Source organism: Bubalus kerabau, chromosome 1 (genome assembly GCF_029407905.1).
Source record: "Bubalus kerabau isolate K-KA32 ecotype Philippines breed swamp buffalo chromosome 1, PCC_UOA_SB_1v2, whole genome shotgun sequence".
NCBI classification, from domain to species: domain Eukaryota; kingdom Metazoa; phylum Chordata; class Mammalia; order Artiodactyla; family Bovidae; genus Bubalus; species Bubalus kerabau.
The window spans coordinates 66,973,095-67,045,183 of NC_073624.1; the positions used below are offsets into that span (position 1 = coordinate 66,973,095).

The 72,089-nt window shown below is 40.7% G+C and overlaps 1 protein-coding gene and 2 long non-coding RNA genes across 10 annotated transcripts in view; 2 read left to right on the top strand and 1 right to left on the bottom strand.

Moving 5' to 3' along the window:
* Positions 1-17,355: 17,355 nt before the first annotated feature.
* Positions 17,356-28,425, bottom strand: LOC129650463 (uncharacterized). 3 transcript variants are annotated; one of them, XR_008713783.1, is made up of 7 exons: positions 28,170-28,425; positions 27,737-27,792; positions 27,081-27,159; positions 22,904-22,928; positions 21,720-21,882; positions 19,526-19,795; positions 17,356-18,316 (listed from the first exon to the last, which is right to left on the bottom strand). It is a non-coding gene; the product is annotated as an uncharacterized LOC129650463 (long non-coding RNA). The 3 variants fall into 3 exon arrangements; XR_008713777.1 differs by having other exon boundaries at positions 17,360-18,316; positions 21,714-21,882; positions 28,170-28,419; XR_008713781.1 differs by lacking the exon at positions 22,904-22,928 and having other exon boundaries at positions 17,445-18,316; positions 21,714-21,882; positions 28,170-28,415.
* A 1-nt stretch (position 28,426) lies between these two features.
* ATP23 (ATP23 metallopeptidase and ATP synthase assembly factor homolog) lies at positions 28,427-55,641 on the top strand. Of its 5 annotated transcripts, none has more exons than XM_055578950.1 (6): positions 28,427-28,548; positions 38,493-38,538; positions 39,259-39,340; positions 45,588-45,725; positions 53,308-53,391; positions 55,183-55,641. In XM_055578950.1, the coding sequence occupies exons 2-6, from the start codon at positions 38,522-38,524 to the stop codon at positions 55,384-55,386; spliced, it is 525 nt and encodes a 174-aa protein (XP_055434925.1). In that variant the 5' UTR covers positions 28,427-28,548; positions 38,493-38,521; the 3' UTR covers positions 55,387-55,641. The 5 variants fall into 5 exon arrangements, with proteins under 5 accessions (XP_055434925.1, XP_055434945.1, XP_055434906.1 ...); XM_055578970.1 differs by lacking the exon at positions 28,427-28,548 and adding an exon at positions 32,589-32,672; XM_055578931.1 differs by lacking the exon at positions 28,427-28,548 and adding an exon at positions 32,679-32,966.
* Positions 55,642-65,525: 9,884 nt separating this feature from the next.
* LOC129650473 (uncharacterized) overlaps positions 65,526-72,089 on the top strand; it is a 12,888-nt gene continuing 6,324 nt past the window's right edge. The window contains exons 1-3 of one of the 2 annotated variants that reach the window (XR_008713786.1): positions 65,526-67,563; positions 68,354-68,509; positions 69,594-69,655. This is a non-coding gene — a long non-coding RNA (uncharacterized LOC129650473). Of the gene's footprint in view, positions 67,564-67,673; positions 67,998-68,353; positions 68,510-69,593; positions 69,656-72,089 lie in introns of those variants that run through there. The other variant, XR_008713788.1, reaches the window with a different exon arrangement.

The window sequence follows — 72,089 nt, forward strand, 5'->3', positions numbered from 1 at the left end:
ACACAAACCTGGACTCCCTGTTGCCCCCTCGTGGCAAGAGGCAACAGCGCGACACCCTAGGAACCTTTCCTAGGATTACAGAAATAAAGATAACAGATCAGGAAGGGAGTTAACAGTTGACCTTTACTTAACACTCATAAAGCAGAGATGAGCCAGGAGAGTGCCAGCATTGGAAAGGCATTTGCAATTGCTGCTTGCTTCCCGAAGGATATTGAAGAAACCCTCAAATATGAAAATCCAAATTTATAATTTTGTGTGGCTATGACATAAATATATGACATATTCTCAACTATTATTTTTTGATCTTTATGCTGTGCCTGAATCACAGAAATTTTAGACCTGGAAACGACCTTAGAATTTAGACAACAAAATTGTATTGAATTTAAAAAATTATTTATTTATTAATTTTTTTTTGATGTGGACCATTTTTAAAGTCTTTATTGAATTTGTTACAATATTGTCTTATGTTTTGTTTTTTTCAGCTGTGAGGCATGTGGATATTAGTTCCCCAACCAGGGATGGAACCACTTGCACCCTCTGTACTGGAAGGTGAAATCTCAACCACTAGATCACCAGGGAGGTCCCTAGATTTTTATTACTAGTCTCTGTACTGAGTGCTGTTAAGGACCTAAGGTGAATTAGATACAGTATACACACCCTGTCCTTAGGAGTTAAAGTGTAAAGACAGATAAATGAACGGGTAAATGCCATGTAGTATGCAGTGATAGTGGAAGGGCTTGCTGTAGGACAGAGGGGCCACCTCTACCTGGAGGCTGGGAAAGGCTTGAAGGAGAGGAGGCGGCACCTGATTTGTGTCTTGCAGAATAGGGAGTTTTCTAGGTGGGCTGGGTGGGGCTGGAGATAGAAGACGGAGGCCCTGGGCAGCGGGAAAGCACATGCCGGGAGGCGGGACGTTCCTTTAGGTGTTCAGGTAGTGCAAATAGAGCTGTAGCATGGGGTGGGAAGTACACTGTGGGTGCTTCATAAAGCCTCGGTGGACGGATGAATGAGAGAATGAATGATGATGAGAGGAGTGTGAGAGAGGAGGGGGAAGGGGTTATGTGGGGGACAGATGACAACACTAAGGAAAATGAACATGACGCTGGAAGAGGTGAGAGAGGGAGGGGTGGAGGACCAGTGAAGGGTTTGAACAGCGGACTTGAACGGAGCAGGACCGTATGGTCCTTGCCCTTCCAGCATGTTCTCTGCCTGACTTTTGCCCGTGGAAAACTTTAGTCAAAGAATAAGTCTGAATCAGAGAAGTGAGAAATATAGGAACAAAGGAAAACAGTCTAAGGAGACTAAATAATAATAATGTAGTCATTAAGCATAGCCAAGGACCTTTACTTCTTTCTCAAGGGCTATAGATAATATTCTGAGCCATATCTTGTGAGGTGTCTTATAGATACCAAGACAGCAGGTGGAGAAGTTAACTACATGATGACCAGACTGTACCTGGACTTAAGCTGCCACAATTCTAAGAACTGACTGCCAAGAAATGGGACCAAGTGTACCCCCGAACTGAAGATTAACTGTACCTAAAACAACCCAGATGATGCTAGTTAGACTACTGATGACCAATTTGAAGATGACTGTTAGAGATGGCTGTACTATTTCTGCATGTAGCCCCCCCAATGCCACTCTGTCTATAAAAGCTCTCACCCACTGCTTGTCAGGGCGGGGGAGTTGGCCTTTGGACAGATGTCTGCTCCCCTTCCCCCCAGTTGCTGGCATCTGAAGTAAAGCAAACTTTCCTTTCCACCAACCTGGCCTGTTTATTGGCTTTTAAGCAGTGAGCAGCTGGACCCTTCCCCCCTGCCCCACCGGCCGACGCATACCTTTGGGTAACAGAGTGACAGTATCAGACTTATGTTTTAAAAATAATTTGATTAGGGAATTCCCTGGTGGTCCAGTGGTTAAGGCTCTGTGGGTCCCCTGCAGGTGGCAGGGATTTGATCTCTGGTTGGAGACTTCCCTGCAGCTCAAACGGTAAAGAATCTGCTTGTGAGGCAGAAGACCAGGGTTCAATCTCTGGGTTGGGAAGTTCCTCTGGAGAAGGGAATAGCAATCCACTCCAATATTCTTGCCTGGAGAATTCCATGGACAGAGAAGCCTGGCGGGCTACAGCCTGTGGAGTTACAAAGAGTTGGACACGACTGAGCAGCTAACACACACACACACACACACACACACACGCACACACATACACACAAGGAACTAAGATCCTGCATTCTATACCAAAAAAAAAAAAAAATATATATATATATATATATATATATATAGCTAATATATATTAGCAGTGAGAAGGAAGCAGAGAACAAATTAGCAGGCTATTTTAATAATTCAGTGAATGATAAGGACCTGAGATGGTGTAAATGGCATTTTGAGGAAGGAATGGATTTAAGTACTATTTATTATTTTACATTTTTTCCAATTTTATTGAAATAAAATTGACATGTAACTTTGTATTAGTTTAAAGCATACAACATAATGATTTGCTAATATGTGTGTATTCGGAATGGTTACCACAGTAAATTTAGTTAGCATTCTCCACCACCCATAGATACAAATTTTTTTCCTTGTGATGAGAACTTTTGATTTACTCTCTTAACAACTTTAAAATACATAATAAAGTGTTAGCTACTACAGTCACCATGCTGTACACCCCCCAGAACTTATTTAGTGTATAGATGGAGGTTTGTACATTTTGATCACCTTCACCTAATTCCCTCTCCTCTGCTGACTACCAATCTGCCATGTTTCTATGAATTGGTTTTTTCAGATTCCACAGATAAGTGAGGTCGCACAGTATTTGTCTTTCTCTGTCTGACTTACTTCACTTAGAATAATGCCTCAAGGTCCATCCATGTTGTCACAAATAAAAGGATTTCCTTCTTTGTTATGGTTGCATAACAGTCTATTGTATTTGTATACTTTATCCATTCATCCATGAACACGTAGGTTGTTGTCTCCACATCCTCACCAACACTTATCCTTTGTCTTTTTGATAATAGACGTTTTAACAGTTGTGAGATGATACCTTGTTGTGGATTTGATTTGCATTTCCCTGATTAGTGATGTTGTGCACCTTTTCATGTACGTGTACATTTATTTTGGAAAATGTCTAGTATACAGTTCCTCAGTCCATTTTAAATCAAATTAGTTTTGTTATCAAATTATATAAGGTCTTTATATATTTTGAGTATTAACCCCTTATCAGATTTATGGTTTGCAAGTATTTTCTCCCATTCCATAGGTATCCTTTTGATTTTTCTGATGGTTTCCTTTGCAGAAGCTTTTTAGTTTGATGTAGTCCCACTTGTTTATTTTTGCTGTTGTTGTCTTTGCTTTGGTGTCAAATCCAAAAACATCATTGCCAAGGCTGATGTCAAAGAATTTACCAACTATGTTTTCTTTTAGGAGTTTTATGACTTCAGGCCTTATGTTCAGGCCTTTAATCTATTTTGAATGACTTTTATATATGGGGTAAGATGGGGGTCCAGTTTCATCCCTTTATGTTAGCTGTTTTGTTTTCTCTTCATTTACTGAACAGACCAGCATTTTTCTGGGCTTCCCAGGTGGGTGGTGGTAAAGAATCTGCCTCCCAATGCAGGAAATGCAAGAGACACAGGTTTGATCCCTGGGTCAGGAAGATCCCCTGGAGTAGGAAATGGCAAGCTGTTCCAGTATTCTTGCCTGGAAAATTCCATTGACAAGAGGAACCTGGCGGTTCCTGGCAGTTCCATGGGATCAAAAAGAGTCCAGCATGACTGAGCACACACACACATATACACACATCATTTCTCTGTTGGATATTCTTGGCTCCTTTGTTGCAATTAGTTAGCCGTATGTGCATGGGTTTATTTCTGGGCTCTTTATTCTGTTCCATTGATCAAGTGTCTGTTTTTATGCCATTACCACACTGTTCTAATCATTATAGCTTTGTAATGTAGTTTGAAATCAGAAAGTGTGATGCCTCTAGCTTTGTTGTTCTTTCTCAATTTCTTTGGTTATTCAGGGTCTTCTGTGGTTGCCTACACATTTTAGAATTGTTTTTTCTGTTTCTGTGAAAAATGACATTGGAATTTTTATAGGGATTTCATCAAACCTGTAGATTGCTATGAGTAATGTGGACTTTTAAACAATATTAATTCTTCTAATCTATGATCCACTTACTCCTTGGAGGGAAAGTTATGACCAACCTAGATAGCATATTGAAAAGCAGAGACATTACTTTGTCAACAAAGGTCTGTCTAGTCAAGGCTATGGTTTTTCCAGTGGTCATGTATGGATGTGAAAGTTGGACTGTGAAGAAAGCTGAGCACTGAAGAATTGATGCTTTTGAACTGTGGTGTTGGAGAAGACTCTTGAGAGTCATTTGGACTGCAAGGAGATCCAACCAGTCCATCCTAAAGGATTGGAAGGACTGATGCTAAAGCTGAAACTCCAATACTTTGGCCACCTCATGCGAAGAGTTGACTCATTGGAAAAAACCCTGATGCTGGGAGGGACTGGGGGCAGGAGGAGAAGGGGACGATAGAGGATGAGATGGCTGGATGGCATCACCGACTCGATGGACATGAGCTTGGGTGAACTCTGGGAGTTGGTGATGGACACGGAGGCCTGGTGTGCTGCCGTTCATGGGGTCACAAAGAGTCGGACACGACTGAGCGAGTGAACTGACTGACTGACTGAATCTATGATCACAGAATATCTTTCCATTTATTTGAGTCTTATATGTCTTATAGTTTTCAGCGTTATCTCTCAGAACTCCTCTGCTTGCTTCCTCCAAGTCAGACCCCTAGACACATTGGTACACATTTCTCCTTCCTCTATATTGCCACCAAAATTCTTTCCATCCTTTAAGGTCAGGATTACACAGTCCTTCTTTCAACACTTTAACACTTCTTAATTTTTCCAACCCAAACGTCTTTTTGTTTTTTCAACTTTTCTGAACTTCCATAGCACATTTACACATAGTATGTGTAAACACATACTCTATTCTTTGTAGTAATTTTGAATCCATTTTATTCCCTCTAAGCCTGTTTAGGTAGAAAGGTCTTGTCTTATTTCCTTTGTTTTCTTCTAAAAGCATAGCAAAATGTCCTGCGCTTATGCTCAGTGAATATTAGAGGAATAATTGACTATACAGAAATCCTTAAGAAGTAGCTTAAGGGAGTGCTATGCTCTGAATGTACCCTTGAAATTCAATTGTCAAAACCCTAATGACTGATGTAATGGTATTAGTATAGTGCATATGTGCTCAGTTGCTTCAGTCATGTCTGACTCTTTGGGACCCTGTGGACTAGCCCTCCAGGGTCTTCTGTCCATGGGGTTCTCCAGGCAAGAATACTGGAGTGGGTTGCCATGCCCTCCTCCAGGGGTTCTTCCCAACCCGGGGAATGAACCCGCATCTTTGGTGTCTCCAGCATTGCAGGAGGATTCTTTACCCACTAAGCCACCTGGGAAGCCCATTAGTTTAGTAGGTAGAGCTTTTGGGAGGTGCTTAAGTCATGAAGGTGAAGCCCTCTTACATGGGATTGATGCCTTATGAAAGTGGCTCCAGGACTGCCCTGGTGGCTCAGTGGTAAAGAATCTGTTTGCCAATTTGGGAGAGACGGGTTCAGTCTCTGGCCCGACAGGATCCCACATGCTGAGGAGCAACTAAGCCCATGTGCCACAACTACTGAGCTGTGCTCTAGAGCCTGTGCTCTGCAACGAGAGAAGCCACTGCAATGAGAAGTCCGAGCACCTCAACTAGGGAGTATCCCCAGTGCACTGCAACTAGAGAAAGCCTGTACAACAACAAAGACCCAGTGCAGGCAAAAATAAATAAAATTATATATATAAAAAAGAGTGACTCCACAAAGATTCCTAGCCCCTTCCACCATGTGAAGACAGAGTGAACCAGGAAAAGGGCCCTCACTCACCCATGCTTGTGCCTTAATTTTGGATTTTCCAGCTTCCAGAACTGTGAGCAATAAGTTTCTGTTGTTAATAAACTACTCAGTCTGTGATATTTTGTTATAATAGTCCTAACAAGTGAAGACATGGTGGAACAGCAAAAGTAGTATTTTTTCCCAAGCTATAAAAATACAGGTTTGGGGCAGAAGCACTCTATAAAGAGGCCCTGGGAGGGGCAGTCCTTTGAGGAAGAGTTTGGGTACCTGCAGAAAGGGCAAAGAAATTGATCTAGGGATTACTAAAGGGTGAGACTCTCAGAACTGGGCCCAGAGATGGTTACCATGGGCTTCCCGGGTGGCTCAGACAGTAAAGAATCTGCCTGAAATGCAGGAGACTCGAGTTCAATCCCTGGGTGGGGAAGATCTCCTGGAGAATGAAGTGGCACCCCATTCCAGTATTCTTTCCTGGAGAATTCCATGGACAGGAGAGCCTGGTGGGCTACAGTCAGTGGGGTTGCAAAGGGTTGGACATGACTGGGTGACTAACAGATTTAAGATGGTTAACATGAGGGTCCAACCTGAAGCAATATTCTGCTAAGAGCTTGATGATGTATAAGTCGTGACAGGTAAGTGTAATGACTAGAGCTATTTGTGGAACTTACTTGGCTTGAGTGCAGTCTGTATTCCTTGCCTCCATTCACCACACAGTTGAAAGTCTTAGGTGATGTAAATTCAGTGCCCACTGCCCAGCAACTCGGTGGGCTTTTTTCACCCATTATTTCTGATCCTCAAAAATTTCTGATCCTCAAAAACAGGTGAAAGATATGAAGTCCAATTAATTTAAACATCTCACTCAGAGCCACATAGCTAATAAATGCTAGAAATAGTATTTAAATTGATTTATCACCCTTGCAGTTCCCACAGCTGAAGGAGGGCTGGGGAGAGGGTGAGGAATGAAGTAAGGCTGGTGGATGCAGTGAGGGCCTGTGATAAGGTGAGCAGAGGCAGAACCAAGTTCTGTGGGGCTGAAGTTTCTACGATTTGGAAAGTGAAGTCAAAGTTTCTCGGTCGTGTCTGACTCTTTGCCACTCCATGGAATACAGTCCATGGACTTCCCCAGCCAAGAATACTGGAGTGGGTAGCTGTTCCCTTCTCCAGGGGATCTTCCAAACCTAGGAAATGAACCAGGGTTTCCTGCATTGCAGGCAAATTACAATTTGGGGGGCTCCTTAAAAAAAAGGATGCAGGTGGTCCAGTGGCTAAGACTCTGTGCTGGCAATGCAGTGGGCCTGGGTTCAATCCCTGGATGGGGAGCTAGATCCTATGTGCTACAATTAAGACTTGGTGCAGCAAAATAAATATATATATTTTTAAAAAGCAGGCAGACGTATGTAGAAAATCGCCTATTTAGATACTTATTTAGGATAAAGAAATAAATCACAATAAATGATTGATGCCTTGGGGACTCAGAATACTTTCTTATGGTTCTTTTTAGGCAGTTTAGTAGAATTGCTCACATAGAAATTCCTCCTGGGACTTAACTGGTGGTCCAGTGGTTAAGAGTACACCTGCCAGTGCAGGGGACACAGGTTCAAGCCCCGAGTCAGGAGGATTCCCCGTGCTGTGGAGCAACTAAGTCCGTGCGCCACAACTCTGGAGCCCAAGTTCTAGAGCCTGTGCTCCACTACGAGAGAAGCCAGCACAGTATGAAGCCCATGCATGGCAACTAGAGAGCAGCCCCTGCTCTCCACAACTAGAGAAAGCCCGAGTGCAGCGATGAACACCCAGTGCAACCCAAAATACATAAATGAACAAAGAAAGAAAATTAAATGAAAAAATAAAGAAGTGAAGCTATCTCCCTTCAAAGACAGCATGATGTTACATATGGAAACCTGAAGGAATCCCCCCTGACACAAAAAGTTAAAAAAAAAAAAAAAAGAAGGAAAGAAGTACCTTCTGATTCCTTGGCCTCTCCATCTGGACCCTGCACACCCAGAGGCCTCACAGGTTGAGGCCCTGAGGCTGAAGCTCCCTTAGCTTTGCTGTGAATCACCTTTGGAGGTGACTAGGGTGTGGGGTGAGGGATGAGGGAGGGATCAGAGCTGGGAGATGAGGACCAGGAGAAGGATGTGGATGCTGCACAGGACCTGAGGATACAAAGTGAAGGGGCTGGGGAGAGAGGATGAGGAGAAATGACGTTGTCTTTCAGATTTAAAAGAGAAAACAACTCCACATCAAAATAGCCCTGATGAAATATGATGTCCCTTTCCACCACAGCGAGTTTTCGTATAGGACCTGGGGTTGTGTCTTGTCCATTGTGTCAGGAGATGGTTTAATGAAAGAAACACCTGGAAACATTTGAGTTTTGAAACAGTCTATCAGCAACAAAACATTTTTAATATTTAAGGGATGTGTGTGCGTGCACACACTTGTGAGCGAGGGAGAGGACAGAGTTTTTGAGCAAGTCAGTCTTCAATATCGGAATGATTTTATTTCTTCATAAATTTTTAGATGGGCTGCTAAATCTTGTTTTAAATAAAGAGAAAACACATCTTCACATCTATTCTGTGCAGATGATTATTCCCAATACCTTTTAAAAATTGAGTATTTCTAAAAACCAAGGATGCTGGGAGACAGTACCTGGGCCAGATATAAAGGAGATAGTTGAAAGTGGTCTAGGCCACCGGTATCTCTCTGTAATGCAAACTCCTTCCGTGGAGGTCTATAAGCTTAACAGTAGGCATACACATGGTGATCTCTTGGAGACAGTGAGCTGAGCTGGGGCTGATGGTCTGGATCAAAAGGTGAGACCCCCTAGAAGGGAGAGGGCATTAATGATAGTCCCCAAGGTACAACCAAGTGATTGGGGTTGATTGCTGACGATAAGAACAAAATGAGGAGGACGAGGTTGAGCAGAAGCATTTAATGGGCCTCTGGCACAGCTTAAATGCAATCCACATTTAGTAATAAATTCTATGTGATTTGAATAATTCTGCAATTCTATTTTTTTTTGCTCTATGTTATTAGAGAAGAGTGACTGCTTATTTTGAACAATTTAGAGGGACTTTTTTGAGGGGTTCTGCAGTTGGATGTTTGTTGTGGCACGTGGGTTCTTTGTTAAAGCATGTAGGCTTCTCTTGTTGCGGAGCGTGGTCTTTAGAGCTCTGGGGCTTCAATAGTCCCATGCACAGGATTAGTTGCCCCAGGGCACGTGGGACATTCCTTCCCTAACCAGGGATGGAAACCATGTCCCCTGTATTAGAAGGTGGATTCTTTTTTTCCCCTGGCAATAGCTTTAAAAAAAAAATTAATTAATTTATTTTAATTGGAGGCTAATTACTTTAAATATTGTGGTGGTTTTTGCCATACATTGACATAAATCAGCCACGGGTGTACATGTGTTCCCCCCCATCCTGAACCACTCCCTCTCCTCCCTCCCCATCCAATCTCTCTGGGTTGTCCCAGAGCACCGGCTTTGAGTGCCCTGCTTCAAGCATTGAACTTGGACTGGTCATCTATTTCACATATGGTAATATACATGTTTCAATGCTATTCTCTCAAATCATCCCATCCTTGTAGAAGGCAGATTTTTAACTGCTGGACCGTAAAAGGAATTTATGTTATTAGATATTTTTTCTGGACAGTATAGTGAAACTTTATTTTTTTAAGAGGAGAAAAGGTAGAGATTTGGATGTCTTAACCTGGCATTCGGAGAAAGAGGAGTGGGGTGCTGCTGGGGCCTAAGTCCACTGAATCTTTCGGCAGGGGGGCTTAGGTGGTACTTCATCAACTAGTAACTAAAAGAAGACTGTGGATGCTGTTGAGGAGAGCATCACACACTTTTTGCTGAAGGACACCTTGCACAGGGGCCGGTCACCAGTCCTTCTTTCTCTGTGACTGGAATGGGGCAAGAAGCACAAATGTGTGCCTGAGGCTGATTCATGTTGATGTATGGCAAAAACCACTACAGTATTGTAAAGTAATTAGCCTCCAATTAAAATAAATAATTAAAAAAAAAAAAGAAGCACAAATGTTGGGTGGAAAGGTGTCATGGGCTGAATAATGACCCCCTAATCCCTGGTGTCTGTGAATATGTTAAATTATGTGGTGAAAGAGACTTTGCAGAGGGAATTAAGGTTATGAACCTTAAAATAGGAAGATTATCCTGTATTATCCAGATGGACCTAATGTAATCACATTGTAATCACATGAGCCTTTAAAAGGAGAAGAGAAAGGCAGGAAAATGAGTCAGAGAGATGCGACTGAAGAAGAGGCAGGAGCGACTTGAAGCTTGAGAAGGACTCAGACCCTGGCTTTGAATATGGAGGAAGGGGGCCACGTCCAAGAGGCAGCCTCTGGAGGCTGGGAACAGCACCCAGATGACAGCCAACAAGGAAGTGGGGGCCTCAGTTCTACAACCACGAGGAAGTGGGTCCTGCCAACTGAAATGATCAAGCAAATAAATTCTCCCCTAGGGCTTCCAGAAAAGATTGCAGCCTTGCCAACGCCTTCATTTAACCTGGAGAGACCATGTCAGATGGAACTGGAGGATAATTAGCTTTAAGTTTCTAAATTTTTGGTGATTTGTTACTGAAGCAATAGAAAAACACAGAGTTGGACATGACTAAACTCAACACAGCACAATAGAAAACTAATACAGCAGGTTGCTGCTGCTGCTAAGTCGCTTTAGTCGTATCCGACTCTGTGCGACCCCATAGATGGCAGCCCACCAGGCTCCCCGTCCCTGGGATTCTCCAGGCAAGAACACTGGAATGGGTTGCTATTTCCTTCTCCAATGCATGAAAGTGAAAAGTGAAAGTGAAGTCGCTCAGTCGTATCCGACTCCTAGCGACCCCATGGACTGCAGCCTACCAGGCCCCTCCATCCATGGGATTTTCCAGGCAAGAGTACTGGAGTGGGGTGCCATTGCTTGGGCACTACTTAATTCCCACTGTTTAATTTCATATTTTGTTGTTCTCGTTTAGTCACTAAGTTATGTCGTACTCTTTGCAGCCCCGTGGACTGTAGCCTGCCAGGCTCCTCTGTTTATGGGATTCTTCAGTCAGGAATGCTGGAGGGGGTTGCCATTTCCTTCTCCAGGGGATCTTCCCAGACCAGGCAGTAAACCTTCATCTCCTGCATTGGCAGGCGATTCTTTAGCACTCAGCCACCTGCGAAGTCCAGCGAAATTCACCCAATTTCATATATTTTTTTGGCCACACTGCATGGGATGCGGGACACTAATTCTCTGACCAAGAATTGAACCCACGCCTCCAGCGGTGCAAGTTCAGAGTCTAAACCATGGAACCATCAGGGAATTCCCAGTACTTAATTTTTTATATCAGTGGTTTCACTTTCTGAGGGTCTTTTTGAGAATGTGATGAAAACCACAGGTCTTCTCTCTAGAAGAATTCATATACACACAGAACTGAACACAATTTCAAGAGGTTCATGAGCACATCTCATGGTCCAGGTTAAAAACCTTTGCAGATGGTAATGTTCAGTGGAGACAAGCAGAGTAGAAGTGACAGCCTTGTTATCTCTCACAAAAAGCTATTGCAGTACTCAGGAGAGCACTTAGCTGGGTTACATTGAACTCAGTCCATTTCAGTTAAATGAATTTCCTAGATACTAAAGCTAGAAGGCAACCATCTCAGCCTGCTCTTTTACTGATGAGCTCCTTGGAATGAGGGTGCACTGTTGAAAGTGACAGTCTTAATCAGATAGCTACTGAAACCTAGTGATTTGAGGAACGGCCAAAGGTTTAGAGAATAATGAAGCATTGAAATAAAAATTTTGAGGCATCAACATTATTTAATGTCCATATGTGAAAAGAGCCTCAATGGACCAAATACTTATTACATAGATGCATGGTTGTTACTTGCTCCTCCTTTGGATCATATGCATAGTGATGCCACTGGCAAGAAAGTATGAAGGAAGGAAAAAAATGAAAATCTAAAGATTATTTTTTTCCAGCAGATTTTAATTTAATCTGGTTCACCTAGAGAAATTTTAAGTGACCGTCTCTGCACATAAAAGGCCTTTAGTAGACATATGTTTAATTTTTGCCATTAAAACTACAATTTTAATATTGGAAAAGACCTTTAAGATAATTTCCTTTTTAAATCGAGAAAGCACAGATTAGAAGATAAAACAATAGAAAGTATAAAGATAACTTTCCAGTCTTCTGGAGCTTTTATGCACCTGTGTGATCACTCACTAATCCATGTCTGACTCTTCACGACCCTATGGATGGTAGCCCACCAGGCTCCTCAGTCCATAGGATTCTCCAGGCAAGAATAATGGAGTGGGTTGCCATGACCTCCTCCAGGGGATCTTCCTGACTCAGGGATCAAACCCACATCTCCTGTGTCTCCTGCATTGTAGGCGGATTATTTTCCGCTGAGCCACCAGGGTAGCCCTTTGAGGTAGGAAGCTGAAGTTCTTTCTCTCTTTCTCTCTTCTTTCCATTACCACCATTACTACCAGCTATTAGTTATTGAGCTACTTATGTGTCAGATACCAAAACCATTGTTATTAATCCTACATCAACTCTACAAAGTAGATCTTATTATCCCCATTTATAGATGACAAAACTGAGAGCTGGAAGGACTATTATGATATGTACAAAGTTGTAAAGCTCATGAATGCAGAGCCAAGAGCCAACACCTACGTTTTTCAGTCCAGAGGCTGGCTGTTTCCAGTATGCCACCCAGCGTGTCAGCCTGGGTAGGAGAGGACCAAGCGGGCTTGGGGAAATACCAGCCAATGGAAGTGGGGGTCAAAAGTGAGAGAGAGCAGAGACCGAAGAGATGTGGCACACACAGGGAAAGGTGGTCGGATGACAGCAGGGCGATTTCTTCCACCTGTCCTGGTTGGTGGCTTGGAGGCCCTTCCTTGACAACCAGCCAGGCAAGTGGCTTTGAGGAGGTGGAAGAGGAAGACACTGATTAGTCGCTCGATTCCTTCAAAAAGGAGCTATGCCTTGTGGCTGGTTCCACAATTTTTGTTCATAGTGTGTGTGCTAAGTTGCTTCAGTTGTGTCCGATTCTTTGCAACTCTATGGACTGCTGCCAGCCAGGCTCCTCTGTCCGTGGGATTTCCCAGGCAAGAATACTGGAGTGGGTTGCCATTTCCTTCTCCAGAGGATCTTCCTGATTCAGAATCAAACTCACATCTCCTGCATCTTCTGCATCGCCAGGTGGGTTCTTTACCACTCGTGCCTAGCCCGCCCTTTGTTCGTTGACAGATGTGCTTTTTGCTGCCTAGGATTCTGAGGATGGTAAGAACACAGTGAAGGTTAAAGGGCCTGTGCCTTCCTTCCGACTTACTTCTCTGTATGACAGAATCTAGGTCTATCCACATTACTACAAATGATTCAACTTTGTTCCTTTTAATGGCTGAGTAATATTTCATTGTATACATATACCATACCTTCTTTATCTATTCCTCTGTTGATGGGTATTTAGGTTGCTTTCATGCCCTGGCTGTTATAAATAGTGCTGCAATGGACACTGGGGTACATGTGTCTTTTCGAGTTATGGTTTTCTCAGGCAGATTGGTGTTGTTATATGGCAGAAACCAACATGACATTGTAAAGCAATTATTCTCCAATTAAAAACAAAAAAATAAAATGAAGCTATGAGAAAAAAAAAAAAAAGGGCTTATGCCTTCTATTCACTCTGCTCACTCAACATCCTTGAACCTCTCGGGATTTGCAGCATGCATTTATCAGACCCAGGAAAAATCTGCAGTATACTGTCTTCTTGCATGTATCTCTTGGTGACATTTAGTTTCACACCCATAGATTTAGTATTTCCTTGTTTTTCTGTGCCAAAGTTTCCGAAAGTGGAAATTATTTTCTTACAGAATGAAAATATGTGAATGAAATTAAGACATGCTTTTTTGGGAAGATAAACACAACAGCCAGTCTTTGAGACAATATAATGACAGGGATGTGTGGGTCTAACTTTGAGTGGTTATCCTCAGGGCATATCTCTGCTATAGCCTGCCTGCTTCAGGGTGACAGCCAGACTGACTACATGTTTTGGACACGCACCTTGCCTTTTTGCAGGTTTTCAACCGTATTGTTCCAAAGCATAGCTGCCAAAAAAAAGGGAAAATCCAATAGAAAATCCACTTGGTTCCAAATCCACATTATGAAAACCATGAAAGCCAAGGTTGCATATAGTTCTGTAGGCTTCCACCTAAAATTCTTTTGGGAAAAGTATCAATTTTAGGGTGTAAAAATAGACATGGATGATGATTATGGTTGTTGTATTTTTAAATTTTTAATTAATTAGCTAATTTAACATCATAACTGATTATATTTTTATTTTTAATTTTTCTTCCAGTTTTCCCTTCTCCAGGGGATCTTCTCAACCCAGGGATTGAACAAGGGTCTCCTGAATTGCAGACAGATTTTTTTTTTTTTTTTTTTTTTTACCATCTGAGCTACAAAGGAAACCCAATAACTGACACACAGCACTATATATGTTTAAGGTATAATGATTTGACTCACATATATCATGAAATGATCATCACAATATGTTTAATGAACATCTATCATCTCAGATAGGTACAAAATTAAATAGAAAAAAGAAAAAAATATGTTAGGAGAACTAGGATTTACTCTCAACAGTTTTCAAATAACACAGAGCAGTGCTAATTGTATTTATCTTGGTGTACCTTATATCCCTTGTTCCAATTTATCTTATGACTGGAAATTGGTACCTTTTGACTGCTTTCATCCAGTTCGTAACTACAAGTCTGATCTCTTTTTCTATAAGTTTGTTTGTATGTTTGCTTTTGAAGTATAATTGACCCACAACATTATATTTTTCCATTTCACAACATAGTGATTTTTTTCTGTACATTTCAAAATGATGATCACAATAAGCCTGGTTATGATATGTCACCATGCAAAGATAGCCTTTAGTTGTTGACTGTATGCCCCACACTGTACATTTCATACTCATGACTCATTTATTTTGCAACTGTAAGTTTATACCTCTTAATCTCCCTCATCTATTTCTTCCTTCCCTCCACCCACTTCTCCTCTGGTAACCACCTGTTTGTTCTCTGTATCTATGATTCTGTTTCTGTTTTGTTATATGTGTTCATTTGTCTTTTTTTAGATTCTGCATGTGAATGAAATCATATAGTACTGGTCTTGTAGAAGGGGATTTGCCATTGTCTAAGAAAACTACATATGAATTTACCCTTAGACCCAATTCACTAGCAATTTATCCTGAAGAAACATTTCTAACAATACAAAACTACACATGTGTAAGATTATATATCTCAGTGTACTTGTAATTGCAAAACGTTGGAGCTAACGTAAATATGTATACATAGGCGACAGATCGAATGCACATAATAGAGTATGAGGCAGCTTTTGTGGACTGATTTTCAGGATTTACTGTTTAGTGAATAGAGAAAAGAGCAAAAAAGAATAAACAGTATGATACATTTGGGGTAGGAAATAAGGAGATATAATATACCTGTATCTGCTCATTTTTCACAAAAAGATACATTGGAAGACTAAACCAGAAATGAATGAAACTTACCTATAGAGGGAGGGTGGGAACAGAGTGGGAGGGATACAAGAGATGATGACACTTCTCTGGGTAAGCATTTGCATATATTTCTGACTTTAGAGCTATGACTTTTGGGGGCTTCTTCTTTAATTTATTATAGGGGTAGCCAGACAGGTAATACGAGGTATAAAGCATCTATTATGCTATTTAGGCTCAAGGTGACAAGGTCTATATCTTTCTTTAAGGAAGTGGGATATTTTCCAAGGTACTAACTTTTCCAAATTTAAGGAGAAGTGTGGGGACTTTAGCTCCATTCTTGGCATTAATGTGATGGACACTTTGTGTTTTTCTGTGTTCAACTGGTCAGCTGAGAGATTGGCTACTCTTGAGTCCGAAATGCGCTTTTATCAGTTGTGATGCTCTTGGCTGAAAGTAAAAGAAAATCCAATTCAAACTTGCTCAAACATTTACTACTTTGTATAACGATATGGAGATAGGGCCTGAGCTCAGTGCCTCAAGGACCTAGGTTCCTTCCATCTTTCCATCCTGCCATCCTCATCACGCTGGCTTTTCCTCCGAAGCTGATGATTCTTTCGCTGTTCTAAGATGTCTGCCACAGTTTCAGGGGGTGACAACAGCAGGAAACAGGACATGAACTGTGCCTATCATGTGTTCCTTTTATTTAATGTTATTATTTTTGGCCATGCTGGGTCCTTGTTGCCTCACGGGCTTTTCTCTAGCTGTGGGGAGTGGGGGCCGCTCTCCAGTTGTGGTGCGCAGGCTTCTCATTGGGATGGCTTCTCCTGTTGCAGAGCACAGGCTCTAGAGCACTGGGCCTTCGGTAGTTGCAGCAAGAGGGCTTCAGTAGTTGTGCCGGGGAAGCTCTCATCTGTTCCTTTTAAAGAGCAACTTTCCCAGAAGGCCTCCAGCAGACTTTCCTTGGCATCTCATTGGCAGAGTTGGCAAGGGAAACGGCAATTATCATGAATGATTTACAACAATCAAGATTAATCCTCTTAGGCTGAGGAGGAAGTGTAGTGCATTTGGATGTTGTTGTTGCGCTTCCCTGGTGGCTCAGTGGTAAAGAATCCACCTGCCAATGCAAGAGACATGGGGCTGATCCTTGGGTCGGGAAGATCCCCTGGAAAAGGAAATGGCAACCCACTCCAGTATTCTTGCCTGGAAAATCCAATCGACAGAGAAGCTTGGTGAACTACAGTCCATGGAGTTGCAAGAATCGGACATGACCTAGCGACTAAACAACAACAATTTACTTTGTTTAGGTATCAGACAAATAAAATTTTCTATGAGAATGGAAGAAGGGAGAAGGGGGACTGCTATTGGGTATAATGCTACATTGTCTGGCCCCATCAGTGATGGTGATAGTAGGTATATGGTATAGTAAATGGTCCTTTAGGGAAAAGATCTGTGTTCAAAACAAGTTACTTTAGAAGAAGATGTGAACTGGTAGGCAATTATCAGCATCTTTCATATATTAATATTGGCTACATCTATTAACTAGCAATAAACGTTTATCTGATGGGTATGTTATTATTCTAAAACAACTTTCTGTTGCAGCCTGTGGGATCTCAGTTCCCTGATGAGTGAAAGCCTGAAATCCTAGCCACTAGACCACCGGGGAACTCCTGTAAATAAAAAAGCTGAGTGGGGTTACACAAGAATTCATGCTAGTATTGCTTTTGCATAATCTTGAAACTTACTTGCACTCCCACCAGAGATTTCCACTACTAACATTTTGTTAAAAATTATTTCTATATGTGTTTACCTATTTATATAAATAAGATCACAATGAACCTGGTGCTTTGTAACATGCTCTTTTCACTCAAAATTGTATTTAGTCTCTTTAATAACTTTGTTTAAACAATAAGTTGTTTCCAATTTTTTAATAGCTAATATAACAAATAATTTTCTCATTTATCTGATTATCACCTTTGAATTCATTCCTACAAGTATCACTTCTGGTTCAAAGTATACGTACTTAACATTTTGGTACATGTTGTCAGATTGCACTCAGAAAGGCTGAACCTGTTCATATCCCTGCAGGACCCTCTCACTTCTCTGCCAACACCAACCTTTGTAGGTGTTGCTACATTGCTGATCCAGTGAAAACGTTCTCTCTTTGTTGGGATTTTTTGTATTTCCTAACTGGCAATGATAAAAACATTCTCACATGCTTATTAATCATTTGCAGAGTGTGTGTGTTACTTGCTTGTTCATGTTCTTTACCAGGTTTGCTGGTTATGGTGTTGAACCTTTTTATTGACATGTAAGAGCTCTTACATGTATATAATGACATACACCTTTTATCATAGATGTTGCAAATATTTTCTATTCTGTTATTGCTTCAACTACGGTATATGTAGGGGGTTGTTTTTGTTGTTTTTTTCATGCAGTAATTTTAACTTTATATAGTTTAAGCTTTAATAGTTTTGGGCTTTGGGGTTATGTTTATAAAGTCCTTTCTCATCACAAGACTATAAAACTATTCACTCTAATATTCATTTATTCTTACAGCTTATCTTTTCTTTATTAAAACACTGTTGTAAAAAGGTAAATATTACAATACTGAACATAGAACTGAATGTTTCTTTTTAAAAAGTTAGTTATTTTAATTTTTTGACTGCACTGGGTCTTCATTGCTGTGCACGGGCTTTCTCTAGCTGTGGTGAGCGGAGGCTACTTGTCACTGCAGCGCACGGGCTTCTCATCTGTTGTGGAGCAGGCTCTAGGTGCTCAGTCTTCAGTAGCTGTGTTCCACAGGCTTAGTTGCTCTGAAGCATGTGGAGTCTTCCTGGATCAGGGATTGAACCTGTGTCCCCTGCATTGGCAGGTGGATTGCCATCCACTGTACCACTATGGAAGTCCAGAATTGAATATTTCTTGTAATTTTTACCCCAAAGATAAACACCATCAATACCTTATATGTAACACAGGAAGTATATACATAATTATAAATATATAAGTATATCAAATATATTATACTTTGTATATTACACTATATATTATATATATATATGTAAAGCATCATGCATCTTGGGCATCCTTTGTTGTCAATGTACATACATCTACCTCATTCTTTTTTCAACAGTTGCACAGTAACAAATTGTATAGATCAGTTTTCCTCAGTCTTTTTTCCATCATTATCCACCTAAGACTTTTTATCCCTTAATCATCACCTGCCTCATGAAATTTCAATACCACATATATACTGTATACTTGTTTATATGCCTTATGCATATTTGTGCTTTATACATAAAAATGGTTTGTCTCCTCAGGAACCAATTTTCACCTCCTTGGTTGTGATATCACTCCTTTGAGAATGCCTGGTATTCCATTCCTTATTCATTATTCCACATGTGTATATAATTTTTGACATTCCAATGCAATATTATCCATATTTATCTTTATACATATATTTCATTTCTATAGGATAAATTTCTAGAATTAAAAAGCTGTATCAAAAGGTGTTAACATTTAAAATTTTAGCAGAGATTACTAGAGATTATCCCAATTATAAGCTAACAAATATATACTGAAAACCTGGCTTCAATTTTTACAATTAATCATAAATCCACTTGGAATTTGTTCTGGGATGATGAGTAAGGTAAAATTCTAATGATTTTTCTAGCTCATTATCCTTACTTGATTGAACTAATCTTTTCTTGATTTACCATATTTTAAGTATGGGAAATACTCCTATATTTACTCAGGCTTTGAATTCTGTTCCATGATGTTTATTCTTACTCTATTACCATCCTATATTTATTATTTTTGCTTTATATTTTAATATCTGATTACATAATTTCTTTATGAATCTCCCCCTTATTTTCTTGTTATTTATGGTTTTTCCCCCTCTGAGTGAATTTTGAAGTAATTTTGCTTATTTCTAAAATTAAAAAAAGGAAAAGCTCTTAAGCTGCTATTGGGATGTAAAATTGGGATTGTATTAAATTTATGGATGATTTTGTGAAAACTATGGAATATCTTATAGAGTACATTATAGAGTAACACATTTAAAATAGGGTACAGAAACAAAAACAACATTACTTTAATGATGTATACCTGTATTAGGATGCTTTGAGTAGTAAATGATGAACATCCATATAAAACTCAAGTTTAAGCATAAAAGAGCATTTATTGGCTCATTTAACTAGTGAGTTCAGTGGTAAAGCTAGTCTTTAGGCATGTCTGGATCCCTGGGCTCAAATAACATCTCCAGGATTTGTTTCCTGTCTCCCGGGTTGGTTGGATTTTTTAGTTTCAGTTTTAGGCAAGCCTCCAAGTGGTAACAAAGGTGGTTTGTCTCTTCCAGGCTTATATGGGCTTCAGCACCTGCAACAGCAAAGGAAGAATCTTTTTCCTTACTGTGTCAGTAAAAGTATTGGTGATAGTTGTTATTGGCCAGAACTGGATTAAACACTCACGGGGGCAGGGCGGGGAATTAGTACTCAGCCTCACTTAAACCAGCCAGGCTACAAATGGGGAGGGGTGGTTACTTGAAAGGAAGAGATGAGGCATAACCACAGATGTAGGAGGTTTTGGTATTATAATACCCATTGATTTATATGAGGATATTAAAGAAATACTACTAAGTTGAAGTTCTAATATTATTTTTCAGCATATCAAAAGTTACTCTGAGGCTATAAAAGTGGAAAGAAACCAGGGAATGGAGTAGGAAAATATGGTGAGAGATTAAAAAAATTACCTTTGTTATTGAATAATATTTGTTAGAATTTATAATGCTGATTGTTGACAAATGACTCATCTCCCCTTTCTTGATCTCATTACTGTTTAGATCCTCCAACATTTTGCTTCATATAATTATCCTTTTTTCCAACATAATCCTCTACTTCTCTTCTAGTTTTTTTTCTTTTTTCCCTCCTCCAAAGTAACTACATTTCCTGCCTCCATAAACAAAAGCCGATTATTTCTACTGGTCTTTTAAGCTCCTCTCCTTATATTCCTTGGTCAACTATAAAGAAATTGTTTAGTTGAAAGTCATCAATGATTTCCTTAATCACCAAATCCCATGGGTTTAGATCCTTTTCCTTGATGGCCTCGTGTCTCTGCAGTATTTGGACTACCTTTCTTTCTTGAAGCATGAATTCGTAGTTTCTATAACTTTCTCTCCTAATGCTCCTTTTATCTTTCTGAGACTTCTTCCCTAGTTACTTGATTGTTTTCTTCACGTGTAGATGATTCTCTAGGTTTTTGGTTTCTCTGTTCACTGTCTTGGCAGTCTCAAACACTCGCCTATTTTCTAAAGAAAGGATGAGCCTTTCTATTTTGCTGCTTCCGATCAGTTCCTCCCCAAATCTTCATGATCCAATCCTAACCATCCATTATCAAAGCCTGGGTTTACTTCTTCTAAAACAAATTTTCTCTCCTGAATCTCTTGGTGCCACTTTTTTTTTTTTAAATGACACTATTTTTCAAACTACTTTTTTTCAACTTTTCAAACTTTTTTTTTCCAACTATTTTGTTTCAAACTACTCTTTCAAACTACTTTAATTGGAAGGACTGATGCTGAAACTCCAATACTTTGGCCACCTGATGTGAAGAACTGACTTATTAGAAAAGACCCTGATGCTGGAAAAGATTGAAGGCGGGAGGAGAAGGGGACAGCAGAGGATGATATGGTTGGATGGCCTCACCAACTCAATGGACATGAGGTTGAGTAAACTCTGGGAGTTGGCGATGGACAGGGAGGCCTGGCGTGTTGCAGTCCATGGGGTCTCAAAGATTTGGACATGACTGACTGACTGAATTGAACTGAACTTTTCAAACATGGATTAGTTACTTCTATATAAGACTTGTCTTACTTTCTGGCCTATAAGCTTCTTTAAGAACATTTTTGAATTCAACCCTGCATTTCTTTAACTGTGAGACACATTGTCTTGTATTTATTTATTTGTTTATTCAACATACATTAAGACAACTACTATCTAGGCACTGTGCTAGGCAGTAAAGAATACATTTATGGTTTCTGCTCTCATAGGATTTTAGTCTCATGAAATAACAAATACATACTGTGACATAGATTTAATGAAACTTTGAGAGAATGACTCTTGCATCTTGAACTCCTCTTTCATCTTCTCTCCCCAAACTGCTGTCCTACAATTCCTGCACCCTTTCCCTGATAATCTCATAGATTTCTCAAACTCAAAAGCTGAATTTGATTCATGTGCTGTGGACACCTATAAATGAGAAATTTGTCCAGTGTTAAAAAAAACAAAACAACAAAACTCACAAACACCTTCTGTCTTTAAACCTTCTGCTGACTTTAGTATTTAATGTACACCACCTCCTCTTCATTACTCAGGGGGAAATCTTGGTATTCTCTTTGATTTCTTCCTCTTTCTTCATACTTAATTATTTTCATTCAAACACTTATCATTCTTGTTAGGCCTTTTTTTTATCTATAAGAAATTGAAAATTAGTATTTAGCCAGTAGAGGTGTTTTGTTTGGTCTGCATATTTTTGAAAGGAAAGTGAAAGCAAAAGTCTCTCAATCATGTCTGACTCTTTGCGACTCTAAGGACTATGGAATTCTCCAGGCCAGAATACTGGAGTGGGTAGCTGTTCTCTTCTCTAGGGGATCTTCCCAACCCAGGGATTGAACACAGGTCTCTTGCATTGCAGGCAGATTCTTTATTGTCTGAGCCACCAAGCAAATATGATATTCCTGTTTCTCTTGAAAAGTTGGAAAATCAGGCAACACTGGCTCCTCATTCATGGAAGAATGACTGGAGTATTAGATGAGACATCTGAAATACTACTCTAATCTCTGTTGTTGTTGTTCAGTCACTAAGTTGTGTCCAATTGTTTGTGACCCCATAGACTATAGCACTCCAGGCTCCTCTGTTCTCCACTATCTCCCAGAGTTTGCTCAAGTTCGTGTCCATTGAGTTGGTGATGCTATCTATCCATTTTATGCTCTGCTGCCCCCTTCTCCTTTTGCCTTCAATTTTTCCCAGCATCAGGGTCTTTTTCAATAAGTTGGCTCTTTGCATCAGGTGGCCAAAGTACTGGAGCTTCAGCAACAGCCCTTCCAATGAGTGTTCAGGATGGATTTCCTTTAGGATTGACTCCAGTCTCTACCACTTCTTATTTTTATTACATTCAGTTCATTTCCTCATTTATGAAACATTCTTCTCATGGCTCAGTGGTAAAGAATCCACCTGCAATACAAGAGACGTGGGTTCGATCCCTGGGTCAGTAAGATCCCCTGGAGTAGGAAACGAGAACCCACTCTAGTATCTTGCCAGGAAAATCCTGGCAGGCTACACAGTCCATTGGGTTGCAAAGAATCAGACTCAACTGAGTGACTGAGCACGCATGCAGCACTTCATCCTTAATTGAGGCATTTGAATTTGTAATCTTTGGCCTATAAGATCACAGAATGTCAGTACAGGAAGAGATATTAAAAGATCATCTTACGTAATAGCCTCTTCCACCTTCTATCCTGTAAGAGATGGAGAAATTGAGGTTCAAAGAACTTAACATCACCTGACCAATTTTATACAACTGTATAGAACTCAGTCTCACAGGGTTCTATTAGATGTCATTAGACCCCTTCCTCACTTTGGGGAAAGTCCATAATCTGGACCCATTGTCCCCCAAACCCCCCACCCAGGACCCTCCCATAGAATTTTCAGGTTCAAAAGCTCTATGCTTACAACTCTTGCTTTATCAGGCTCTGAGGCCCAAGACCTTTGTAAGGTATGTCCTAAGTGAGGCCACTTTTCTGTGAGGTTTTTGAAGGTTATTTATCTTAAAAATCTATCCCAGTCTTTCTTGCTTTATTCTCTAGTGCTTACCTGCATATATCTCATATTCCTCTGTGTGTGTGTGTGTTCTGAAACATACCTATTCTTTCCAATCTTTTTCGTTCAATTTAGTGCTATTCTTTCCTACTTAGATTATCCTTCCCTAGTCTCTGCCTGCCTGATATAATTTTTTCCATCCTCTAAAGTCTACCTGCCTCCTTGAAGTGCAGTAGTTAAGAAGGTGGTTTGCATGAGACAGACTTGGTTTGAAATCTAGGCTTTGTCCTTTACCAGCCAGGTGACCTAGGACAGTTTATTTCTGTAAGTCTGTTTCCTTGTCTGCTAAACCACCACGTGGTTAGAACTACATAGTGCTGCTTTCATAACCCACTTTTCTTTCTTATATATCTTTCCTTATCATTAAATAGTCTTCTACATTGTCATTTTAAATGGTTCAAAGCATCCCATAATTGTGTATTAGGCTAGTTAAACTGCAGCTCTACATGCCCTTCCTAGAAAACCTGCAAATGCTCTTACTTAAACTGATATGAGTGAACGTCTCTTATTTGCATTCACGTTATCCATGTCTAACAAGTATGTAATAATATTTAACCTGTGTTTTTTGGTGGAGAAACTGAAGTGAAGCTTAACATACATATGCAGTTTTGATTATTTCCTTTTGAAAACATCCTAGAATATACTTGTTGGTTGTCTTAGTCGCTCAGTCATGTCTGACTCTTTGCCACCCCATGGACTGACTGTAGCCTGCCAGGCTCCTCTGTCCTTGGGGATTCTCCAGGTAAGAATACTAGAGTGGATTGCCATGTATACCTCCAGGCGGTCTTCCCAACAGAGGGGTCAAATCCAGGTCTTCTGCATTGCAGGCAGATTCTTTACCATCTGAGCCACCAGGGAAGCCCATGCTTATTTAGTCAAAGCATTTAAGAATTTTGATACATATTTCTAAAATGACTGGAAAGGTGGAGATGTACCAGTTTCTATCCCCATCTCCAATCTTGTTTTATTGAACAGCTGCCCAATACCTATAATATATCTTTTTATTCTTTGCCAATTTAATAGGCATTTAATATGCCATTTATATTTTTAAGTAATGTGGATGAACATGCCTATTTATTGGCCACTTTTACATATTTAGGTTGGTATAAAAGTAATTGTGTTTTTTGCATTGTTGAACTTTGCTATTTAATATTGGAATAATTCTTAAATGTGGTTATGTTATACATCATTTTAATGTACATTTCTCACTTTTTTTTTTGCTAATGACATTACTTGCTGTTTACTTTATATTTATTTTAGACTAGGGAAATGATGTTAGACAAAAAGCAAATTTGAGCTATTTTCTTATTCGAATTCAAAATGGGTCGCAAAGCAGTGGAGACGGGTCTCAACATCAGCAACACATTTGGTCCAGCAACTGCTAATGAATTTACAATGTAGGGGTAGTTCAAGAAGTCTGGCAAAGGAGACAAGAGCCTTGAAGATGAGGAGTGCAGTAGCCGGTCATCAGAAGTTGACAATGACCAATTAATTGAGAACAATCATTGGAGCTGATCCTCTAATAATTACATGAGAAGTTGCTGAAGAACTCATTGTTGATTTGGCATTTGAAGCAAATTGAAAAAGTGAAAAAGCTCGATAAGTGGGTGCCTCATAAACTGACTGTAAATAAAACAATCATCATTTTGAAGTGTCATCTTCTCTTATTCTACACAACAATGAACCATTTCTCGATTGTACTATGATGTGTGATGAAAAGTGGATTGTATACAACTGGTGACAACCAGCTCAGTGGTTGGGCCAAGAAGAAGCTCCAAAGCACTTCCTAAAGCCAAACTTGCACAAAAGAAAGTGTTTGGTGGTCTGCTGCTGGTCTGACCCATGACAGCTTTCTGAATCCCAGCGAACCCATAATATCTGAGATGTATGCTCAGCAAATTGATGAGATGCACTGAAAATTGCAACGCCTGCAGCTGGCATTGGTCAACAGAATGGGCCCCATTTTTCTCCAAATAACGGCTCGCTACATGTTGCAAACCAATGCTTCAAAAGTTGAATGAAAAAAAAAAAGTTGAATGAGCTGGGCTATGAAGTTTTGCCTCATCTGCCATATTCATTTGACCTCTTGCCAACCGACTACCACTTCTTCAAGTATTTTGACAATTTTTTATAGGGAAAACGTTTCCACAAGCCGCAGGAGGCAGAAAATGCAGAGTTCGGGCATGGATTTTTATGCTATGGGAATTAACAAACTCATTTCTCATTAGCAAAATGTGTTGATTATAACGGTTCCTATTTTGACTAATAAAGATGTGTTTGAGCTTAGTTATAATGATTTAAAATTCATGGTCCAAACCACAATTACCTTTGCATCAACCTAATATATCTTTACAACAGACTGGTTCCAAATAGGGAAAGGAGTACGTCAAGGCTGTATATTGTCACCCTGCTTATTTAACTTATATGCAGAGTACATCATGAAAAATGCTGGGCTGAATGAAGCACAACCTGGAATCAAGATTGCCAGGAGAAATATCAATAACCTCAGATATGCAGATGACATCATCCTTATGGCAGAAAGCGAAGAAGTAAAGAGCCTCTTGATGAAAGTGAAAGAGGAGAGTAAAAAAGTTGGCTTAAAACTCAACATTCAAAAAACTAAGATCACAGCATCTGGTTCCATCACTTCATAGCAAACAGATGGGGAAGCAGTGGAAACAGTGAGACACTTTATTTTTTTTGGGCTCCAAAATCACTGCAGATGGTGACTGCAGCCATAAAATTAAAAGACGCTTACTCCTTGGAAGAAAAGTTATGACCAACCTAGACAGCATATTAAAAAGCAGAGACGTTACTTTGCCAACAAAGGTCTGTCTAGTCAAAGCTATGGTTTTTCCAGTAGTCATGTATGGATGTGAGAGTTGGACTATCAAGAAAGCTGAGTGGCAAAAAAATTGATGCTTTTGAACTGCAGTATAGGAGAAGACTCTTGAGAGTCCCTTGGACCGCAAGGAGATCCAACCAGTCCATCCTAAAGGAAATCAGTCCTGAATATTCATTGGAAGGACTGATGCTGAACCTGAAACTCCAATATTTTGGCTACTTGATGCGAAGAACTGACTCATTGAAAAGACCCTAATGCTGCAGAAGATTGAGGGAAGGAGGAGAAGGGGACGACAGATGATGAGATGGTTGGATGGCATCACCGATTCTATGGACATGAAACTGAGTGAACTCCGGGAGTTGGTGATGGACAGGGAGGCCTGGTGTGCTGCAGTCCATGGGGTTGCAAAAAGTTGGACACGACTGAGTGACTAAACTGAACTGAATATATCTTTGGGCTTCCCAGGTGGCACCAGTGGCAAAGAACCTGCCTGCCAATGCACGAGTTCGATCCCTGGTTTGGGAAGATCCCCTGGAAGAGAGCATGGCAACCCATTCCAGTATTCTTGTCTGGGGAATCCCATGGACCAATTTACTTGGCAGGCTATGGTACATAGGGTTGCAGAGTCAGACACGACTGATGTGACTCAGCACACACATGTACACAATATATCTTTTTGACAGATTTCTGTTATTCTTTTGCCAATTTTCAATAGTTTTAAACTTATTATTATCCATTCCCACTTTGACATCCTCCTTTCTAGTTCTGTCTCCTATCTATGTACCTGATCTATGGATCTCATTCCCTTCTATTTCTTTAGGGAATCATTCAATCAGTTATCCTCTTACTACTCTTTAATCTTATACTATTAACATCACCAAGTCTCTTTTCCTTACAGAGAAACTCTAATCTCTCTTTCACTTGCCATTCTGCTTTGACTACTGACCTTTCTCCTTTACCATACAGCCAAACTTCTTGGAAGAATTGTCTTCACATGCTACATCCACTTCATCTGTTTCAACTCACTACAAACAGATTTACATTTTCAGTGCTGTCTTTATTGTTAAGATTTTAATAACAGAAGTATATTATATACATGTGAAAAAAGCAGGACATAAAATGGTTTCTCCAAATATACTCAACTATTCCAAAAATATTTATGTAGAGAAAAAACTTATATGTAATACATGAAAATTTTAAGTTACTTCTTATGACTGGTAAGTTTTATTCCTTTAAAAAAAAAGTCAATTATTTATTTATTATTTCAGTGACCACTCATTTATTTCATTTTAATTCACTTTCCTTTAGACTCCAGTTAACACAGTTCACATTTATCCAGCAAATATCTGTTGAGAACCAAATGAGCCAGAGCATCAAAGCAATTGAGGTGAATATAAAATATGCCCTGCCAACAGGAAGGTCTCTAACGCTGGAAGACCAGATGTCTCTAAATGAATCACAATTATTATGATAAATATTCAAAAGTTCATAAAGAAGAGTATTTTCTGTCTTGAATGAAAGCTGGACAAATATCCCACGGAAGGACATAATAACTAAATGAGGATTTGAACAAAGAAAATCAAGGCAAGGAATCATTCTTACCATTTGCAAAGCGAGGAGACTTGAAAAATCACAGTATTGCAGAAGTTTAAAGTTAGCTGGAACATAAAGGGGGGAGTTGAGCATGGAGGAGGAGGAGGGTGGTAATTAATATCCCTTTGTGGCCAGGATTACATTCTGATCGCTAACACAACTGATTAATCTCACACTTTTCTATTTTCTGCACAACGCATGGGAAAAATATTCATATTGTTTATTTTCCTAATGGAATTAAACAATTCCCTTTGGGAAAAGTAACATTTCTCTTGATCTAAAATCCTTATGCCCTTACCATATCTCAATGGGCAGTCTACAGTTTGCGTGTGAATTTTAAGTTCTCAATTTGTGGTCCCCCATAATGTCCTCAATTTTATAAACAAGAATTATCGTTGATATTAGAACACATTACAGTGTTAATTACAAATTCTCAACTTACAGTTTCTAAGAAGGGGCAGAAAAGTAAAGAAATGATTGTCAACAGCCGCAGGGCCACTTCATTTGGCCGAAAGGCTCAAAGAACAAGCGGGAGTGACCCAGATTCCCAGAGCAGGCGCTCAGCCTGCCGGCACGACTAGATAACCTGGCAGGACAACTGCCTCTTCAAAGGGCCCTCCTTCCCTCTTCGCTCTTTCCAAATGATCATTGAGCGTCTCAGACTCTCCCACTAAAGGCGCCCAGCCATTGGTGACCTTCGAGCGCCTCCGGTTTCCCTGGTAACAGCCAGCAACACCAACCAAGCTCGCATAAGTCTTCCCAGAATGCCGCGCGCCTTCTCTAATTCACTTCCGGGTGCGGAGGCCTGACTCCTCCAGTCGGTCGGTTTGTATATGTTAGCGTTGGGGTTTCTGGCTCCGGGTGTGTCGTATTCCTGCAGTGGGTGGTGGAGACTGTTTTGTTCTTTCTCTGCCTTCGAAACGGATCGCTAAGGAAAGGCGAATTTCACCGACGTTTTGGTGGCCCTCGATAAATGAATTATTAGTTGCAAAAAAAGCTAGAAAGTGCTTTAAGGTTATGTGCAACTTCATTTGTTGCTGTGGTATTTTAAGCAGCTTTACGCAACTTCCTATAAAACAACTATTTTTGCTTTAGAAAACGAAGGCAAGCACACACAGGCGCAAACAAAACCAAACCGCCAAATTTCCTCTAAACAGTGAGCCCAAACCAAAATGTGGAAGTTTGAAGCAGAGAAGTGTCTTGCCGGGCCCAGCAAGGAGACGGGAGCTGGGGCTCAAATACCCCAAATTCCCTGAAGGATTTCAGCACAGCATTTCTTTCTTTAGATTTATTATTTTATTTTATTTTTTGGCTGTGGCGGGTCTTTGTTGCTGCTCAGGGGCTTTCTCTAGTGTCAGTGGACCGGTGCTACTCTCGTTGTGGGGCATAGGCTCTAGGTTTGAGGGCTTCAGTAGTTGCAACTGGAGGGCTCAGTTGCTCCCCTGCGTGTGGGATCTTCCCCGGACTGAACCTGTGGCCCTTGCAGTGTAAGACAGATTCTTCAGCACTGGACCACCAGAGAAACCCACAGTAAAGGATTTTTAAAAGCTGGGTGAGGGAGGCTGGTTGCAGGGTACTAATTATCTCCTGCACAATTCTCTGGTTGATGTTGAGATAATAGGGCATTTAACAGTTGCTCCACGGCATGTAGGATCTTAGTTCCCTGACCAGGGATCAAACCCAGGTCCCTTGAGCCCACATCCCCTGCACTTCAAGGTGACTTCTTTCCCTCTGGGCCACCAGAGAAATCCCTTCTTTCTGTTCTTAATTAGTACTGTAATGGAGAAATGAAAATCCTTATAGCTAAATCTTTGCCTAAGTTCTCATTTCTTTGCGGTAATTATTTTTCTCTTTTTAACTTAGTAATTTGTGTTTGCACTTCCTCTTTTTCAAATGCCTTCCCATTCCACTCATGTCTTTATAGTATAAATGGATGAAATTACACATATGGCATCCAAAGCCTACTCAATTTTTAAAAGTTTATCTTTCTGATTATAAAAGTAATACATATTTACTGTAGAACATTAGGAAAATGTGGATGAATGTAATAAAAATATTCTGATATGTAGACAACTACTGATCATATTTTGGTATACAGTTTTCTAGTTTTCTCTCTGTTGCCTTCAGCAATGAGCATCAGAAAAATGTTTGGTAATATAGTGGGGTGAATGACACCTTTTAATTTGTATTTCTTTGCTTATTCATGTAGCTGAATAGCATTTCAGAAGTTCACATTTTATAGTCCATTTCAGGCCCCATCTTCTCTATCTAGCCTTCACTGAGAATTCCAGACTAATTACACTAACTTATAATGGTCTAGGTTCTCACGGCAAGCATACTGGGGTGGTTTGCCATTCTCTCCTCCAGAGTGAAAAAGCCAGCTTAAAACTAAATATTAAAAAAACTAAGATCATGGCATCTGGCCCCATTACTTCAAGGCAAATGGAAGGGGAAAAGGTGGAAGCGGTGACAGATTTTCTCTTCTTGGGCTCTAAAATCACTGTGGATGGTGACTGCAGCCATGAAATCAGAAGACGATTGCTTCTTGGCGGGAAAGTTATGATAAACCTAGACAGTGTGTTGAAAAGTAGAGACATCACACTGCTGACAAAGATCCGTATAGTCAAAGCTATGGTCTTCCCAGTGGTCACATACGGTTGTGAGAGCCGTACGGTAAAGAAGGAAGAATGCCAAGGAATTGATACCTTTGAACTGTGGCGCTGGAGAAGACTCCTGAGAGTCTCTTAGACAGCAAGGAGTTCAAACCAGTTAATATTAAAGGAAATCAATCCTGAATACTTATTGGAAGGACTGATGCTGAAGCTGAAGCTCCAGTATTTTGGTCACCTGATATGAACAGCTGACTCACTGGAAAAGACCCTGTTGCTGGGAAAGATTGAGGGAAGAGGGAAAAGAGGGCATCAGAGGATGAGATGGCTGGATGGCATCACTGATGCAAAGTCCAGGAACTTGGGCAAACTCCGGAAGATGGTGAGGGACTGGGAGGCCTGGACTGTTGCAATTCATGGGTTCGCAGAGTCTGACAACTGGGCGACTGAACAACAACAACAAAAACATAATGGTCTAGTTTTCCATATTTGTATATTTTAGTTCTCTAACTACATTAGAGCTAGTTGTGTGGTCCTGGATAAATTATTCAGTTTTGTTGAGCCCACTTTCTTTATCTGCAAAATATACTGATAATAATATTTATTTTGCAGGGTTGTGGTAGGGATAACAAATAACGCATCTCAGCTTAATAAAAAGTAGCTTTTTTCGTATAGCTTTAGCAGTCTATGTACATAGGAGGTGTTCATAATGTTCTGTTTCATGTGAATGAGTAATCTGAGCATCTCAATGAATTTAGTTATTTATTGAGCACCTTTGACACATAGGTACTGTTCTTATTCCTCAATATCTCTTGAATCTTTATGATTTAGATACCTTTCTTACATAAATCATATGCTCCTCTCAACCTCAAAAGTTCTCTTATGTTTCTGCTGCCATGCCTGGCACATCATAGAAGGTGCTGAATAAATGTTGAGCTGAACTGAGTAAATTTTGTGGAAAAAGAGAAACACAAGTTAGTTAAAACCTGTCAGGTATTGATGAAGCCATAATAGGTACAAAGTACTTTGTGCATTGGGAAATCAGGAGAGATTGATTTTGATTAAGGTATCTGGGAATGCCCTGTGGATTAGGTAGATTTGATCAGGACCTGGAATTCAAGGACTGAGGGTGTGTGTGTGTATGTGTGCATGCTCAGTTGTGTCCAACTCTTTGTGATCCATGGACTGTAGCCCACCAGACAGTGTCCACAGGATTTCCCAGGCAAGAATACTGGAGTACATTGCCATTTCCTTCTCCATAAGGACCGAGGATGAGGGCTTAAGGATGGAAGTATGAGTTAAGGCTTGGACGTATAAGTTAAAATGTTGTGTTTTGTTATGTTGATGAAAAAATTAATAGTTGTTCTAAGAAAGAAATGGAAAATTTAATTTGAGACAACCTGAGGTTTATAACCTGGGAGACAGTCTTTCAGAAAGCTGAGGACTGCCCCACCCCTTAGAGGTCACAGCACAGTTACAGAAGTTTTTGAGATAAAGGGTTATACATCAAATGAATTATTAACAGAAGGAAGGTTATCTCTCAAGGAGTTATAAAGTAGTGGATCATCCTGACACTATACAAGATTGAGAAGGACTATAAGCTCTGGTTAATGCAGATGCACAATACACTCTAAGGGGGAGGGAAAAGGCCCGATCTGGCAGAGAAAAAATTTATGTTTAAATTATTCTTGTCCTGCTATAAAATATGAATTTATTTCATCAATTAGAGTTATTTTTGGTGGCAAAAAAATAGGGTGGGCGAATGGCCTAAATGAGGCAAAATAAAAAAGGAGTTTGGTCTTATATTTTGAGGACTTTAGCGTGACCAATCGTTATAATGGCAGTTGTCAAATGTTTCCGGGAAACAGTGCTTTCAATATGGCTTGGGGCGTCAAGAGAGAGGTGGACCAGAGACTGCAGTTAGCCTGCTGGTGGATAAAGCAGGAAGTCGGACGATGGCAAAAACCTTCACGGGGAGAAGGGTATTTAATGGCCAGCACTGGTCAGGAGGTAAGGAAGGAGTGTGCACGAGGAAGCGAGGCTGCGGAACAAGGCTTGTGGGGATCGCACAAGCACGCCGAGGGACAGCGGCGAAGCCCACAACAGGCCGGCTGCATCCTGCGAGGGTACAGGCCTGCTCAAGCCAGCTGGCGCCTGGCCCCGCCCCTCTAGGCCTGCCCAGCAACCATCGCCCCGCCCAGCACTCGCCGTCCCGCCCCGTTACCGTCGCCCCGCCCCGCGCTTCTTGCCCGGCACTCCGTCCGTGTCCCTGGTTGCAGACCCCAGCCACAGAACGTCCTTGGCCCCGCCCAGCGACGGCGGCCGGGCTGGCGCAGGTTCGACCTGGCAGAGGGAGGGCCTGGGCGGTAGGAGGGAGGTTACCTTTCCCTCTCTCGCCCTCCGCCGCCCGAAGCGGGAGGAAGAAGCCGCGGCAAAGTCCGTGGGCGGCATGGCAGAAGCTCCGGATGAGCACGAGCCGGGCTCCGTGGCAGGGGAGCAGCAGCAACACGTCGGGTGCCAAGTCTTCTCCGAGCGGCTGGCTCAGGGGAAGCCACAGCAAGGGTTCCTCTCCAGTTTCTTCACCAACAACCAGAAGTGCCAGCTTATGCTCTTAAAGACGTTGGCCACAAGTAGGAGCCTTGACCCGGGGGCTGGGCGTCTCAGGGTGGGGTCTGAGACCGGGCTGGCAGGGAGGGGCCCCCGCACCCCTCCGCTAGGGGGCTCCGGGTTCGGCTCAGGCGGGGGCCGGGTTCTGGCCCCAAGGGCAGAGTTAAGGCAGATTTGGCATCGTGGGGTGGGTGTGGGGGGCTGAGCCTCAGTTTCGATCAGAGAAGGCGCTGAGGCCCCCTTCAGGACTGTTTGCTTGTGGCGTGAATGAGGAGTCGGGTTAGGAGTTAGCCCTTTCCGTGACACTCCGACAGATCCTCTCATTTCATAGGTAAATTGTGCATTAATATGGGGACTGGAGAGTCCAGGTGAAGCAGAGTTTTAAAGAGCTACGTTAATTAAAGCTTACTTGCTGAAACCGTGCAACTCAGATGGGATTTGAACCCAGCTAAAACTCAGATTGGGACTTAAGCCCTGCAGGCTGGGACCGGAACCTGCTGTCTTTTAATTGAAATCGCACACCTGGTCTCAGGAAGTTCAGGTTCTTTATGTCTCACTGCAGTAGGAGTTGAGCTGGAGGCAAAATGATAGGTAAGAAGTAGATTTATTGAGAGAGATACAAACTGCATAGACAGTGTGGGCTGTCTCAGAAGGTAGGCCCTGGGAGATCCGTGTACCATAGACAGAAGGTGGTCTGTCTTAGGTGGTGAGGGTGGCCTGGATATATGGGCTGGTTAGTTTTTATGGGCTGGATAATTTCATAGGCTAATGAGAGGGAGGATTATTCCAACTCTTTTGGAGACAGGGTGGGGATTTCCAGGATTGGGGCCAGAGCCCACTGTTTGGCCTTTTATGGTTAGCCTCGGAACTGCTGTGGGATGTGTCATTTAGCATGCTGATAAGTTAAAATGAGTATATAATAAGGCTCAAGATCTACTGAAAGTTGGATCTTCTGCTGTCTTGGGCCTAATTGGTTCTAACCATTTTATGTCATGTCCACAACAGCTCTGTCATTCTTTAAGGGTTGTGTCCTGCCCTGTTTTGTCCTGGCTCACTGCTGCTGGCAGTGCAAAGACAGTTTTGCAGTCCTACTCTTTGTTGAAAGGGGTTCTTAACCTTCATACACGGATGGGCTTCAGAATGTGGAAACTTCTGATATGTACTATGAAACTCCTGTTTGTATGCTCCTAAGAGCATTTTTCTGGGGAGAGAGTTCATAGCCCCATGATGTTCTGACATGCCCATGAACCTGAAAAGGTTAAGAACCATTGCTGTGGGTTACATAGGGACACCATCTGCTGACCAGTTTCTAAATCCAGGGACATTGCCCTAGAGATTCTTAACTTTTTTACAAGGCCCTAGACTTCTGCTTTATTGACTATGCCAAAGCCTTTGACTGTGTGGGTCACAATAAACTGTGGAAAATTCTGAAAGAGATGGGAATACCAGACCACCTGACCTGCCTCTTGAGAAACCTATATGCAGGTCAGGAAGCAACAGTTAGAACTGGACATGGAACAACAGACTGGTTCCAAATGGGAAAAGGAGTACGTCAAGGCTGTATATTGTCACCCTGCTTATTTAACTTCTGTGCAGAGTACATCATGAGAAACGCTGGGCTGGAAGAAGCACAAGCTGGAATCAAGATTGCCGGGAGAAATATCAATAACCTCAGATATGCAGATGACACCGCCCTTATGGCAGAAAGTGAAGAGGAACTAAAAAGCCTCTTGATGAAAGTGAAAGTGGAGAGCGAAAAAGTTGGCTTAAAGCTCAACATTCAGGAAACGAAGATCATGGCATCTAGTCCCATAACTTCATGGGAAATAGATGGGGAAACAATGGAAACAGTGTCAGACTTTATTTTTTTGGGGCTCCAAAATCACTGCAGATGGTGACTGCAGCCATGAAATTAAAAGACGCTTATTCCTTGGAAGGAAAGTTATGAGCAACCTAGATAGCATATTCAAAAGCAGAGACATTACTTTGCCAACAAAGGTCCGTCTAGTCAAGGCTATGGTTTTTCCAGTGGTCATGTATGGATGTGAGAGTTGGACTGTGAAGAAAGCTGAGTGCTGAAGAATTGATGGTTTTGAACTGTGGTGTTGGAGAAGACTCTTGCGAGTCCCTTGGACTGCAAGGAGATCCAACCAGTCCATTCTGAAGGAGATCAGCCCTGGGATTTCTTTGGAGGGAATGATGCTAAAGCTGAAACTCCAATACTTCGGCCACTTCATGCGAAGAGTTGACTCATTGGAAAAGACTCTGATGCTGGGAGGGATTGGGGGCAGGAGGAGAAGGGGATGACAGAGGATGAGATGGCTGGATGGCATCACTGACTCGATGGACGTGAGTCTGAGTGAACTCCGGGAGTTGGTGATGGACAGGGAGGCCTGGCGTGCTGCGATTCATGGGGTGGCAAAGAGTTGGGCACGACCGAGTGACTGAACTGAACTGAGACTTCCCGAGTTTACTTTAGATACATTAAGAGAATCAAAGACAAACTTGTTTGTCCCAAAACAAGACTACTGTTTTATGGCTGGCCAGTGACAGTTCAAAAGTCAACCACTCAGTGAGTTTTCCATCCTTCTTGAGATTACCTGCATCTCCAGGAATCGGGAAGAGAAAGGGGAGTAGAGGGGAATGATGACATTGTATTTACTTTGCAAATATGTATCAAATGCCTCCTAGATTCTGCTTTGGGCAAATACAGAGAGTAGTTGGGACCCTGCCTTTAAAGTGTTCCAAAGTGGAATGCAGTGGAAAGGACATGGGCTGCAGATTTAGAAGTGGGTTTAAATTTTGATCCCTTTCCTTGTTACATATGGAAGAGTGATTTAACTCTCTGATCCTGTCTGTCTTTATCAGGGAAAGGAAAAGGGAGTTGGGAAGGGGTGAAAGTACCTCTTTTAGGGTTGTTGTGAAGAATAGGTTTTATAAGTGTAAAGAGCCAGTGTATCAGGAGCTGAATAAAGAAACTGTAGCTGTTTTTTACAGTGGAAGAGCCAAAAAGTGGAGGAAGAGTTGAGATAGGAAGTGAGAAGGGCCAGGTGCTGAACTTGAGTCCCAATAGGAATTAACCTGCTTCAACCTTCCAAGGGGAAAGCTGCTGGAGAACCTGTTAGTGTATTAAAGCATCAACCTGCAGCTTTAAAATCCTATCCCTGGGATGGGTGTGATGAAAGAGATCAGGCCTCAAGGGAGACATTTGTTTTATTTTTCTCCAAAGCACATCCATTCTAAATACTGTAGGTCCTTCTTTGAAGAACCAAACCAATGTGCTCCCAGCAATTTTTTTTTTTTTTTTTAAAGAGGACACTGGACTTTTGAACCCATTTCAGTTCTGTAAAACTCTCAGGTGCTTCAGTAATACTGCACTTAGTATGGTGCCTGATACTTGATAGACACTAAGTAGAATTTATTAATAATAATTGTTTTACTGTTAACACTCTTTAAGAGGGGTCAGGTTAGAAAAGCAGTAACCAGTACCTAACTTTCTCATCCAACAATACTTTTACTTACCTGTTTTTGCTTTCAGCCTTTGAAAACCTTAATATCTTTTTTTTTTTTTTTTTTTGCTTACGTCATGTAATTTGCTGTGCATTTATATTCTCAGGACATCTATGTGAAAAGTTGATGTTAGAGGCACTTGGGTTCCTTATATTTTCCTGTAATTTTAACAGGCTCATAGATTCTTTAGAAGCGGTGGTGGGGGGCTCCGGAGTTGTCTAGGCCTTTTCACCCCCATCACTGACCAGAAACCTCTGTGCCATCAATTGACCAGAGTGTTTTAGAGCTCTGTTGGAACAGATTATCTTTGAAGCCCTTTGAGGCTACCAGGCCCTTATATCGACTGCTGTAATTGTTGGAAAAACCTTTTCTCATGCCGAGTTGAAATGTGCTCCATGTAACTTCTGCCCTTTGGTCCTTGCTCTGCTCTCTGAAGAAATGTTGGCAGAATCTATTCTCACATGACACCCCTTCAGATACTTGAAATTATTGTGGCCTTAGTTAAATCTTTTTTTTTTTTTTAACTTTAATCTTTTTATTTTGTTTTGAGGTATAACCTATTAACAATGTTGTGGTAATTTCAGGTGGACAGCATAGGGACTCAGCCATACATATACATGTATGCATTCTCCAAACTCCCCTCCCACCGAAGCTGGCAAGTAACAGTGAGCAGAGTTCCATGTGCTCTACAATAGGTTTCTGTTGGTTATCTATTTTAAATACAGCAGTGTGTACATGACCTTCCCAAAGTCCCTAACTATCCCTTCCCACACCCCCACTCTGCCCACAACCATAAGTTTGTTTTCTGTCTGTGAGTCTCTTTCTGTTTTGTAAGTTCATCTGTATCGTTTCTTTTTAGATTCTATATATAAGGGATGTCATATGATACTTCTCCTTTTCTAACTTCCTTTACTCAGTATGACACTCTCTAGGTCCATCCATGTTGCTGCAAATGGCACTACTTCATTCTTTTTAGTGGCCGAGTAATATTCCACTGTCTATATGTACCACATCTTCTTTATCCATCCCTTTGTCAATGGACGTTTAGGTTGCTTCCACATCTTGGCTCTTGTAAACAGTGCTACAATGGACATTGGGGTACATGAATCCTTTTGAAACATGGTTTTCTCCAGTTGTGTGCCCTGGAGTGGGATTGCAGGGTCATGTGGTAGCTCGATTTTTAGTTTTTTAAGGAACTGTCTGTACTGTTCTCCATAGCGGCTGTAGCAATTTACATTCCCATCAATGGTGCAGGAGGGTTCCCTTTTCTCCACACCCTCTCCACCATTTGTTGTTGGTGGATTTTTTGATGATAGCCATTCTGACCGGTGTGAGGTGATATCTCATTGTAGTTTTGATTTGCATTTCTTTAATAGCTAGAGATGTTGAACCTCTTTGCATGTGCCTGTTGGCCATCTGTATATCTTCTTTCTCCTTTCCAAATCTACAAATCCCTTTCTTGCTTCCTGTGGAACAAAGCCCTGAACTATTCCAGTCACCTTCCCCTGTGAAACAGCTTTGGTTGGCAGGTCCTGTTTAGAGTGTGGTACTCAGAATGGGATGCTGTGTACAGATGAGGGCAGACCACAGTGGGGCCACTTACTGCCTTCCTCTAATCTGGATACTGTGCTGCTGTTCATTTCTGTGGCTATGACCACAGTCATGTTGGTATATTTTATACATATGTCTTTTGGTATATATTTTAACACATTGTGTTTGAGCATTTAACTGAGAAACATTTGATATTATCTAAGATGTTTGATGGAACACTTTGGTATTTCTGTGAGTGTTTCATTTCATTAAAGACCTGCTGTTATGTTAATTTAAGCTTATCTTTTTGTATTTATTTTTAAATCAATTTTAAGATATTAATATTACTTAAATTATTACTAATTACTAATTAGTATTACTTAAAATTAGATATTAGTATTACTTCACTAAGATTTGAGAGGTATTTTTTTCTTTTATAATATTTGGATAATTTAATTGCTGCTGTTTTTTTCCAATTACCATATGTAATTGAATCAATATCTTTCTAGATCCATATGTCAAACTTCTACTTGATGCCATGAAGCATTCAGGTTGGTAAGTAAATCTTTTTAAAGTGCTCCTCTATATTCTGACTGCTGAAAACAAACCACCCCTTTCTCCCCCATCCCCCACAAACTGGAACTACTTCAGATTTTTCACTTCAGGCCACAAAGCCCTTTCCATATGGTAGGTGGTGCTGGTGGTGGTTGGCCGCATTCTCTCCAGGCAGGCCTTGTTCTCTCCAGACCTCTTCTGCCCTAACTCCACATCTCTGGCTCCACCATTCACCTCAGGTATTTAGTAAAGACAATACTAAAAATCTTTATCGTAACTGATTAGCAAACCTGGTTTTTTCACTATGCCAGTCTCAGCATTATCCTTAATAGAGAAGAAGTCTCAGTTTGTTATGCATGCAGTAGCCTTCCGGGTGTTGTTCAACTTTGAGGGGATCAGAAAAAGTGACTTCTGAGCTCCCCTTCTTAACATTCTGGCCCGAGGGCAGAAACTCCAGCATATTTCCAATGTGGTCTTCATTAGTCGAGCCAATGCTTTATGGACTCACGGCATAGCATTTGAACTGGGATCGATTTTGCAAAGACAGTTTCCTTATTTTACAGACGAGAGAACTAAATGCTGAAGGTGTTCAGTTGCCTTCCCGAGGTGTCCTGTGTGGCAGTGGTGGAGATGTGGGTGATCCGGGTCTCCTGGCCCACGGCTGTGCCCCATGGACACTGCTTCTGGACGTGGTCTCTTTAATCCATTCTTGCCTTCTAGTGCTGTTAACAAAGACAGACACTTTTCTTGTGAAGATTGTAATGGAAATGTCAGTGGAGGTTTTGACTCTTCAGTGTCTCAGGTAGGCGTTTCACCCAGTTGTTTTCTTTCCTCCAGTTCTCCTCATGTTTGCTGAGTCCCTTCCACATGCCAGGCATTCTACTTGGTAGACTTTGTGCAGGATTAAAAAAAAATGAGTTAGTGGCGATTCTGACCCTTAAGGTCCTCACATCTCACAGGGGAGACAAGACGTGACTGCAGACAGTGATAGAATTTGAGGCAGGTTAAATTCTTGGAGGTGGGTGTGGTTACCATAGGGGATGTTGTACAGTTCAGCTGCTATATGGTGGGAGGCTTTGAATGTCAGGATAAAGAGTTTCATCTTTACACAGAGGGAAGTGATGCATCTTTGAGAATTTTTGATAAGGAGAGTGAGTTTTCTCATCTGTAATATATGGGTAGTGATTGTATTTATCTCACAGAACAGTTATGAGAATTAAATGAGATTTCTCTTGTAAAGTACACTCAAGTCAACATGCTAGTTTTAAGTCAGTGGGGGGTTCTGACAGAGTCTTGAGGTGGTAGATGGATATGTCATGTGATGAGGGTAAATATAAGTGTTGTATGTCACTGATTCCATCATGAGTATATAACACATTAACTACATTTAATTGTTTCCTGCTAGGGGACATTATGTGTATTTTGGTTATTTATAGCTGTTTCAGGGAGATCATGGAAAGAGCAACATAGCAGAGGGGTGAGATGTCTGAGTTTTGGAGTCAGATAGACTTTGAGTTCAAATCCTTATTCCCCTGCTTATTAGCTGTGGGACTTGGGCAAGTTCTTTATTTTATTCTCAGTTTCCTCATTTGTAAATTAAAAAAATTAATTTATTTATTTTAATTGGAGGCTAATTACTTTATAATACTGTAGTGGTTTTTGCCATACACTGACTTGAATCAGCCATGGGTGTACATGTGTTCCCCATCCTGAACCCCCCTCCCACCTCCCTCGCCATCCCAATCCCTCAGGGTCATCCCAGTGCACCAGCCCTGAGCACCCTGTATCATGCATCGAACCTGGGCTGGCGATCTGTTTCACATATGATAATATACATGTTTCAATGCTATTCTTTCAAATCATCCCACCCTCACCTTCTCCCACAGAGTCCAAAAGACTGTTCTTTACATCTGTGTGTCTTTTGCTGTCTCGCATATAGGGTCATTGTTACTGTCTTTCTAAATTCCATATATATGCATCAGTATACTGTAGTGGTGTTTTTCTTTCTGACTTACTTCACGCTGTATAATAGACTCCAGTTTCATCCATCTCTTTAGAACTCATTCAAATGCATTCTTTTTAATGGCTGAGTAGTATTCCATCGTGTATATGCACTACAGTTTTCTTATCCTTTCCTCATTTGTAAATTGATAACTGTAACACCTATAGCTCTCCAGGTGGGTCCTGGTGAGTTCATTCCCTTTTGGGGTTAAATAGAGTACATCTTTTGAATCTTCATCTTATTTCTCAGCAGTGTTATACACAGTTGGGAACTCTTTTTTCTTTTTAATTAAAATTTTTTTGTGAAGTAACTCATTCGTACAGAAGAATAACAAACCTATATGTGTGCTTTAAGTCATCATAATAAAATTAACATCTGTGTAAGTGCCACCCAGATTTGAGGAATAAAACCTTGCTGGGACCTTAGAAGCCTGTGTGTCCCTGCTTGGATCATAGCCCCCTTCCTTATTTCTGACTTTCGTAATAACCATTCCCTGCTTGTCCGAATGGTTTTAACATCTATGTATATAGTCAAACATTGTGTTGTGTAGTTGCCTGCTTTTAAAAAAGTTTAAAAAAAAATTATTTATTTGGCTGCACCAGGTCTTAGTTGTGGTAAGTGAGATCTTTCATCTTCATTGCAAAATGTGGGGTCTTTAGTTACAGCACATAAAACCTTTGGCTGTGGAATGTGGGATCTAGTTCCCTGAACATGGATCAAACCCCAGACCCCTGCACTGGGAGCGTGGAGTCTTAGCCACTGGACCACCAGGAAAGTCCTTTGTTGCCTGCTTTTAAGCTTTATATATACTTGGGGTCATATGTAATACTCTGTCATTTTATGGAATTATACAGGATATAGTCCTCTGTAACTTAATTCTTCTGTACAACATTGTGAGATTCTTCTGTCTTGTATGCATCCCTGGTTTATTGAGTGTCACTGTTGGTGTATATTATTCCAAATCAAATCCCTTATGATTATACAGTGGAAGTGAGAAATAGAGTTAAGGGCCTAGATCTGATAGATAGAGTGCCTGATGAACTATGGAATGAGGTTCGTGACATTGTACAGGAGACAGGGATCAAGACCATCCCCATGGAAAAGAAATGCAAAAAGGCAAAATGGCTGTCTGGGGGGGGACTTACAAATAGCTGTGAAAAGAAGAGAAGCGAAAAGCAAAGGAGAAAAGGAAAGATATAAACATCTGAATACAGAGTTCCAAAGAATAGCAAGAAGAGATAAGAAAGCCTTCTTCAGCAATCAATGCAAAGAAATAGAGGAAAACAACAGAATGGGAAAGACTAGAGATCTCTTCAAGAAAATCAGAGATACCAAAGAAACATTTCATGCAAAGATGGGCTCGATAAAGGACAGAAATGGTATGGACCTAACAGAAGCAGAAGATATTAAGAAGAGATGGCAAGAATACACAGAAGAACTGTACAAAAAAGATCTTCACCAAAAAAAAAAAAAAAAAAAAAAAAAAAAAGATCTTCACGACCCAGATAATCACGATGGTGTGATCACTGACCTAGAGCCAGAAATCCTGGAATGTGAAGTCAAGTGGGCCTTAGAAAGCATCACTATTAACAAAGCTAGTGGAGGTGATAGAATTCCAGTTGAGCTATTCCAAATCCTGAAAGATGATGCTGTGAAAGTGCTGCACTCAATATGTCAGCAAATTTAGAAAACTCAGCAGTGGCCACAGGACTGGAAAAGGTCAGTTTTCATTCCAATCCCAAAGAAAGGCAATGCCAAAGAATGCTCAAACTATCGCACAGTTGCACTCATCTCACACGCTAGTAAAGTAATGCTCAAAATTCTCCAAGCCAGGCTTCAGCAATATGTGAACCGTGAACTTCCTGATGTTCAAGCTGGTTTTAGAAAAGGCAGAGGAACCAGAGATCAAATTGCCAACATCTGCTGGATCATCAAAAAAGCAAGAGAGTTCCAGAAAAACATATATTTCTGCTTTATTGACTATGCCAAAGCCTTTGACTGTGTGGATCACAATAAACTGTGGAAAATTCTGAAAGAGATGGGAATACCAGACCACCTGATCTGCCTCTTGAGAAATTTGTATGCAGGTCAGGAAGCAACAGTTAGAACTGGACATGGAACAACAGAGTGCTTCCAAATAGGAAAAGGAGTACGTCAAGGCTGTATATTGTCAACCTGCTTATTTAACTTATATGCAGAGTACATCATGAGAAACGCTGGACTGGAAGAAACACAAGCTGGAATCAAGATTGCTGGGAGAAATATCAATAACCTCAGATATGCAGATGACACCACCCTTATGGCAGAAAGTGAAGAGGAACTAAAAAGCCTCTTGATGAAAGTGAAAGTGGAGAGCGAAAAAGTTGGCTTAAAGCTCAACATTCAGAAAATGAAGATCATGGCATCCTGTCCTATCACTTCATGGGAAATAGATGGGGAAGCAGTGGAAACAGTGTCAGACTTTATTTTTTGGGGCTCCAAAATCACTGCAGATGGTGACTGCAGCCATGAAATTAAAAGACGCTTACTCCTTGGAAGGAAAGTTATGACCAACCTAGATAGCATATTAAAAAGCAGAGACATTACTTTGTCAACAAAGGTCCGTCTAGTCAAGGCTATGGTTTTTCCAGTGGTCATGTATGGATGTGAGAGTTGGACTGTGAAGAAAGCTGAGAGCCGAAGAATTGATGGTTTTGAACTGTGGTGTTGGAGAAGACTCTTGCGAGTCCCTTGGACTGCAAGGAGATCCAACCAGTCCATTCTGAAGGAGATCAGCCCTGGGATTTCTTTGGAGGGAATGATGCTAAAGCTGAAACTCCAGTACTTTGGCCACCTAATGCGAAGAATTGACTCATTGGAAAAGACCCTGATGCTGGGAGGGATTGGGGGCAAGAGGAGAAGGGGATGACAGAGGATGAGATGGCTGGATGGCATCACTGACTCAATGGATGTGAGTCTGAGTGAACTCTGGGAGTTGGTGATGGACAGGGAGGCCTGGCGTGCTGCGATTCATGGGGTCGCAGAGAGTCGGACACGACTGAGCAACTGATCTGATCTGATTTGATGTCTGTAGTAGAGTTTACTCTCTCTAATGTCATTTCCAACTGTATTGTTATAAGCAATGCTGCTGTGAATTCCTCACCTTCTCTCCTGAAGCACACAGGCAGGAGTTATTATAGGGTCTCTGCCAAGAGTGGATTGCTGGCTCATATCTCATGCATTCACTTGACTTGAACAGCTAATGCCACTTTTCTTGCCATGGTTTCTGGTATGCAGCACTCCTGCAGTTGCTCCTTTGGTCCTCAGCTTCCTGTACCAGCCCTTAAATGTTGAGGTCCCTTAATCCAGAGTGTTACAGCCCCTTCTTTTCTCTCTGGCACTCTGCCAAGGTGATCTCATTTGTTTTGCTAGGTCAGAACTCTGTCTTGAACTCCACATCCATAGAGCCAAGTGTTCACTGCACACCTACACTTGCAAGTTTTAAAGGCATCTCAGACCTGACATGTCCAAATCCAAACTGATGATTTTTACCATCCTCCATCTCCACCCAACCTGGTCTTTTAGTTTTGCATATCTCAGTGAATGGTACCACCATCCATCCTATTACCCAAGCTAGAACTTTAGGGGTCATCCTTGATACCTCTGATTCCCTTCTCCTTTTCTATCCAGCACCACATTTTGTGCAATCTACCTCCTAAATACCTTTTAGGCTTCCACCACCCTAGCTCGGGCACTATTATCTCTTGCCTAGAATACTTTATTCTCATTTAGTTAGTCTCTCTGCATCCAGTTTGGATCATCTTATGTCTCTTTTTCCAACTGTGGTCAAAAGGATGAAAGCAAAATAAAACACCCCCTGTTTCACTGTTCCCTGTCAGTGACTTCCCATTGCTGTCAGGATAAAGAGTGACTTGGCCCTGATGACTTCACCAGCCCTACCTCATGCCTACCACCTCCAACTTTGTGCTTCAGTCCTATAGGCCTACCTTCACCTTCTCAAACATTCTTGTCCTTCAACCCTCCCCCTACCCTTTGCGTGTATTATTCTCTCTCTGGAATGCTCCCTTCCCCTCTCCTCCAATTTTTAACTCCTGTTTATCCATCCATTAGATCCCAGTTTTAACATTCCTTCTGCAGAGAACCACTTCCCAACTCTGCAGATCAGGTCTGGTACTCCATTGTATGTACTCATAACAGCTGTTATTGCATGTGCTCAAGCATTTTGGTAAATATTTGATTAATTTCTATCTCCATTTGTAGACTGTAAATCTAATAGGTCTTGATAAATATTAGTTGAACTTATGAATGCTGAATGAATGTATATAAAATACCTGGGACATGTCCCAGTGTCTGGCACATAGTAAGTACGGAGTAAGTAGAAACTATTATTATTAGGACCCCTCATGTCTTTGTTATTCTTACAGGGTCCTCCTGTTCAGTGTGCTGTTGGCTTTTTGCACTTCTTTTTGAGGTCTTTCTGAGGACTTTTTCTGGCAATTCTAGTAGAATGGGACAGTGTGGTCATGCATTGTTGATTCATTGCTCATTCAGAAACTTGATAAGAAGCATTTTACATATATTCTCATTTAATTCTCACAGTTTTATGAGGTAGGTAATGTAAGTCATCTACTTTTAATAGTTGAGGAAACTGAGGCACATAAAGCTTAAGAAACTTGCCCAAGGTCACTGACTTAGTAAGGAGTGGGGCTGGAATTTGAATCTCTGCCTCATTCCACCGTCCATGGTTAAATATTATTAAGAGTCCAAGACAGGCTGGTACAGTCCACCCAGCGAGGATGGTATGTGAATAAATGTCCTTAAACTAAGTGCTGTGCAGTCCAAGGAGAGGAGAGCCCTTGGGGAAGGCTTCCTGGCATGTATGGAGAAGACTGGGCCTTGATGGTGGGGTGGGTGTGGGCTCCATAGAGAAGAGTAAGTGAGGCTTTCCATGCAGTGAGCCCCCTCAGGTGAGAGTGAAGGTGGAATCTTATGAAATGAGAGTAGCTCTTAGAAATAACTGAACTTCTCTTATTTTGGTGCCTCTTAGATTGTTCTGTGCCAGAATAATATCCGTAATCAGACCCATATGAACAGAGTGGTCACCCATGAGCTCATTCACGCGTTCGATCATTGTCGTGCTCATGTCAATTGGTTCACCAATGTCAGACATTTGGCCTGCTCTGAGGTAAGTTTTATTGTAGAAGATACTTTCCCCCCACCCTGAACATTGTGTGTTTGAGCATTTTATTCAAGTATGATTTATTTAAACATATTTGTTTTCTTGTCATAATTCCATGTTAGTCTTCAATTTCCATTTTTAACTATTGAATACAATTTTTGTCTTAAATATAACCTTTAAATCCTAATAGGAAAAGGAGTACATCAAGGCTGTATATTGTCTCCCTGCTTATTTAACTTATATGCAGAGTACATCATGAGAAACACTGGGCTGGAAGAAGCACAAGCTGGAATCAAGATTGCTGGGAGAAATATCAATCACCTCAGATATGCAGATGACACCACCCTTATGGCAGAAAGTGAAGAGGAACTAAAAAGCCTCTTGATGAAGGTGAAAGAGGAGAGTGAAAAAGTTGGCTTAAAACTCAACATTCAGAAAACAAAGATCATGGCATCTGGTCCCATCACTTCATGACAAGTAGATGGGGAAACAGTGGAAACAGTGTCAGCCTTGATTTTTTTGGGCTCCAAAATCACTGCAGATGGTGACTGCAGCCATGAAATTAAAAGACGCTTACTCCTTGGAAGGAAAGTTATGACCAACCTAGATAGCATATTAAAAAGCAGAGACATTACTTTGTCAACAAAGGTCCGTCTAGTCAAGGCTATGGTTTTTCCAGTGGTCATGTATGGATGTGAGAGTTGGACTGTGAAGAAAGCTGAGCGCCGAAGAATTGATGGTTTTGAACTGTGGTGTTGGAGAAGACTCTTGCGAGTCCCTTGGACTGCAAGGAGATCCAACCAGTCCATTCTGAAGGAGATCAGCTCTGGGATTTCTTTGGAAGGAATGATGCTAAAGCTGAAACTCCAGTACTTTGGCCACCTCATTTGAAGAGTTGATTCACTGGAAAAGACTCTGATGCTGGGAGGGATTGGGGGCAGGAGGAGAAGGGGATGACAGAGGATGAGATGGCTGGATGGCATCACTGACTCGATGGATGTGAGTCTGAGTGAACTCTGGGAGTTGGTGATGGACAGGGAGGCCTGGCGTGCTGCGATTCATGGGGTCGCAAAGAGTCGGACACGACTGAGCAACTGAACTGAACTGAACTGAAATCCTAATAATAGTGATTTGACTATTATATGACTATGACTAATTATAAAAAAACATTTTTTCCTATGGAATAAACATTTCTTATAAAATTTATATAAACATTTACTGAGGGCTGTATTCTAACACTGTTCTGTTTGTGGATTCTTATTTAATCTTCACAACAATCCCTTGAGGTGTAGATACTGTTATTCCCATTTTATTTATGTGAAAAGTGAGGCATTTGTTTAGATACCATGGTTAGTAAGTGGCAGAGGCAAGATTACAGTCAAGGTTCTTGATGGGTTTGCTGTGCTGCCTTCCACAGGAAAAGTTGCTAGCTTTCCATAGAATAAAACAGTTCATTTCAAAAATGCAACATCAGTTCAGTTCAATCAATCGTGTCCGATTCTTTGTGACCCCATGGACTGCAGCACCCCAGGCTTCCCTGTCCATTACCAACTCCGGGAGCTTACTCAAACTCATGTCCATTGAGTTGGTGATGCCATCCAACCATTTCATCCTCTGTCATCCCCTTCTCTTCCCACCTTCAATCTTTCCCAGTATCAGGGTCTTTACCAATGAGTCAGTTTTTCGCATCAGTTGGCCAAAGTATTGGAGCTTCAGCTTCAGCATCAGTACTTCAAATGAATATTCAGGACTAATTTCCTTTATGATAGACTGGTTGAATCTCTGCAGTCCAAGGGACCCTCAAGAGTCTTCTCCAAAACCACAGTTCAAAAGCATCAATTCTTTGGCATTCTGCTTTCTGTATAGTCCAACTCTGACATCCATACATGACTGTTGGAAAAACTATGGCTTTGACTAGACAGACCTTTTGTTGGCGAAAGTAATGCCTCTGCTTTTTAATATGCTGTCTAGGTTAGTCATAGCTTTTCTTCCAAGGAGCAAGTGTCTTTTAATTTTATGGCTGCAGTCACCATCTGTAGTGATTTTGGAGCCCCTCAAAATAAAGTCTGTCACTGTTTCCATTGTTGCCCCATGTATTTGCCATGCAGTGATGTGACCAGAGGCCATGATCTTAGTTTTCTGAATGTTGAATTCTAAGCCAACTTTTCCACTCTCCTCTTTCACTTTGATCCAGAGGCTCTTTAGTTCTTCTTCGCTTTCTGCCATAAGCGTGGTGTCATCTGCATATCTGAGGTTACTGATATTTCTCATGGCAATTTTGATTTCAGGTGCTTCATCCAGCCCAGCATTTCGCATGATGTACTCTGCATATAAGTTAAATAAGCATGGTGACAATATACAGACTTGATGTATTCCTTTCTCGATTTGGAACCAGTCTGTTGTTCCATGTCCAGTTCTAACTCTTGCTTCCTGACCTGTATACAGATGTCTTAGGAGGCAGGTCAGGTGGTCTGGTATTCCAATCTCTTTAAGAATTTTCCACAGTTTGTTGTGATCTACACAGTCAAAGGTTTTGATGTAGTCAGTAAAGCAGAAGTAGATGTTTTTCTACTTTTTTGATGACCCAGCGGATGTTGGCAATTTGATCTCTGGTTCCTCTGCCTTTTCTGAATCCAGCTTGAACATCTGGAATTTCACAGTTCATGTACTTTTGAAGCCTGGGTTGGAGGATTTTGAGCATTACTTTGCTAGCGTGTGAGATGAGTGCAATTGTGCAGTAGTTTGAGCATTCTTTGGCATTGCCTTTCTTTGGGATTGGAATGAAAACTGACCTTTTCCAGTCCTGTGGCCACTGCTGAGTTTTCCAAATTTGCTGGCATATTGAGTGCAGCAGTTTCACAGCATCATCTTTTAGGATTTGAAATAGCTCAACTGGAATTCCATCACCTCCACTAGCTTTGTTCGTAATGATGCTTCCTTAGGCCCACTTGACTTTGCATTTCAGTATACACACCATCATGGTTATCTGGGTCATGAAGATCTTTTTTATATAGTTCTTTTGTGTATTCTTGCCACTTCTTAAATCTTCTGCTTCTGTTAGGTCCATACCATTTCAGTCCTTTATTGTGCCCATCTTGCATGAAATGTTCCTTTGGTATGTCTAATTTTCTTGAAGAGGTCTCTAGTCTTTGCCATTCTATTGTTTTCCTCTGTTTCTTTGCATTGATCACTGAGGAAGTCTTTCTTATCTCTCCTTTCCATTCTTTGGAACTCTCCATTCAAATGGGTATATTTTTCCTTTTCTCCTTTACCTTTAGCTTCTCTTCTTTTCTCAGCTATTTGTAAGGTCTCCTCAGACAACCATTTTATCTTTTTGCATTTCTTTTTCTTGGGGATGGTCTTGATCACTGCCTCCTGTACAATGTCACAAACCTCTGTCCGCAGTTCTTCAGATACTCTATCAGATCCCAATCCCTTGAATCTATTTGTCACTTCCACTGTATAGGGATTTGATTTAGGTCATACGTGAATGGTCTAGTGGTTTTTCCTACTTTCTTCAATTTAAGTCTGAATTTCGCAATAAGGAGTTCATGATCTGAGCCACAGTCAGCTCCTGGTCTTGTTTTTGCTGACTGTATAGAGCTTCTCCATCTTTGGCTGCAAAGAATATAATCAACCTGATTTTGGTGTTGACCATCTGGTGATGTCCATGTGTAGAGTCTTCTCTTGTGTTGTTGGAAAAGGGGGTAGTTCTCTTGGCAAAACTCTATTAGCCTTTGCCCTACTTCATTCTGTACTCCAAGGCCAAATTTGCCTGTTACTCCAGGTATCTCTTGACTTCCTACTTTTGCATTCCAGTCCCCTATAATGAAAAGGACATTTTTTTGGGGTATGTGTTCTAGAAGGTCTTGTAGGTCTTCATAGAACTGTTCATCTTCAGCTTCTTTGGCATTACTGGTTGGGGCATAGACTTGGATTACTGCAATATTGAATGGTTTGCCTTGGAAACGAACAGAGATTATTCTGTTGGTTTGGAGATTGCACTGAAATACTGCATTTCTTTTGTTGACTGTAAAGGCTACTCCATTTCTTCTAAGGGATTCTTGCCCACAGTAGTATATATAATGGTCATCTGAGTTAAATTCACCCATTCCAGTCCATTTTAGTTCACTGATTCCTAAAATGTCAATGTTCACTCTTGCTATCTCCTGTTTGACTACTTCCAATTTACCTTGATTCATGGACCTAACATTCCAGGTTCCTATGCAATATTGTTCTTTACAACATTAGACTTTACTTCCATCACCAGTCACATCGACAACTGGGTGTTGTTTTTCTTTGGCTCTGTCTCTTCATTCTTTCTGGAGTTATTTCTCCACTGTTCTCTAGTAGCATATGGGCACCTGCCAACCTGGGGAGTTCATCTTTCAGTGTCCTGTCTTTTTGCCTATCTCTGCCTATCTTTGATGGTGCAGTAGAAGGATGTGCACTCATCTTCTGTGAGAACTCCAGAATTACAACTCGCTGCTGCACAACTGTCGACATGAGAATGCCCACCAAAAAATATACCCCATGTCCAAGGGCAAAGGAGAAGCCCCAGCAAGACGGTAGGAGGGGCCACATTGCATTTAGAATCAAACCCCATACCTGCCAGAGATGCTCGGCGGTCTCAAACAAAACCTTGTGCACACCAGGAGACTCCACAGAGACTGAGCCAGATCTGCCCCTGAGTGTTTGCACGTCTTTGCTTGGAAACCTGCCTTTCTTCAAGATTCATGTCAATCATTTTATGGCCCGGGAGAACTCACCTTGTGCCGGTGTTATCTTAAAATGCATGTTGTGGGTGAGGGCCCCGGTGCCAATCTCTGAGTTTTGAGACATTTCCTTTCTCTCATCTGCAGCCTGCTAGTAGCTATATAGGATTCCCTGGTGGCTCAGACGGTAAAGAGTCTGCCTGCAATTCGGGAGACCTGGGTTTGATCCCTGGGTTGGGAAGATCCCCTGGAGAAGGAAATGGCAACCCACTCCAGTATTCTTGCCTGGAAAATCCCATGGACAGAGGAACCTGGCAGGCTACAGTCCGTGGGGGTCACAAAGAGTCGGATACGACTAAGCAACTTCACTTTCACTTTCAAGATGATATTAAATGTTTGAGTGTGTCCTGTGGTGTTTGAGTGTGTCCTGTGGAGGTACAGGTCAGCAGTGGCCTGCACTTGTACCAGGCAACCGCCAACCCACACGTCCACCAGAGACTCCTGGACACTCATGGGCAAGTCTGGGTCAGTCTCTTGTGGGGTCACTGCTCCTTTCTCCTGGGTCCTGGTGTGCACAAAGTTTTGTTTGTACCCTCCAAGAGTCCATTTCCCCAGTCCTGTGTAAGTTCTGGCGGCTCTATGATGGGATTAATGGCAAACTCCTCCAAGAGGGCTTATGCCATACCCCGGGCTGCTGCACCCAGAGCCCCTGCTCCTGCAGGGGACCTTTTGGAGGAGGCCGCCATTATCTTCCTTACCTCCACCATAGTTTTGGCCTCAAAACTATGGCCTCAGGTCAAACAACAGGGAGGGGACACAGCCCTGCCCATCAACAGAAAATTAGATTAAAGGTTTACTGAGCATGACCCCGCCCATTAGAACTAGACCCAGTTTCCCCCTCAGTCAGTCTCTCCCATCAGGAAGCTTCCATAAGCCTCTTATCCTTATCCATCAGGGGGCAGACAGAATGAAAACCACAATCACAGAAAACTAATCAAACTGATCACATGGACCACAGCCTTCTCTAGTTCAATGAAACCATGAGCCATTCTGTGTTAGGCCACCCAAGGTGGATGGGTCAAGGTGGAGAGTTCTGACAAAACATGGTTCACTGGAGAAGGGAATGGCAAACCACTTCAGTGTTCTTGCCTTGAGAACCCCATGAACAGTATGAAAAATACAACATAGGAAGATATTTATTATTTATTATTACCTTCCTATGTTGATTGGATTGCTTTCAGAAATACATATATATATGCTCCTAGAAAGACATTTGTATTTCATGCTTGCATTTCATTAATTGAAGAGTGCAATGTGCTGAGAAGCTAAAAAAAATTAATATAAATTTCAAGCTTATATTTCATAACTTAGATTATTTTCTCTTTGCCTTGAAATTAATAAGCAGCCTCACTGCATCTGATTATAACTCATATGATTTGAAAAAAAGACTGAAACCTGAGCTTTTGAATATTTCTTTCTCTTGGGTGTTACAAGAATTAATGCCTGTTAGCTAGTTAAAGTGTGTTAAGTGCTTTGAGCTCCTCAGAGGAATGAAGCTATGTTATTATAGGAGTAACAAGAAGTGGGCTATCTGATTGCAGTGAATGAGCAAAATTGTGGCCAGGCTGGCTATAGAATGTGGGTAGTTCCACAACTGTTTCACATATTAAAGCTGCTTTTCAGAGTAGGAAATGGCAACCCACTCCAGTATTCTTGCCTGGAAAATTCCATGGACAGAGGAGCCTGGTGGACTACAGTCCATGGGGTTGCAAAGAGTCGGAAAACATGACTGAGCACGTACACAAAGCTGCTTCTTACCTTAAAGATACAGCAAATTAGAAAATATGTGCTAACTTCAGGCCAACTTCCAAACTGGTCATATTCATAGCATGACCAGTTTGGAATGTTCTTGATTCTTGTACCCATTAATTTTTCATAGGCCAATTGAGGCCTTGGAGGAAGGTCATGAACTTACATGGGTTTAAGGGAAGGTACAGGAGAGTTTCAGTGGTTTGGGCTAGGAGGCCTGGGAGGTTTGTGTGCCTGAGTGTCTTAGGTACTGTTCTGTTTTATGAGCATATTGAAAATCAGTTTGTAGGTCTTTGGAAGAATGCTTTCTTGAAGTCCTTTTGGTCATTTCTAGAAGTGAGAACAGAGTATCTGTAAAGATTGTAGAGACCATAATCTTTAACTCAGAAGTCCAACTCTGACTTTTGGTTCCAAAAGAAATTAGTTCTGTCATTAAGGCTCCAGAGAAACATTTTGAAAATTCCTTTTGAATAGGTGATTCCCCCCAGTATATTTGGTGTTTTGTAGCATAGCTCATAGTTGTCTGTTTTTTTTTTTTTTAAATGCTTTTCTGGATTCAGTAATTATTTGTTTATTTATTGGTTGTGCTGGGTCTTCGTTGCCATGCCGTCTCTTCTCTAGCTGCAGCCAGCAGGGGCTAAACTCTACTTGCGGTACACCAGCTTCTCATCGTGGCGGCTTCTCTGGTTGCAGAGCATGGGCCTCGGCAGTTATGGCACAGGGGCTTGGTAGTTACGGTTTCTGGACTCTAGAGCACAGGCTCAGTAATTGTGGCGCATGGGATTAGTTGCTCCACGGCATGTGGGATCTTCTTGGACAAGGGATCGAACCCATTCTCCTGTATTGGCAGCAGATTCTTTAGCACTCAGCCGCCAGAGAAGCCCTTTGCTCTTTTTCTTAAGAACTTCTTAAGTCAGTCGCGTTGAAAAAATCTTACAGATACTCTGTCCTCAGAAAAATATGCCAATTTTATATTCTTTTATAATAAAAAAAAATCAGTTGATATAAAGGTATAGAGCACAAGTGCTTACTTTCTTTTTGTCTTCTTTCTGTCTTTGTGACAGGTTCGAGCTGCTAACCTTAGTGGAGACTGCTCACTTTTAAATGAAATATTCAGGTTGCATTTTGGATTAAAACAACACCATCAGGTAAAAACTAACATATGAAATCGCTTAACGGTCAAGAGTGCTATGAGTGGAAATAATGAATAGAAAAATGAGAAGTACATTTAGTATTTGAAATGTGAAAGAACTATTATTTGAAAAGAATACAACATGTATATCACTTAAGCCAACAGAGGGAATTCAGTTATGTTTTTATAATTATGGGGAAGCTCTGTGACTGGGAGATTTTCACAGTGGAAAGAGCTATGATATCTCGCATGGGATCATTTTGGATGGGGGTAGATAATGAATAGAAATGAAATCACATCCTGTCTTACTTCTATTCTAACAGTCCTGGACTTCTGTTTTCAAACTATCATTGTTCTTGAGACAAAAAAGTAATACCTGTGAGAACAGAGCCTGCTTTGCAGCACAGTGTGTATTAGTGCACCTTTCTAAAGGCTGTGTGATGTGACAGCAAAGCTGTGGATTGGCACAGACTTAATTACGAAGAACTGAGCTGAGAGATTTGTACACAAAACAAAATGAAAACTATAGGCAAGATCAGTCCTGCTGGAAAGCTTTTAAGGTCACTGATAAATGGACATGGGGAGAGGAACTTTAGAACTGATGGACTGGTGAAGAATGTGAGCAGTTCTTCCCACAGCAACCAAGGGGCTCTGTGTCCACACTGAGGAGAAAGGCTGGTCAGAGCTTTTCTATGGGAAGAGGTTGCTGGACCAATTTGTGACGTACATGGGTATCAAGATAGCAGTTTCAACCAGATGTAGAAAGGACAGGCTTGGAACAACAACAGGAAGGTCCTTGGTGGAGTAACTCAACTCAGCTCTGGGGAGGAAGGTGGAATGTCACAATGAACTAAGAGAAACTGTGAACTCAGTGAATGGGAGTTAGAAGGCAAACCTGGGGCCTGGGAAGGGTGACTGCACAGATAAGCCTGTTACGCTTTCAGCCTGTGCCAAGTCCACTTGGTGATGTGCCGCTGACTTGTCCTGAGCCACATGGCATCTGTGCCCTCCAATCCCTGCTCTTCTGGTGAAGTCAGCTCAGGCAGCATTTGAATGGGTGGTGTGTTCTGGCTCTCAGTGGAAAGAGCGGAAGCAGGGTACACTCAGCACATCCCCAAGAAGAGGCTAATGCACATAAGGCATGTGATCCGGGGCCGAGAGTCTTTGAAAGAAATCTCTCCTCTTTTTACCTTGGGCTGGAAGTAGCAGTGGATGAATACAGCGGGCAATAGGATGAAGATAAGTGGAGGCAGTGGGAGAAGAGGCCTAGCTTTTGTATAGCATGTGCCCAAGAAAAAAGTTGTTTGATTTTTCTTTTCCCCCTGAAAAATTAGAAAACCTTCAAATTTTGTGTGTGGTTTCTTGTTGTCTCCAGGGGAGATGCCCCTCTCAAAGGAAAAGTTATCCAGCAATGGTCAGTTATGAAAAATTGAGAGAGAGAGAGGCACAGCAGTATATTTCAGATTTATTCAAGTTAAAAAAAATTCAACCAGAACCTTATTTATAGACTTTTTTTTATGATTTTTCAAATTGGGAGTTACTGTTTAGCAGACATTTCCTGGAACTTATCATCATTGGGAAAGATAAGAAGGGAGGAGAGGAAGAGATCTTTTTTATACCTAAATAATTTTAGATTGAGCTAAACATGCTCCGTAATTGCATCTTTATTTTTTGGACTGATGGAAATGAATAAAATAACGTGAGAGAAAATTAATTTTGACCGTGGTTCAGACCTTTTGTGAAGTGTTACTATTTCATGAGTAAATGTTCATATAAGATTAACGCTATATACTTTCTTGCTCCTTAGACTTGTGTGCGAGACAGAGCCATTCGTTCTATCCTGGCTGTTAGGAACATTAGCAAAGAAGTAGCTCAGAAAGCTGTTGATGAAGTTTTTGAGTCTTGTTTCAATGACCATGAACCTTTTGGAAGGATCCCTCATAATAAGACCTATGCAAGATATGCTCATAGAGACTTTCAAAACCGTGATCGATACTACTCAAATATATGAAGACAATGATATTTTATACTATAGAGCTTCAGTGATCATGAAGAAAGTATGGTTTCTACGTGGACAAACATAAACAATCAATTAAATACAGGGAAGACACAGAAGATGCTGATTCTAACATCAGAAAAAGTAACTGTGGTGAGAAATGAAATTGCCTTAAACGCAAAGGCAACCATTGTATCTTTGTAGCTTTGGATCTTTATTTACCAGTTGGTAACTAAAGCAAATAAATTGTTCATTTAAAATTTTCTACAATATACTTGTTATTACTTGTGTTTTGTTTTTATGATAGTGATTTGTTTTTATTATATGTGATTATTTTAATACTTGATTATGAAACCTGTGAAGTATGCCCTTGTGTGGTGTGTATGTCTTCTTTGGAAAAATGTCTTCAGATCCTCCGCCCATTTTTAAATCAGGTTGTTTGTTTTTTGATGTTGAGTTGTATGAGTTTTTGTATATTTTTAAAGTAACCCCTTATCAGATATTATTTGCAAATATCTTCTCCCATTTAGTAGGTGACCTTTTCATGTTGTTAATGGTTTCCTTTGCTATGCAAAGGCTTTTTAGTTTGATGTCCCTTTTGTTTATTTTTGCTGTTCTTTTGCTTGCCTGAGGAAACATCAAAACAAAAATTACTAAGGGTGATGACAAAGAGTTTACTGCCTATGTTTTCTTCTAGAAGTTTTCTGGTTTCAGGTCTTACTTTTAAGTCTTTAATTCATTTTGAATTTACTTTTGTGCATTGTGTGAGAAAATAGTCCAGGTTGATTTTTTTTTTGGTATGTAGTTGTTCAGTTTTCCCAGTACCATTTATTGCCGAGACTGTCTTTTCCTTAGTGTGTATTCTTGCTTCCTTTGTCATAGGTTAGTTGCCCATATGAGTGTGCGTTCATTTCTGGGCTCTATTCTGTTCCATTAATCTATGTGTCTATTTTTGTGCCAGTGCCATTACTGTTCAGATTAGTATAGCTTTTGTAGTATAGTTTGAAATCAGGCAGCATGATAACTCTAGCTCTTTTCTTTCTCAAGATTGTTTTTGCTATTGTTTCTTGTGTTTCTGTACAAATTTTAGAATTATTTGCTGTTCTGCTGCTGCTGCTGCTAAGTCGTGTCAGTTGTGTCCGACTCTGTGCAACCCCATAGGCGGTAGCCCACCAGGCTCCTCTGTCCCTGGGATTCTCCAGGCAAGAACACTGTTCTGGTTGTGTGAAAAATACTATTGGTATTTTGATAGGGATTGTATTGAATCTGTAGATTGCCTTGGATAATATGGTCATTTTAACGATATTGATTCTTCTAATCCATGAGCATGGTATATCTTTCCCTCTGTTTGTGTCACCTTCAGTTTCTTTAATTAGCATCTTATAGTTTTCCAAGTACAAGTCTTTTACTTCCTTAGATATATTCCTAGGTATTTCGTTCCTTTTGATGTAATTATAAATGGTATTATTTTCCTATTTTCTCTTTCTGATAGTTCATTGTTAGTGTATAGAAATACAACAAATTCAACAGCATATTAATAGGATCACACACTGTAACCAAGTGGGATTATTGCTGGGGTATAAGGATGGTTCAACATATGAAAACTGGTCAGTGGATTATAACACATTAACAGAGTGAAGGAAAAAAATCACATGGTTATCTCAATCGATGCAGAAAAAGCATTTGACAAAATTCACCACCCATTTATGATAAAAACTCTCCAGAAAGTGAGCGCAGAGGGAACCTACCTCAAAATAATAAAGGCTGTATATGCCAAACCCACAGCTAGCATCGTACTCAACAGTGAACAAGACAAGGATGTACACTCTTGCTACTTTTATTCAACATAGTTTTGAAAGTACTAGCCATGGCAATCAGATGAAAAATAAATAAAAAGGAATCCAAATTGGAAAAGAAAGAAAACTGTCACTGTTTGCAGAAGGCATGAACTATATATAGAAAATCCTAAAGATGCTCCCAGAAGACAACTAGAGCTCATCAATGAGTTATGTGAAGTTGCAGGATATAAAATTAATACACAGAAATCTTTTTCATTTCTATACAATAACAATGAAGTTAGGTCAGAAAGAGAAATTTGGACACAATCCCATTTACCATCACATCAAAAAGGATAAAATGCCCAGGAATAAACTTACCCAGGCCTCAGACAGTAAAAAATCTGCCTGTAATGTGGGAGACCCAGGTTCTATCCCTGGGTTGGGAAGATCTCCTGGTGAAAGGAATGGCAACCCACTCCAGGATTCTTGCCTGGAGAATTCCATGGATAGAGGAGCCTGGGGGACTACAGACTACCCCTAGGGTTGCAAAGAGTTGGACATGACTGAGACTCACACACACACACACAAACTTGCCAAGGAGACAAAAGACGTGTACTCTGAAAACTATAAGACATTGATGAAAGAAATCAAACATAATACAAATGAAAGATAAATCATAATTTTGGATTGAAAGAATCAATATTGTCAAAATGATTATACTACCCAAAGCAATCTACAGACTCAGTACAATCCCTATCAAATTACCATTTGCATTTTTCACAAAACCAGAACAAAAAAATTTAAAATGTGTATAGAAACACAAAAGATCCCAAATAGCCAAGGCATTCCTGAGAAAGAAAAACAGCTGGAAGAATCAGGCTCCCTGCCTGGAGACTATACGACAAAGCTGTAGTCATCAAAACAGTACTGGCACAAAAACAGAGGTATAGGCTAATGGAACAGGATAGAAAACCCAGAAATAACCCATGCACCAATGATGAATTAATCTACAACAAAGGAAGCAAGAATATATAATAGAGGGAAGACAGTCCCAAATTAAGTAGTGCTGGGAAAACTGGACAGCCACATGTAAAAGAATGAAATTAGAACATTCTGTAACACCATATGCAAAAATTAACTCAAAATAGATTAACGATGTAAATATAACACTGGATACTATAAAACTCTTAGAGGAAAATAGGCAGAACACTCTTTGATGTAAATTGCAGCAGTATCTTTTTGGAGCCACATCCTAGAGTAATGCAAATAAAAGCAAACAGATGGGGCCTAATTAAACTTAAAAAAACTTTTGTACATCCAAGGAAACCATAAACAAAATGAAAAGACAACCACAGAATCGGAGAAAATATTTGCAAATGAAGTGACTGACAAGGGATTAATTTCCAAAATATACAAACAGCTCATGCAGCTCAATATCAAGAAAACGTGTAACCCTGGGCAGAAGATCGAAATAGACATTTCTTCAAGGAAGACAGAGATGGCCAAAAAGCACATGAAAAGATGCTTAACATTGCTAATTATTATAGAAATGCAAATCAAAACTACCATGAGGTATCACCTCACATGGTCACAATGGCCATCATCAAAAAAGTCTACAAATAATAAATGCTAAGAGAGGTTGTGGAGAAAAGGGAACCCTCCTATACTGTTGGTGGGAATGTATATTGGTGCAGCCATTATGGTAAACAGTATGGAATTTCCTTAAACTAAAAAAAGTTGCAATGTGACCCAGCAATCCTATTCCTATCCAAGGAAAGCTATAATTTGAGAAGATATGCACTCCATGTTCATAGCAGCACTATTCACAACAGCCAACACATGGAAGCAACCTAAATGTCCATTGACAGGGGAATGGATAAAGAAGATGTGGTACATACATACAATGGAAAATTACTCAGCCATAAAAAAATAATGAAACAGTGCCATTTTCAGTAACATGGATGGACTGAGAAATTATCATACTAAGTGAAGTAAATCTGAGAAAGACAAATATCATATGATAATCACTTATATGTGGAATCTAAAAAATGATACAAATGAACTTATTTACAAACAGACTCATAGACTTTAAAAACCAACATGGTTACCAAAGGGGAAAGTTGGGAGGGATAAATTAGGAGTTTGGGATTAACATATACACACTATTATATATGAAATAGATAATAAACAAGGTCTTACTGTATAGCACAGGGAACTCTCTATTCTGTAATAACTTACATATACAGAAGAATAATCTGGAAAAGAATGGAAAATGTATATTTATAACTGAATCACGTTGCTCTGTGTTGTTGTTCAGTTGCTAAGTCATGTCTGACTCTTTGCAACCCCCCAGACTGCAGCACGCCAGGCTTCCCTGTCCTCTACTGTCTCCTGGAGTTTGCTCATGTCCATTGAGTTGGTGATGCTATGTTGCTATACCTGAAGCTAATACAACATTGTAAATCAACTATAATATAAAATAAAAATTTAATGAGAAGAACTCTGAAAATCAGGCAAACCATGGATTGGAAGAAAGTATTCATTTATCTGACAACTCTGATGTGAAAATATAGAGTTTCTATGACTCAAGATAGGGGTGGTTCAAATGGTAAAGAATCTGCCTGCAATGTGGGAGACCTGGGTTTGATCCCTGGGTTGGGAAGATCCCTGGAGAAGGGAATGGCAACACTTCAGTATTCTTGCCTGGGGAATTCCATGGACAGAAGAGCCTGGTGAGCTACAGGCCATGGGGGTTGAAAAGAGTCAGACACGACTGAGTGACTAATATACACACACATGCATGACTTAAGAATAGAACAACAACCCATTTTAAAAATTGGCAAAAACACTTAATGGACACTTTACAAAGGAAGCTACATAATTGACCAATAAACACTGCAATGAGAAACTACACACTACACAGCCACTAGGAAAGCAAAAATTTAATAGACTGCTGACAATATTTGTTAAGATGTGCAAACAGAACTCTCATGTATTACTGGTAGGAATGTAAAATAATATCACTTCAAAAAAAGGTTTGGCAGTTTCATATAAAGTTAAACATTCACCTATCCCTTGACTGTGCTGTCCTGAACTTGGTATTTTATTTAAGAGAAATGAAAACAAATCCACAAAAAGACTTGTATAAGAATGTCTACAACATAATAAGTTAACTTATTTATAATAACTAAAACCTGGAGACAATGAAATGTCTGTCAACAGGAGAATGAGTAAACAAATTATGGTATATTTTTACCCTGGAATACTGCTCAGCAATAAAAAGGAATCAGTCACTGATATATACAATAAGCTAGATGAAGCTCAGACATTATGCTAATTAAAAGCATGAGACAAGAGAGTACATACTCAATGATTCCATGTATCTGAAATTATAGTATGGGTAGAAGTAGTCTGTGCTGAAAAAAAATCAGAACAGTGGTTGCCTGGAGTGAGGGAGAGGCCAGAGAACTGACTGGGATTAGAGAGAAGGAACTTTCTGGGCTGATGGAAGTGTTCTGTATCTTCATTGTGATCTGGGTTACACAGATGTATCCACTGTCACAATTGTTCAGTTAATACTTAGACATCTCAACATATGTAACGTTTACCTTAAAAAATCATTGAGGGCCTCCCTGATGGTCCAGTGGTTAAGAATCCACTTTGCGATGCAGGGGACACCAGTTTGATCCCTAGTCTGGGAAGATGCCACATGCCATGGAGCGTCTAACCCCAAGGCCACAACTCTATCAAGCCTGTGCTCTAGGGCCTGCGAGCCTCAACTCCCGAGCCCATGTGCCAGTTAGTGAAGCCCCGGTGCCCTAGAGCCTGTGCTCCGCAACAAGCCACTGCAACGAGAAACCTGCACATTACAACTGGAGAAAGTCCCCGCACAGCAACAAAGGCCCAGCACAGCCAAAAATAAAAATAAGTAAAGAAGAAATTCTTAAAATAAGAAGCCCATGGACAGTGGGTGGAGGTATAGATTAAACAACATGGCAGAATGTTGATAAGTATCAAAACTGATAGAGAGAATTCATTATACAATTCTACATACTTTGTAAATAAAATTTTCCACTTTTTTTTAAAGTGGAGGAAATGAATTAAAGATTAATATGCACTGAATTCTAAATACTATATATATACTTTTTAAAGAAAGTGAGAACTGGTATAACTACACAGTCTTTGCTAGGCAGAAAACTGAGTGCTAAACAATTAGAAAATCATTGTTTTGTTCATTCCTGCCCTTGGGAAAGAGAAGGAAGGGCAGACTGAAGAATGAAACAGGATAATCTTAGTCTGCAGCAATCAGACCACACTATTCAGCGATTCAACCTCCTCAAGGGGATAGAGATATCCAGGCAAGATATTACCAAACCTAGATATTTGTTAATTAAACTCACTTCAGAGCAATACCCTGAGTGAATAATTAATTAAATGTTAATTTATGTTGATGATAATATTGCACTTGAATTTTGGAACTTTTCCCCTGAATTTTAAATATTTGAGAAGCAAGAGCTAAGTATTCTGCTAATAACCTGCATTTTTTCCCCTCACATTTTTTTTTTCTTTTTCCTGCTGATTTCTACTGCTAACTTGGATAATGCAAGTGATAGAGTTCCCAAGCAGAATGAATTTGGTTCTATAGAAATTAGCAAGTAGAGTATCTGGGATTTTATAAGGATAATAATATTTTTTCAATAGGCATTAAGGCTAAGTTAAGAAAAAAATTGGGTGGTGTAGAGGGTAAGAATCTGCCTTGAGGCGCAGGGGTCGTGGGTTTGATCCCTTGTCAGAGAACTAAGATTCCACATGTTGTGGGGCAACTAAACCCGCGCACCACAACTGCTAAGCCGGCATGCCACAGCGGAGATCCTGAACGCTGCAGCTAAGACCCCAGGCAGCCAAATAAGTAGATAAATGGAAAAAATTAATCCTTGGTGACATCCCGAGTGCCATCTGCATTTATATTGCCTCACATCGAAGGTGGTAAAATAATGGGGAAAAAATCAAACTGGGTCTAGAACACTCTAACATAATGTTTCCTTTTCTGCAAATTAGTAAATCCCAGAGTTCCAGAGCAAAGGCCAAAGCTTTATGTATGTCCCTTCCAAATCTGGATCGACAGGGTCAAAGTCAGATGTGTCTGGAGGGGCCAGGCTGGTCACTGGAGTGGCCAGTTATTGGTAGGAGGCCCTGAGGAGTTTGTGTCAAGAGGCTGGACTCAAGACTCACTAAGGGAAGCACAGTGCCTCTCCCCTCCATTTTCCCAATCACGGCATGAGGAGGAGAGTCAATCTGAGGGAAAAAATAGATATTGCATTACTTCAGTAAATTCTTATTTTAATTTTTACTTTTTGGCCATGCTGCATGGCATGTGGGATCTCAGTTCCCTGACCAGGGATCAAACTCATGCCTCTTGCATTGGAAGCATGGAGTCTTAACCACTGGACCACCAGGGAAGGCCCAGTAAATATTTACTAAGTACTGACTGTCTACTATATACTGATGCAGGCACTAGGGATACTGAAATGTCCAACTTGGATTGGATCTTTGTTGTCATGGGGAATAGCTGGACCAAGGAGGAGGAAGTGTGGGGTGGTTTGGGGCTATAAAATTTGGTACCCAACCTAGAGGAAGTGACATTTGAACTGAGACCTGAGTTTGAGGAGGAGTTAGCAAGTCCAGGGGATGTGGAAGGAGACTTCCAAACAAGAGGAAACTCTGTGTGAAGGCCTTAGAAGGGGGCAGGGACAGTGAGAGAAAGGTTGTGGAAAGGGATAACGTGGAATAAAGTATCTGGTTCTCAAGGAAACTGGTACCCAATTCCCAGGGAGATGAGAAGCTCTGTAACCTGAGTGTCAGAAAAGGTAAACAGTGGGAAAGAATGAAATATTCTGAAAGTGGTTTGGAGAAAACTGGACATCTGGAAAAAAGTTAAATGCTTAAGTTATTTCTATACCCAAATAAGTTCCAGAAATATCAAAGATGTTAATAGAAAAGAAAGCCATAAAAATACCAGAACATGGGAGAATTTTAAACATAATCTTAGATTGGGAAAGCCTAAAGTGACACAAAAATTACAAAGCCATAAAAGGTGCTATCGATACTCTTAACAGCATTTTTAATCTTCAAAAAAAGAAGACAAAAAATATTTTCAACCCAGTACCATGAAAGATGTTATAGTAAAGTGATGACTGTTTACATCTATATAAAAAACAACAGAAAAATGAGCAAATAACATGAACAGAATACAAATAGGTACCTCTTTAAGCATAAGATTTATGTGACCTTATTCGTAATAAGAGATGTACAAGCTATGACATACTGTTTTCACCTAAGAAGTTTACAAGGGTCAAAAATAAACATCAAACTAAAGTACTTCTTCATAACAAAGGGAACCACTAACAAAATGAAAGGCAACTTACTGAATGGTAGAAAATATTTGCAAATCATATATCTGATAAGTGGTTAATATCCAAAATATAGCAAGAACTTCTCTAACTCAATAGTACCTCCCCCCAAACAACCTGATTAAAAAAATAGGCAGAGGATCTGAATAGACAGTTTTCCAAAGAAGACATAGATGGCTAACAGGTACTTGAAAAGATGCTCCACATCATTTATCATCATGGAAATGCAAATCAAAACTACAGTGAAATTATCACCCCCTGCCTGTTAGAATGACTGTTATAAAAAAGACAAGAAATAATGTGTTGGTGAAGATGTGGAGAAAAAGGAACCCTTGTGCACTATTGGTGGAAATTTCAATTGGTGCAGCCACTGTGGAAACTCTGTGTGTGTGTGTGTGTGTGTGTGTGTCACTCGGTAGTGTCTGACTCTTTGCAACCCCATGGACTATATCCCACCAAGATCCTCTGTCCGGGGAATTCTCCAGGCAAGAGTACTGGAGTGGGTTGCCATTTCCTTCTCCAGGGGATCTTCCCAACCTCATGATTCAACACATATACATATAGGTGTCTAGAATATTCCTATAAGTAAATACAATGAGCTATCTCAGGTGACTCAGTGGTAAAGAATCTGCCTGCAAATATAGGAGACACAGAAGACATGGGTTTGATCCCTGGGTTGGGAAGATCCCCTGGAGAAGGAAATGGCAACCCACTCCAGTGTTCTTGCCTGGAGAATCCCATGGACAGTAGAGCCTGGTGGGCTACAGCCCACGGGGCTGCAAAGATTCAGACACAACTGAGCACGCATGCAGTGAATAAAGTCCCCACCAGGGAAAGTGAACTAGATGTTGGAGAGGGAGGAAATGTTACTATTTGCTGTGTACGATTTTGAACCTTTTGAATTTTGTACATGTGCATCTAGTACCCAAAAAATTAAATGTGCATTTACTTATTCATAATTTTTTCAAAATTTATGTCAGTATTACCAATGCCTTTGTTCTAAGTGTGAGCAAATCATTGCAATGTTAACCTTAATGTTGTTAAATATATTATAAATTTATTTTCATCATATTAGTTTCATTTTTCAAGCTATAATCCCAAGCACACCTTTTTTTGAAAATGTCTACCATAAAACTCCCATTTTAATTGAATTCTCTTTCAGGGTTCTTATTGCTGGCATTAGTTATCTTTGATAATGAGGAGTCCCAAATTCCCGTTTCCAAAGCTACAGCATACTAATTTCACCACAGTCTTAACAGTACCTAGCACAAACCTTGTTTGTTTGTTCTCATTGCGCTACCATACACATAAAATGTACCATCGTAGCCATTTTTAAGTGTACAGTTCAGTGGTAGTAAGTGCATTCATATTGTACAGCCAGTACCATCCTCCATCTCCAGCACTGTTTCATCTTGCAAAATGGAAACTCCATGTCTTTTAAACAATTCCCCAGTCTTCACTCCCTGACCCCCCAGTAACCAGTGTTCTACTTTTTGTCTCTGTGATTTTGACTACTGATAAGACATTGGTGAGGATTAGATTTGTTTACATATAAAAGACTTAGAAGGATGACTGGCATATGTATTACTAGCTGCTGTTATCTAAGTCCAATAGAACTTTCTGTGAGATGAAATGGTTTTCACCTGCACTATCCGTGTGGCATACATGAAATGTATGTGGTTATTCAGGATTGAACTGTGGCTAGTGAGACTGAGGAATGGCGGTCCAGTGGTTGGGACTGCATGCTTCCAATACAGGGCGTGTGGGTTTGATCACTGAACAGGGGGACTAAGATCCCACATGCTAAGTGATGCAGCCAAAATAAATAAAATCACTGAGTTTTTTTTTAAAGGAATGGCATTTTACATTTTATTTAATTTTAATTAACTAAAATTTTTTAGTCACATGTGATTAGTAACTGCCCTATTGAACAGCAAGAATCTAGAGCTTAGAGGAGAGGCCAGGCTGGAGTTACAGATGGAGCTGTCACCTTATGCCGATAGTTGAAGCTGTAAGAATGAAGGGAGATAAATGGGAAGGGCAGAGGGCTAGGATTAGGAGCTAGGGAAGACCAGCATTTCAGGTTTTTTCAGAGAAAGAAGACATGGAGACATGGGAAAAAGACCAAAAGTAGACGAGGCACCTTGTCAGAAAAACAGAAGACAATTCCAAGAGGTGATCTCTAGGTTACATACCATGAATTGAGTTAATACAATAAAACTGAAAGTATCGTTGACCATGTCTGTGTGCTCGAGGTAGGTTTTGTAACTTTGCAGGTGGTGGTGGGGGAGATCGGCTGTGCAGTGGAATTTGAGGCACCATTTGTAATGCCTCTGCCTTCTCTGGTGAATATGTGCAAAAGACCTTGTGAAGGCATTGGCTTTGAGTGCTTGCAGAAGAAATATTTCAATACTAATTTCCATGACTAGTTCTGGAGACATTTTAAAGACAACACTGTATGCACTGCTTTCTGCAGCATAACCCTGTTGGGCTGCACCCCACAGGCTTACAGGGTCTGTACCTGCCCAGCTTTAAGGCCTAAGAAAGAGCCTGGAATCAGCAACAGAGCATCAGTGGTTTAATGGATGAGAGGGCCTACATGTCTCAAGCAGGGTCCTGGATTTGGACCTGACTGTGTGCGGCAGACAGATGGCGGGCAGGACCTGGCCGCAGGCTTCCTCCTGCTGGGTGGGGAGGGGAAATTGCCAGTTATTGGGGGAATTGATATCTGGTTGGCTCATTAGTTCCCAGGGAAACCAGCAGAGGCGCATGCCCCTCACAGCCCCTTTGATAAGAACAGTCACTAGGTGGGGCCTTGGGCAAGTAGGTAGGAAGGTTAGTCATGTGAGTTGGGAAAGCTGGCATAGTTCGAGCAGGGGATATACAGAGAGTGAGAGAACAGTCCTCTTGAGTGGCCTCACCATACACCCCATAGAACTCTGTTGTAAGGCATTGGAAGATTATGGTGGCTGTTTCCTTATTAAAATGTTAACGTGTGAGTCAAATCGACGGTTTTTGAACCAGAAGGATCAGTTTCATTTAATTATATTGACCAAATTGATTTTTAAACCAGCAGAATTCTTTGTAGTGTTCAAGAAGTCGTTATGCTCTACCCAAACAAGAGGAATGGGTCACCTTGGGATTCGCTGCTGGAATTTTCCTTTATGACAATACACTGGGAACTAAATCATTGGTCCTAAAGAGACTCTCTCATCAAGGTTCACCAAACCTGTCTTGATTAATTTTTCAAAAGCTCATGAGGAGGTTTACCAATTATACTTTCAAGGGTTCATTTGATCAGCTTCACTTGGTTGCACAGACTGCATATTGCTTCAATAGACGAAAATGGTTAAAAAAAGTCTGATGGAACTCAACTATGAACTAAATTCTAATATGACCTAAACTTGTGTGCTTTCAATTATTGCATAGCAAATTCTCATCGCATTTCTGCAGAAGTAGGGAGCAAATATTAAGTCCTTTTGGGCAGTGAGGGAGACTGACAGAAAACAGGAAGATCACTCAAGATGATACAATAACCTACTGCAGAACTATTAAGTTTTTCTCTGAGCCGCCCTCCTTCTTTTGTTTCTACAGAGGTTATCATCATGGTGTTGTGGTTGTAAATAATCTGCATTTTCAGCTCACACAGACATTCTGTCGTTCCATATTGAAACAAATTCCCTTTTCTTCTGTGGCCTCTTAAAATTTCGCTTCTCAAAGTGTGGTCCTTGGCCCAGCAGCATCTTCATCAACTGGAAGCTAATTAGAAATGCCCAGATTCTACTAAATCAATCTGCATTGATTCACATGCAAGTCAAAGGCAAGAAGCCCTCTCTGAAGGGACTCGATGGGTTCAAGACAGTGGTTGGCCACCCTGGCTGCATATTAAAATTGCCAGAGCTGCTTTTAGCCATTAAGTTCCTGGAGATTCCAAACTCAAGGGTTCTGATTTAATTAATTTGCAGGTGGGACCTGGGTATGCTTCAGTTTTAAAACTTTCACAGGTGAGTCTACTGTGTAGGCTTGAGATTTCCTGCTTTAGAATCATGTTGCATCTAGGTGCCCTTATTTTCAAATTCATTATTCTGAAAATGAAGCAAAACAAAATATTCTATTTATTTCATACAGTATTTTTTGTTGCTGCATAAAAGAAATCCAGGAATTCAGAATTTTTTTCATTCAATCCATTTACTAATTAAATAACTTAAAAAAAAAAGAACAAATGTTTTCAGTCATGCCTAGCAGACCTTGCTAATGCAATCTTTTGCTTTAGGCTTTGATATGTTAAAACCTATTCAGTATCTCAGAAAATGCAAGGGAAGAAATAGAAGACAAAGAGAGATGTTTTGCTTTTATCCATTATTATGGTAGGATAAGCACTGCGTATCACAAGAGAAAAGAATTTCAATTATGAAATTCAGTGCACATGTGAAAATAGGTAAGGTCTTTGGGTAAATACAGGCAGCCCAATTAAATTTGAATTTCAGATAAACAATGGATTCTTTTCTACTCAATGATTTAGTAACTTTTAGTGTAAGTATTCAGTATATGTCATGCAGGTACATGGGATATATTTTTATTTACCAAATTTGGCAGCCAAAGCAATAGGCCATGTAAAATGCGGCAAAAATTGCATCTATAATTAATAAAAATTAGAATCTATAGATGTGCCAAGAGGATGCCTACACAAATTCTTTATGGAATACGTTACAATTTAAACAGCAGTAATATATACTCCATGATTACAGCTCAACAGGAAATCTCTAAGTGTTTTTGATTAAGATACCTCTTTAGGTATGAGATGGCTGGATGGCATCACCGACTCGATGGACACGAGTTTGAATGAACTCCGGGAGTTGGTGATGGACAGGGAGGCCTGGCATGCTGCGATTCATGGGGTCACAAAGAGTCGGACACGACTGAGCGACTGAACTGAACTGACCTCTTTAGGTGAGGATTGTAATGTTAAGAGATAATAATTTTAAATAATTCCATGTATTTCGATTCTACGATAAGTACCATTTTACTAACACTTTTTACTAATTTATGTGTAAAAAGAATTTAATCAAAATGAAACATCGCATGTTCTCAAGAAAAAACAAAGCAAAACACAAAAAAGCCGCCCGGAGCAGTCTGAGCTGTTGGAAAATATAGTCAGTAGAGGGCGCTAGAGTATCACGGATGAATTTCGACTCATAAAAGGCTCGTTTTTTGCAGTGCTTTGTGGTACTTTGATTTTATTTAAATATTTATTTCAGTCCACTTTGCCATGCAGTGTTGCTAATACAGATTAGAAACTAAAGGCAGTACGAGTGTACTGTTCAGCCCTAAATGATACATTTCTTTTGCCCAAGATCCTTGACAGCAATGCACTTTAGCCCATGTTGGCAATTGAAAGTACTGAGCTTTCTGTTTAGGCTTGAATGCTCGGGTCTCTGCAAGTGTGTGTGATTGTGTGAGTAATAATGGGTCTAATTAACAAAGGCAGTGGCAGGTGGAGGTTTATCAGGTGAAGGATGTGAAAATCCCAGTTGGCGTGGGAGATGGCCATGGCTGGCCTGACTTGGCTCCTGAACCAGAGAATGTGTCACATGTCACAGTTCTGTCCTCATGTGGACACACCTAAAAGGTGTACGGAGGTCTAGTTAAATTCAAGACAATTTCATTTCCCCTCCGTGCTGCCTATGCGACAGAGAAGGAGCGCTCATTATGTGTCTGCTTTGGGCTAGGCTTGCGCTTTTGTAAGGTGGCTTCCCTGGTGGTTCAGACGGTAAAGTGTCTGCCTGCAATGTGGGAGACCCAGGTTAGATCCCTGGGTTGGGAAGATCCTCTGGAGAAGGAAATGGCAACCCACTCCAGTACTCTTGCCTGGAAAATTCCATGGATGGAAGAGCCTGGTAGGCTACAGTCCATGGGATTGCGAAGAGTTGGACATGACTGAGCCACTTCACTTCACTTCACTTGACCTTTTATAGATTTGATTTTATTTTCATGACAACCCTGTGCGGTGGATGTTATTATCATTTCTTTACAGATAAAACAACAACTGAGGCTGAGAGAAAGAATGGATTTCCATGGACACTATTCTTGCATATAGTGAGTACTCATTGAACATTAGTCTAAGGCGGCATTTCCCAAACTTTGTTCTGAAAGACACTGGAGCCCTTCAAAGTTTCATAAGGTTTCCTCATTAAACAGTTTTGGAAAATATTGCTAACTCTGACCCTCTTTTAGAGTTTCACAATGCACAAATGTGTTATAAAGTTTCTTAAGAAATTCTGTGGCAGGAAAAATCTTTAACTTTGTGCCAGCTCAGGTTTCATAATCTTTTTTTTTTTGATGAGGACCATTTTTTAAAGTCTTTATTGAATTTGTTACCATATTGCTTCCATTTTATATTTTGGTTTTTTGGCCCCGAGGCATGTGGGATCTTAGTTCTCCGGGGAGGCATCAAACTCACACCCCATGCATTGGAAGACAAAGTCTTAACCACTGGATCGCCAGGGATGTCCCAGATTTCACAATCTTAATTAATCTAAGGAGCCCTTTCTGTTCCTCCATTTTTAGAACCATCAATATTACAAGGCAGGTGGAACATGTTTTGAAAAGTATGGGTCTAATGAGTAAATATGTGCAATATTATTCATGGCAGGAATTAAGGGGAGTTAGTTCATCATTGCTATTATCATCATCAGAAAACATACTCAGGCTTCCCAAGTGGCCCAGTGGTTGAGAATCCGCCTGCCAATGCAGGGGACACGGTTCCATCCCTGGTCGGGGAAGATCTCACATGCCTCAGGGCAACTAAGCCCATGTACCACAGCTACTGAGCCCACGTGCTGCAGCTACTGAAGCCCGGATGTGCTCCACAATAAAAGCAGCCACGCAAGGAGAAGGCCCTGCATTGCAACCAGAGGGTAGCCCTGCTTGCTGCAACTAGAGAAAGCCTGCATGCAGCAGTGAAGACCACCACAGCCAATAATAAATTTAAAAAATATATTAAAGAAACATGTATCCAGCCCCTTCTGTTTGTAGGACATTCGGTTAGAACCCAGAGACATGACTCAGACCCTATTTAGAGGACCTTACAGTTTAGGGGCTTCCCCTGGTGGCTCTGACAGTAAAGAATCTGCCTGCTGCAGCGACTCGAGTTTGATCCCTGGGTCGGGAAGATCCCCTGGAGAAGGAAATGGCAATCCACTCCAGTATCCTTGCCTGGAGAAGTCCATGGAGAGAGGAGCCTGATGGGCTATAGTCCATGGGGTTGCAAAGAGTCAGACGCGACTGAGTGACTAACACTTTCACACTTTACAGTTTAGACAGGAGGTAAAATGTCTTTAGTTTGAATGAAAATATAGCTTGAATTCCTATGATATTGTTTTGCCAACTTTTGGAGTTAGGATAGTGTTAACGGATAACAGGGTTTCCAATGATTTCTTAATGTGGCATTCTGTTTCATTCCCCTAGCGAACAATTACCATCTTCTTTCATTAATTTAGTATGGCTCAGATGTTTGGAGGATGAGACATTTAAACATTTGATTATGAGCAGATCCTAGCAGAAGTTGTTAAGAATCATACATCTTTGACACACCCTGGGAAAACAGATGTTCTCCTTTTCACTCGCAAGCACACACACACACACACACACACACACTCAATTTCAGCTCATCAGTGCATCTCATCTTCATGTCATTTGTGAGATGAACCAAAGCAAATGAAGGATGTAGATGTCTATATCAGGGGGCTGGTCAAATGATTTGGAGTTTACAAAATACAGGAATTTTAATTTTGATGGCTGGCAAGTTGTCAGGAGCCTTTCTTCTCTAGAGATGTGACAGTTCACAGGATTCTGGCACCTTTTCTCTAAGACTCTTTTAAAGCCTTCTCACGTGATGTGGTATACTACCAGCAGGGGAGAAACTCATTCATGGTTGCACCATTCATAGAGGAGCTGGAAAGGAAATGTTCATTTGTGGTTAAGATGTACAAAGGGAAATGTGAAATGATGAAAAATGACCTGGAAACTGTCCTGAGGTATGCAGACGCCTATAACAAAAAATGATTTTTTCCTTTCAAATCACCTTTAGTTAAGCCAGCTGCATTACTTCACCCTGACATCCCTTGAAGTAGGGCTCTATGTGGAAAGGCTTCCGGTGGATAGCCATGCTTTTGGAAGTACCATGACTTGCATCTCCATCGAGTCAAGTTCATCATCTTGGAGAGAATAGGCAAGACTTTTATTTTTGCCCCTACCTATCTTAGTGCCCTCTCATGCTATGAAATCACCAGCCAAGCCTTATTTATTCAGGTCACAAATGACAGAGCAATGTAGAAATAATAGGATACTAGAGGCAAATTGTGTTTTTCCATATCATGACTATAAATAAGTTACCCAAGACAACTTTTCAGAAGCCAATTTCAGTATAACGGTTTAAACCAAAATCCGATGAAAGGAAGTAATTTTTTCACATAATGCAGTCATGATTAAGAATGATTGTTTTCTCTTTACATTGATAACCCCTAATCCT

What these genes read in the sequence shown, in the direction of transcription:
- ATP23 (XM_055578931.1), top strand. Translation starts at nt 32,786, where the DNA reads ATGGCAGAAGCTCCGGATGAGCACGAGCCGGGCTCCGTGGCAGGGGAG. An exon ending in GCCATGAAGCATTCAGGTTG is followed by an intron (nt 38,539 to 39,258) that starts GTAAGTAAATCT and finishes CTTGCCTTCTAG; the next exon opens with TGCTGTTAACAAAGACAGAC. An exon ending in TTGACTCTTCAGTGTCTCAG is followed by an intron (nt 39,341 to 45,587) that starts GTAGGCGTTTCA and finishes GGTGCCTCTTAG; the next exon opens with ATTGTTCTGTGCCAGAATAA.